This window comes from Ammodytes marinus (assembly GCF_949987685.1).
Source record: "Ammodytes marinus genome assembly, chromosome: 14".
NCBI classification, from domain to species: Eukaryota; Metazoa; Chordata; class Actinopteri; order Uranoscopiformes; family Ammodytidae; genus Ammodytes; species Ammodytes marinus.
The window spans coordinates 1,524,257-1,583,346 of record NC_137218.1 but is presented as its reverse complement, the minus strand read 5'-3'; the positions used below and the strand labels follow the sequence as shown (position 1 = coordinate 1,583,346).

The window sequence follows — 59,090 nt, the reverse complement described above, 5'->3', positions numbered from 1 at the left end:
CCAGCTTTAAGCTACATTTTATATATTGCACGATCAGTCGATATTTAGTAACTCTGTCTCCGTCCTACCGGCCTCGTCCCCGCTGTAGTCATGGTGATGGTGGTGGTGATTGGCGCGATGGCGGCTGCTTTCCCCGGGGCTAACGCTAGCCACGGCGCACAGCGAACCAGCTAGCTCCCGCCACGCACGCACACTGGCTGACTCTGTACCAAAGACTGGGGAAGGGCCATCTACACACACAGACAGACAGACAGAGACACACACACAGACAGACAGACAGACAGACAGACAGACACACACAGAGAAATTCATGATTTAATTTGGTTAATCCACACAAGGGGCTGGAACAAGAAATAAAAAAATCAAATTTAAAAGGAACGTTTGCAGAATCAAACCATCAAAGTGGGGTGGTAGCAGGTTTTTTGCTCTCTCTCTGTACAAAGTGGGGACATTAGATCATTTATCAAACAACGCACGCACACACAGAGACACTCATTAACACACACGCACGCACAGCCTAGGCTCTGTAAATGGACATATTGCTAGCTACAATGGCCCCATTGTTTACATACTAGTTTAGAGAGCCTCAGATGTGTATTAACACTGGATATTTTCGTGAGGGGATATTATGCTATGATTTAGACAACAAGCGTTCTCCAGAATCGCTTACTACACCTTTAATAATTCCATCTGGTTTTAAGGGGGGGGGGGGGACTACACATTCATGCTTTATTTTAGATAATACATATACATCTAATGAAATGTATAAACATCACAATCTAGTGCAGATAGCCTAGATTTAAATAATATAGAAAGAGCCCTCTGAAAAGCTGCTATAGATGCACTTCTAGTATAAGACGACATTGGTGCAATAGCCTGTATCTCATAGGCTAATATGCAATGTTTATGTATTTTTGTGTCTCGTTTTTTATTTATACTGTACTATGATGTGTTATATGGACCTGTGTCTGAAATAAAGCTTTATTATTATATCTCCCCCTCCTCTCCCTTTCATCCGATACCCCCACCCCCTCCACCCCTCCTTCCTTACCCGTCGGGCCGTGCTCCTCCGCCGGCGTACCAGCTCCATCCTTGCAGCGTAGCACCAGGAGGAAGCGGACCGTCTCCCCCAGGAACAGGTGACTGCGGCGGGGCAAGGTGCGGTACCTCGCCGGGTCCGACAGATCCGTGATGGGTACCGCGGGAAAATACATGAAATACTCGCACTGAGACTCCATCATCTGCACCATGGCGACAACAGCAGAGGAGGCTGCGCGTGAGAGGGAGGCTGCGCGTGAGGACCACAGGCAGACAGTCAACCAACCAGACAATAGAATACACACATCCTGGTTCGACCTTTCGAAATAAAAGCACGGATATTATCGTCTCACATAGGTGGAACAGTTAGACCATTGCGCCCCTTAGTGGACATTTCCCTGCGTTCCAAACATAGATAGTATAATAAAAATCACATACTTTTTATTTTTACTACACTACATACTAAAGGAGATAAAACAAATCAGATAAGGAAGATTGTTCTCATTATGTCAAGAAATGTCAAGAATAAAGACGAATACTCCAAAATGCTATTGGAGTTAGTGAGGCATTTATGTATTTTCAACATACTACAATTGACCTGCATGTATTGGGACATCCTTAATCTTTTTCTGGCATACTAAATAGTAGGGAAGTATGGGGATTGGAACGCAGGGCTGATCTGAGCGACAGTAGCAGAGGAGGCTGCGCGAGAGGACCACAGGTAGACAGTCAACCCAAACAATAGAAAACACATCCTGGTTCGACCTCTCGAAATAAAAGCACGGATAGTGTATGGGTGGGTCGCACCAACGTGGGAGAATTAGACCATTGCGCCCCTTAGTGGACAAATATGAGATACAAGTTTCATTTATTTTTTTAGATTCAATTCAGTTTAATGAGACTGTTTGTCACATTCTCATACAGTAGGCCGATGTGCAGTGGATTGTGGTGTCAGATCCTTTTTACTTTGCTCAAAATAATAAAAAAATAAATAAAAAAAATTGAATAAAATGCAATAAAAGTTTGAACAGAATATATATAAACACACAAGTTAATGACTGAAAATGTACATATGCACGTCCTGTGTCCTTTAGAAATAAAAGCAGAGATAGTGTATTGGTGGGTCGCACAAACGTGGAAGAATGAGACCATTGCGCCCCTTAGTGGACGATGTATATAATGTATGAGATAAAATAATCCTTCCTTTTTTGAAGTCTTATTTTTCAGTGTGTGCTGTAAAAAGTGTGCGTGTCAGATAACAGTGCTAAAATAAAAAATATTAAATAAAATACGATACAATTGCGCCCCTTAGTGGAGATTTTATATAATAATAAAATTATATATATATATTTTTTTAGATTCAACACTCAAGTTTTTAATTTTTTTTTAAAATCAAAACTTGATCAATATGAATCAGTTGGTGATGAGACAGTGTTCTTTCAAAGTTTTTTTTAATTAAATGTTAGTAACAAAGAAATTGTAGCACGATGATTACAAATTTTTTCCCCTTTTTTTCCCGAACATACCCCACCCACATCCCACCCTCACACCCAACAACACAAAACACACACCACAAGAAACAAAAATAAACAATCAATATGAAAAAAAAAACAAATAAAAAAAACACATAAAGAAATAAAATTTAATCAAATAAAAGAGGGGGGGGGGGGGGGGGTTAGTTACTCTTCTATAATTGTTTTTTTTTTTTTTTTTTAATTTAGGAAGGGGCGCCAAATTCTGTCAAATTTATTCTCGGATCCCTGAGTGGTGTAACGTATTTTCTCTAAATTCATACATGCCATAATGTCTCTAATCCAATGTGAGTGGGAAGGAGGAGCAGGATCTTTCCACTTGAGTAAGATAGCCCTACGAGCAAGTAATGAAGTAAAGGCCAGTACCTTCAGCTTCACTTTAGGCAAGCCCGGATTTGTGTGATGAGACAGTGTTAAGTTAAGTTACTTTATTAATCAATGGTTGCATTGAAATTCATCTTTCCTCATCTCCCCTCTCAAGTCCCCACACTCCAGAGGGGGTCCTCACACAGGGTCAGCCATAGTACAGACAGACAGACACACTCCAGAGGGGGTCCTCACACAAGGTCAGCCATAGTACAGCGCCCCTGGAGCAGTTTGGGGTTCAGTGTCTTGCTCAAGGACACAATGGTAGAGATGGTGGGCACCGTAGATGTAATAGCAGCCACCACTAGTTATACTACTTATACCCTCCTGTCCGGTGCCGGGGATCCAACCAGAGACCTAATGGTTACTGGGAGGAACCAGAGACCTCAGGGTTACTGGGAGGAGGAACCAGAGACCTCATGGTTACTGGGAGGAGGAACCAGAGACCTCATGGTTACTGGGAGGAGGAACCAGAGACCTCATGGTTACTGGGAGGAGGAACCAGAGACCTCATGGTTACTGGGAGGAACCAGAGACCTCATGGTTACTGGGAGGAGGAACCAGAGACCTCATGGTTACTGGGAGGAACCAGAGACCTCATGGTTACTGGTCGGCCACCTTTTCCTCTAGGCCATCCTTCCACCCCAGTGTTGTTGTGTCTTGTGCAATATGGTCATATTTGATATTATATTAGATAACATGATCATTTATAAGTCGCACAGTGGGGAAATGTACAATGTTACAGCAGTGGCCTAGGCAAATATAGTGTTTTGGATGTGCCAGTAGGCTACGAAAGTATTTTCCTACTAAAAAAGGCCATTTGAAAATTTTAAATTAGAAAAAGGATGAACTGAAAAAACTGCATTTCAGAGGCAATAACAGCAATACTCCCTTATTAGTCCGACTGTCATATTATACTGTATAACCTAATATATGAGATACAATAATCCTTTAAAAAATATCATAAAATAACTAGATGAACCTATAATTAGATAAGTCAACAAACGTGTAAAAAAGGTCAAAAACCATGTGATAAAATAATTCAAGAAACACAAAAGGCAAGGAAACTTTATTTAAAGAGCACATTTCATACACGAGGCAAACTCAAAGTGCTACAATGAGATTATCCCTGCGTTCCAAATCTCATACTTTTTCTTTTTACTACACTACATACTAAAGTACAGAAGAGTTTTAGTCTTTTTACTACACTACATACTAAAGTACAGAAGAGTTTTAGTCTTTTTACTACACTACATACTAAAGTACAGAAGAGTTTTAGGGCCACACGAGAGAAAAAAAAAATCAGATAAGGAATATTTGTTTTTCATTATGTAGATAAATGTCAAGAATAAAGACGAATACTCCAGAATGCTATTGGAGTTAGTGGGGCATTTATGTATTTTCAGTATAATACAATTGACGTGCATGTATTGGGACATCCTAAATCTTTTTCTGCTATACTAAATAGTAGGGAAGTATAGCTATTGGAACGCAGGGATAGTCATTGTTTTTGTCTGTATTTCAACGCAGTATTTTCTAAGTTGTTTGTTTTATACCAAGGCCTGACTGTGCTTGCATGAGCTTCTGTCCTTCAGAAAACATGGTTACGATGAAATGTTTGGTTAATAGTGACTCTATTCCTGGACATACTTGTGTGTTTGTGTGTGTGTGTGATTTTTAAATTAATTAGGTGTTGTGTATGTTTAACCTGCTAATAAAAATAAAATAAATAAATAAATAAATAAATAGAAATAAAGAGTGCAAAGGTTAAAAAGACAATGTGGGGGTCGCTCGTGGTGTAGTGGTGAGAGCCCCCCCCCCCCCCCCTCCCCATATAGTCTCAGTCCTCTTCACAGCAGACCCGGGTTAGAATCCAGCCCGGGTCGTTCTCTGCATGTCATTCCCCTCTCTTGTCTGTCTGTCTGTCTGTCTGTCTGTCTGTCAGTCCTCTTCACAGCAGACCCGGGTTAGAATCCAGCCCGGGTCGTTCTCTGCATGTCATTCCCCTCTCTGACACATTTCATCTCTGTCTCTCCAACACTGTCTAATAAATGGCAAAAAACAGCAAAAAAAAGAATGCCATGTAGTTAAGATTTAGCAAAAAGCTAAAGTTAACATAAACCTTTTTAGTCTTGTTTTAAAAGTGGTCATAATACAAGTAAACAAAAATATATAGGTCAAAAGGCATGGCAAGTTTATTTCAATAGCACAATTCAGACACAAGGTCATTCAAAGTGCTTTACAGGGGCATGAAATACAGCAAGATTAAACATACATCAAGTATAGAATAGACATTAGAAAAGAGAATAAAATAAAATATGAATAGAAATAAAGAAAGGCACATTTGTATGGCCTGTGGCTGATCAATAAAGTTGTTTGAATTTGAACTTTAACTTGAACTAACAATGAATAATAAATAGTTATTGTGTAACATCTAATGAAGAGGTTAAAACGGAAACATTAGTCATTAGAACTTCTGCTAAACTTTCCAGATAATGACGTGTTATTGATGTTAGCGAAATGCAATCCCCACATCTCCTCCCAGTCCCCTGATAACTCATTTAGTCACATTAAATATTAAAACGTTTACTCACCCAATACCGTCAGCACAGTGATGTAATTAACGGTTTGCCTCCTGTGGGAACGATGTTTGGCGTACGTGGAAAAGTTTAACGAGCAAAAGCATCTTCCGTGTTTTTCCTCAAACTCTGAAAGTTCAAAACTTAAATGTCTGAAATTATAATAAATACATTGTTTATCCGCTGTTTATTATGTAAATACTTTTTCTTAAATCCATTTTGTGATTTGGAAGCTTTGATCACCAACCACAAAATGACAAAAGTGTAGTAGTTTGCAATTGGTCATGATGTGACACTTCATTTAATTAATCTGAGCATTATACTCCACTAAAAACACTATTTTTCAGAGTTCTTTCAAGTGAATTTACGACTTTCTTTAAGAATATCTGAGTTTTGGGGCACTACAGTGGCGTAGTGGATAGAGCGTGTACCATATTGGCTCCGGCCTTCGTTGTAGTGGTCGCGGGTTCAAATCTGACCCGTGGACCTTTACTGCAGGACATCCCCCCTCTCTCTCTCTGTCTCCCCATTTCAACTCTGTACTGTCTAATAAAGCTTGAAAATGCCAAAAAATATCTTTAAAAAAAAAATTATATCTGAGTTTATTTGACATAAATGTATGAGTTGAAAGCAATTTGAGCTTTTCAGTTTTGTGCATCGTAAAGCGGCACGCACAAAACTGACCGCATCTAGCTGCCAGTCACACAATGCTGAAAGCAGGCGACTGGGGCGCTCTGTGGGAATGGCTCAGACAACATTCTCCCTGTTTGCAATTATTGAAACTGTTTTTTTATTATTATTTTTTGGCATTTTCAAGCTTCATTTGATAATAGAGTTGAGATGGGGAGACAGAGGGGGCGGGGGGGATGACAGTAAAGGTCCACAGGTCGGATTTGAACCCGCGACCACTGCAACGAGGCCTGCAACAAGGACTCAGTCCAAATGGTACACGCTCTACCCACTACGCCACTGGAGTGGACGCAACTGTTATTTTTAAATGTAAATCTTGCATATTGTTGCTTTAATATTGAATGTTGAAACCACTGCTTTACTCAGTGATAAATCATATAAATGATACCTTAAACTAATTAAATATGTATCTGGAAGTTGTCAGTAGTAATGTTCACTTCTACCAATAAGGGTTTTTTTGTTCCTGTGTTTTGGGACAGAGATCTTGAGTTAATTGTTGTTGTGTTGCAGCGCTGAAAGAGGAATCCCTCCCGTCTGACCTCCAGTCTCCTGATGACTCATTTAGGAACATTAAATATTCAAACCCGTTCTCATTCTTTGCAGTAAATATTGACACGATTAATAAGTCTCGTGGGACAGCGTGTTCCTCTGTGGAAACTAATTAGATAACAGTTTAACAAGTTGAAACAAGTGCAAAGTACGTAGAAAACTTCATGGATGAATTACAATGAACTTAGTCACAACTTCTGCTTGTTTTGTTGTTTTTTTGTGGCATTTTTGCTTTATTGACAGTTTTTGGAGAGACAGAGATGAAATGTGTCAGAGAGGGGAATGACATGCAGAGAATGACCCGGGCTGGATTCTAACCCCCCCGCCCTCCCCCCCACTCACTCAGTCACAACTTTAACTGGAAGTTCCTGATGCACAAAAGCTTAATCAAAATCGGTGTTGTGTTTTCTCCTGAAAAGGCCCAGTTTATTGCAATGTCTCTGATGTATTATTAATTATAGATGAATGACTTAGGGTGAAGGGGGTAGATTAAATAAATGATTTGGTTTTTCCTTATATTAGCACTATCTAGAATAATTTATTGTGTATATTTCTTATCTTATTTTATCCTTTTGTATTAATTACAGAAAACTGACTTTCTTTAAGAATATCTGAGTTTTGGGGCACTACAGTGGCGTAGTGGATATAGCAAGTACCATATTGGCTCCGGCCTTCGTTGCAGTGGTCGCGGGTTCAAATCCGACTCGTGGACCTTTACTGCAGGTCATCCCCCCTCTCTCTCTGTATCCCCATTTCAACTCTGAACTGTCTAATAAAGCTTGACTTCTTCTCACCCCCTTTTCAACATCTAAACATAGTGTTGGACAGTTTCTTTTGAATCATGTTTTTCATTGTTTGGAAGTATCACTGTTTTTTTTAAATTTCCAAATTCCGGGCGCTAAACATTATTGGCTGATTCTGGGCTAAAATCAGGAGGATCTCCTTATTGTTGAATCCAATTTCATATATACAGTATATATATTTCAGAGGAAAAAGGATGGATGGATTGAGGCCGGCTAAATATTCATCTGACACAATGCAGGAGGTATAAAACTGACCTGAAATGGAATAAACGGAAGAGATAAACTTACCAGAGGGTGGTAGGATGGCCTAGACTAGGAAAGGTGGCCAACCAGTAACCATAAGGTCTCTGGTTCCTCCCAGTAACCATAAGGTCGCTGGTTTGATCCCCGGCACCGGACAGGAGGGAGTTAAATGTAAAACTAGTAGTGGCTGGTATTACGTCTACGGTGCCCACCATCTCTACCATTGTGTCCTTGAGCAAGTCACTTAACCCCAAACTGCTCCAGGGGCGCTGTACTATGGCTGACCCTGTGTGAGGACCCCCTCTGGAGTGTGTCTGTCTGTCTGTACTATGGCTGACCCTGTGCTCTGACCTCCTCTGGAGTGTGGGGACTTGAGAGGGGAGATGCGGAAAGACAAATTTCAATGTGACCATCGACTAATAAAGAAACCTAACTTTAACTATTAACTTAAGATGTTAAAGAAAAAGTTAGGTAAACAAAAATGTCAAAATAATGTAAATGTCTTTCGTTGTCCAAAATGTTAAGGGAACAAAGAACTGGTTCACAAAAAGATTTCCTGCAGCAATGGAAGTAAATGAAGCCTTGAAAGTTGATGGTCCAGGTTTCCCAACTCATCTCCACTATTGAAGACAATACACAACGTGGGAATAGGGACATACTGTTATTCAAAGCTGCTATGCTAAACAACGAAAAAGTTAGGTAAGCAACATTTCAGAATGAAGTTCATAAGAATGGCCCAGATGGACGGACAACCTGAAAACATGATGCATCCTGCCTCCGTCTATCACCTTCAAAAAGAGATACAAATATTACAATATTATAATTCCAGCAAGTTGGAGATTGATGCTCTTTTATTCTCTTATCCACTATAGAAGTTAATACATAATGTGGGTTTAGGGAGGGACATAATCCAAGGCAGTTAACCATGTAGCCCTTTGCTAGGGCGCACTCACACTAGGGTTGCGTTCCGAATCGCATACTCTTTCTTTTTTCTATTCTACATACTACATCTGACGATAAAAAGAATCTAGTTAGGATGCAGTAGGCATACTATTGGGACATACTTTTCTCTCTTATTTCATCATAACATTGCGCCTTGATCTTGCCTCTTGCTTTTATATCCGTCGCATCCCCGTTTGTTTTCATATGGAGGCTTCGTCGATGTGACGTCACTTCACGTGCGCACTGGATTGTGGGTCAGAATCGCCCAAATAGGATGCAGTTTTCAACACTAACAATCTTGGCTGCATGAAGTAGGACATCCGGGTACTTCTAACCATCCTAAATCTGGCCACAAGAATCGGGACATCCTAAATCTTTTTTCTACATACTATATAGTAGAAAGTATGCGATTCGGAACGCAACCTAGGCCATCTGTACCGTGCCCAAATAGGTTTGCCTCCTAAAGTCTAGATTGTTTGACCAGCGTGAGTGTGCCGTTCCGTTCTCAAGCACGGTTCTCTTCCTCGGCCACGGCACACTTGGGAGAGGTGTACTCAGGCCACAGTACAGATGCTAAAGAGCCGACACACGCACACAAGCACCAGCATAGGCAACAATCCTGATGTCAGTTTATATGAGACGGTTCCCCCCGACCCAATACATCCACACGCGCAAACAACATTAAAAAACATGTTGGTCTGATGTGGAAGTGGAATATCCTCTGTCCTCTTCCGGTTTTCCCAGGTGGAGATGAGATGGTGTGGATCAGGTGGCAGCATCTGAAGATCTCCTGCAGCCACACTATTTCCCTATTTTACTTTCATATTGTATGGAATTAAAGTCCACTGAGGAAAATGTCTATTTGTGATATTAGGCTATATAAATAAAACTGATTTGATTTGATATTTGCTGCAAATTTGGCCGGATGAAAATATTTAAAAACAATCAGATATAAGTACGCTCCAAATCCCAAACCCGCATATAGACGTGATGACGTAGGGCAAGAAGCAATCGTGCCCAGGCCCAGATCTGTAGGTGTAGTGTGAGTACAGGCCAGCGGGGGAGTGGGGAGGGGGAGGGGCAATCGTGATTGGGTATGGTACAGGTCGACTTTTCCTAATGAGAGTTCATCCTTAGAGTCACGTGATCTGGGAGTGAGCAGTGTTCATATACAGCCTGAGAGGGAGACAGACTCTGCAGACCGGCTCTGCACGCACACAAACAAACATAACCTCACTAACCTAACTTAACCTGCTGATTCTCTTCACAGGAAAAATGTATTTGCGTTGTTTAAAATGTTGTATGTGAACTCAACAGGCATCTCTTCATCTCTGCAGGAATACAAACAAGAAGAAATTAATTAATGTTGTGTTTTTGGTCCAATGGTTAACGTCTTTATTCCTCCTCTGAAATGTCTGATTCAAATCATTCTGTGAGCAATGTCACAGCTGGGCAGCAGTACCAGGGTTTACTGGAGAGAGCGATGTTTTCTACACTGACCACGGTACCTTGCTGTGTGTTCCTATTCATTAACATCACCATGTTATTCACCCTGAGGAGTAAACAGGTTTTTTGTGAGAACTCTCGTTACATTCTCCTGTTTAACCTCCTGCTTGCAGACACAGTTCAGATGGCTCAGGGTCAGCTGCTGTACATAATCGCTGCGTGTCAAGTGAGACTGACGTTCCCAGTGTGCGGGGCTCTCACTATGCTCGCTGATCTCACAAATGAAGTGTCTCCTCTTACACTGGTGGTAATGTCTCTGGAGAGATATGTAGCTGTGTGCTTCCCACTGAGGCACGCTACTGTCATCACAGTCAGAAACACAGTGCTGGCGATCATTGTGGTTTGGGCTGCAAGTTCCCTAACTGTCCTCACCCGAGTGCTTCTACTGTTGGAGTTTCCATTTGAAGAGCTGGAGAGTCTGTACATGAAAGATTTCTGTGCTAAAAACAACATGTTGCTTGGCCCCAGGTCTCATACCTATGACAAAGCGTATACGTACTTTCTGTTCATATTAGCGAGTGTGGTAGTAATCTCCTCCTATATCGGTGTGATGGCAGCAGCCCGATCGGCCTCCTCAGACAAAGCTTCGGCTCGTAAGGCCCGTAACACACTGCTACTGCATCTGGTACAGCTGGGGCTCAGTCTCTCCTCAACCATCTACAATCCACTGCTTATATATATATATAGACGTTCAGAAAGGATAGTGTTTGTGCGCATTCAGAATGTCTTTTATGTGCTTATTTTCATCTTCCCCAGATGTCTGAGTTCTCTCATCTATGGCATAAGAGATCGGACTATCCGACCCGTCCTCATGTACCATCTGTGCTGTCGAATTAAACACTCACACGTTCACGCCAAGGCGCAGACGTGAAGCTTTGTCAAATGTTCACCAGAAACTTTATACCTTGAATGGTAGAGACGCACTGGTCCACTTTTTATCAGTTCAAATGTAATTCTGATATCTGGGTTTTGGGATATTGTCCGATTCTGATACTGTCCGATATCATAATTATTCCAAATGTTTTTGTTGGTGGTGATATTATGTTTATTGTTATAAAGGCAATGATGCAATTCTAATTTTAAAAGAGGAAAATATAGTAAAAGTCAAAAAGGTTTAAATGTGAACCAACTTATTTTAACTGCTTTGAACGGTTTCAATACTCAAAGACCTACTTCACCAGTGGGAATATGAAGGTGTATTGAACTCTGAGATCCTATGTAGTATAAATGTGCAAACATTTTAGAAATCGGTTCATCCTAGCCTGAGAAAAGGCAGAAAGAGTGTTTTATGGTCTCACTGTCTAACCCTACATTTTACACAGTGACATCAGGCTGGTGAAGTAGGCCTTTAAGTAGATCATAACTTCAACTCATTTACAAGGTTTTCAAAGTGTAAAGAAAATATTTTAAATTGAAGTGTAAAGAAATAAATCTCCACCAAACAAAAAGCCCTATGACATGAGCTGCTGGCTGCGACCTAAATCTGAACCTGAATAACTAAGTAGGGCTTTGTAATAATTGTATTTTTTGAAATGTTGAATTACTAAATCATTTTTAACATGTGCTATATCATGTTCCTTTGGTCTTAAATTAGAACTTTTCTAAAATATTAAAAATAATTACATAAACAAAAGGAATTTTGATCAGTACTCGGATCGGTGGTGTCAGTCCGTTATCCGATGGATTGCAGCCAAGCTTTGTCAAATGTTCATGAGAAACTTTATGCCTTTAAAGGACGGCTAAAGGTAGAGAGAGAGACAAGAAGAGTGAGACATGCAACAGAGGTCACTGGTAGATGCAGAAAAAATAAATCATATGGTTTAAACAATGAAATGGGTTATTGAAATGTATTACTACTAAAATTTGCAGGCAATTGGGAGCTTTATCTGTTTAAAGTGTAATGCTCACAAGTTAAGTGCAATTGGAAACTTTTCTCATGTCTTATTTTTTATTGTAATGTTTATGTATTTTATGCCCCTGTAAAGCACATGTCTGAATCTTTATAAATAAACTTGCCTTGACTAAAGTTGGGACCCCTGTACTAATTGTTTGCATCAACCTTCAAGGCTTAATTTACTTCCATTGCTGCAGAAAAGCTAAACGTTGTGAACCTATTCTTTGTTCCCTGAAAAAGGCCTTTTGGACAACGAGAGACATTGACATTACTTTGACATTTTTGGTAATCTAAAAATGTTCTATAAAAAAAAAAATCTGATAATATTGTGTTTGGGTTTCATAGTGTGTCACAGAATATGTTGGCGTCTGGCACGATGATAAATTAATCTAATAATGAAACAACCTTGTTGGTAAATGATCAAAGCAGTTTGTCATTTTGTACAAAAACTTGATAAAACCTTTTTAAAGCAGATTGTTATTTTAAAGCCTGAATTAACTCTTTATCCTAGTATGAGATGACTTCTTTATTATTGTGTATGTACAGCGTCACAGCCACAGCCTTTCCCTACGTTTCACTCTGGTTTTCCCCTCTTTACTGTGTCTTCTGTGTCCCCTTGAAAAAGCAACATTTTGGGCTTGCTGCAACAGGATATGCAGACGCTTGTAAACTGGAAAACTGGTAAAATTAAATTAAAATGTTTTTATTTTCCATCATATAGTGACAGAAAATTGCTTCAGTTTGTGGCTCAAACAACATAAATGAAAATGAGACTGAAATAAAATCACACATACAGGTCAATGAAATAGTAAAGGATATGTAAAAGCACTGTCTGGGGGTCACTACTGTCTAGCTTTTACCATTTCAAAGTTTTGTACCATTTTAAAAGGTGTCTGAATCTGAATAAAGGCAATAGTCCTCGTCACAGCAGACCCGGCTTTGACTCTGGCCGGGGCTATTTGTTGCATGCTTGTTGCTTGTTTACACTAAGTGATCGCCACTGAGTTTAGCGGGAACATCTTTCACCTGCTGTCTAGATCCCGAGCATCTCAGACGTTTTTTACTTGCAGTCTCAAGAAAGTCACAGAAGCGCTTTAAGGCCAGGTCACACCGGTCCTACTACCGACCGTCGGCCGAAAATGGAATCTGCCGCAAGAACACACCGAGCCGACTACTGACTTTCCGTACGCTCTGCGCTTGCGCGGGACGTAATGTCTCCATAACAGAAGGCGGTGCTAATCTGTATTGTGGCCCAAAAAAACTACGGATTCCGGAAATGATGGGACGGCTCTCTAGACCATAAAGAGCACCATTTTTAGCAGAGAGTGTCGAGCATGGTGTCAAGCAGTCAAGAAGGGTTGATGCATGTGAGCCAGGGATGGAAATTAACACCCGCCACACGCCAAATGCGGGTAGATTTGCGTGCTGGCGTGTAAATTGTGTCACTTCACCCGCCACTGTGTCGGGTAATACTTTCCAGTCAGGTCCGATCTAATTTGCATATTTAATACATTCGTCATGAACATGATGACAGGGCGCTACACAGTTCAACAGTTTCTTTTTGCCTTTCTAGTCGAACTGAACTACGGCGCGATCCGCTCCGCTAGGAAATACTATCTGCGAGTTAACGTGTGGAGGCATAAGTCGACAAATCAATCGACTTACTTTGCCCCCTTTTTTCTTCCCACAGCAGAGGTTGAGGTGCTGAAAATAAAGTGAAAACTGCGCTTTTCCTTTAAGCAGCAGAGCTGCCGCCGTTGTTACAGTATTTGCATCAAAGCCATAATGGTAATACAAATGAGATGCTTTATTTAAACGCTGTCCGTGCTTAGATGTGATTTTAATTGTGTCGGCTGAAACAGAAACTAACGGAGGGATTCGGCTCACATACAGTCCCTTGAGTCGCGCAGTCAGTTTGCCGACATGGCTTTGTATTTAAGGCTCGAGACATACAATCAGATCGCATACAAACAGGGAAGCCCTTCCCATCGATATCGCTAACGGGGAGAATATCCCCGGTTATTATTTGAGCCTCAAACCACAGAGTTCTTCCCCGTGCGGTGGCTCGCGCACTCACTAGTGATCTCACGGTGAAACGCTGCTTTGCTCGGACGAAGGCATCGTGTGTTTCTAGATGATTTAACGTCATAGTCTCAGACGAGCGTTTAACATTATGCTGCATCTTTTGCACTGCACTGTTTTTTATCAACAGTGAAAAAATGGTCCCACACCGGACTCTTATGTGTAGCTGATTACTTCATGCACGCACCTTGCAGAAGTGACGCTCCTGCAGCGCGCTCACGACCAGACGTGACACGGTGACATCTCCCATTAATAAAACGGCATAACTCCCTGATTTTCAGATTTCTATTTTTAAATTCGACTTGAGCGCAAGTGGAAAACCGGTCAATGTGTCGACACATTTACATCCCTAATGCATATGGAGAAAGTGATAAACAATATCAACATTTCATATCATTAACTAAAAAGAAAAAAGAAATCTAAAGGTAACTTCAATACTGTATTATAATTATTGACTAAATGATGAAAAAAAGGTGTCTGCAGGGCCAGTGAAAATATACAAGGGGCCAGTAAAACTCGGATCTATTGGCCAAGCGGGCCAGTTGGGAAAAAAAGTTGCATTGAACCCAGAGTATATATGGAGTTCAATTATACAATGTTTTGAAATAAAGATGGCGTGTATTGTGTATCATATATAGTAAGAGTGTACCATTTAATTTGCAACTCAGTTCCTTGGTAGCACCTACTTACAGTACAAATGACTTCTGATGGAAAACATTTGTATGAAAAACACTTTCATTAGCTATTCTTACTATTGTATTGTTTAACATTAACGCATATATTAAAAAAGATATTGCGTATAAAAAGTGGCTGGTAAAAAAGATGAGTGGCTGGTAGATTTTTAAATCTACCTGCCACAGTGGCTGGTAGGCAAAAAAGTTAATTTCCATCCCTGATGTGAGCACTAGCTGAACGAAACAAACAAACACATTAAAACAATGGCTAGCTGTTGTTAGCTGTTTGTGTTACCCGCCTCACTTCCGGACTTAACTGATTCGCTAGCCCTCCACCAATCAAATTGCTCCAACTGAAAGACTGCCCGACGCCGATTGAACATGTTGAATCGGCAGAAAAGAAGCCCGACGACATCAACGACAGCCAACGACATCAACGACGGCCGACGTCACCGAACACACCAAACAGATTTGTGTCCCCGCCCCCTCCAGACTCTCCGACCATGTCCGATTATCACGCCGGTGTGTCCTGGCCTTTAATTTGAATCTCTGTAGCTGTCTGGGGCTTATGCCTCGGCCGTGTCACACAGCAACGCGACCTGAATTGTGTGATTTGCGTCGTTACAGCAGCTTCATCATCAGTTGGCCGGTTTTGGGTCAGAACCTTGCGGGAGTGGGTGGTTGCGGACACACAAGTAGCTGAAGCGGATTGGTGCGGGTTGAATAAATAAGGCCCGTGCAGACCTCTCTACGGGTGAGATCTCTTTTTGGCCAAATGGACTGCCTGACTTTGTCATTGGGGAAATAAGGAAATAAAAATTACATCACCTGTTACCAAGCTGGTAACCATGCTGACGTGTTGGTGTCACGTGAACATGGTGTAGGTCAGAGCTGATATACAGTATGTGAGGGAAGGCAAAGCTTGCAGACCAGCTGCTCTTACATGGACAGACTGTACGCTGCTTACTATCTGCACAGGGAAAATGTTTGTGGATTGATTTGGGGTTTTGAATGTAACTCAATGGTGATTTGTGCTTTAAAGACGTTTCCATTTCATGTCATTGTTCTTACATTACACATAGAAAGATATGTATTGTGCTTTTGTGTTCTTACATCAACAGGTTTATATTTCTTGTGTCTTGAATGCTTCTCTGAGATGTCAAATACAACTCAATATCAGTCCAACATAACTGCTGGACGGCCGTTACTGGAAAGAGCAATACTTTCCACTCTGACTACTCTAACATGCTGTATATTTCTCTGCATCAATATCATCATGTTATTCACCTTGAGGAGTAAACATGTTTTTTGTGAAACCTCTCGTTACATTCTCCTGTTTAACCTCCTTCTTGCTGACACTTTGCAGATGGCATTGAGTCAGTTAATGTACTTATTGGGTTCTTCTAGGATCATGTTAACGTATCCTGTCTGTGGTGCTCTGGCAATGTTTGTTATTCTCATAAGTCAAGTGTCTCCTCTCACACTGGTGGTAATGTCTCTGGAGAGATATGTAGCTGTGTGCTACCCACTGAGGCACGCTACTGTCATCACCATCAGGAACACAGTACAGGCGATCATTGTGGTTTGGGCTTTTTGTTGTCTAACTATGCTCATTCAGGTTAATTTGCTTTTAGAATTCATATTTGAAGAGCTGGAGAGCATGCAGATGAAAAGCATTTGTAGTACAGTTTCCATTGTTCTTGGGCAATTGTCTCATGATTATGAAAAAGCCTACACTTGTTTTCTGTTCATATTAGCAGGCATAACAATCTCTTTCTCCTTCATAAGTGTGATGGTAGCAGCCAGAAAAGCTTCCACAGACAAAGCTTCGGTGCAAAAGGCTCGTAACACACTGCTGCTACATATGGTACAGCTTGGCCTCAGTCTCGCCTCCACAGTGCACAATGCAATAGTTTTAGCCGTCGCAACAATTGTCCCGCTGAACGTACTCATGCCTGTCTTGAATGTTATGTATGTGCTCATGTACATTCTCCCCAGGTGTCTCAGTGCTCTCATCTATGGACTCAGAGACCAGACTATCAGACCCATCCTTTTGCACTATTTATGCTGTAGACTGAAGATTCTGACCCTCAAAAGATCCATGCAATAAATTAACCTCTTTATCTGTGTGTTCAGCTCATGATGTCCTCAGACATTTGTAATAGAGCAAGAAATATATTGACACATTTGCCTAGAGATGAAATATACACCACCGGTACAAAGTGTTACAACAGCCGCATGGTTCCAGTTGAGGCCTAGCTGCACTAAGCAGTTTACGTCCAGCAAATGAGCTCAAATAGAACAAAGGCATTAAAGAAAAGGTTTAGGTAACCAAAAATGTCAAAATAATGTAAATGTCTTTTGTTGTCTGAAGGCCTTCATCAGGGAGCAAAGAATGAGTTCACAACTTTAAGCTTTTCTGCAGCAATGGAAGTACATTGAGAAATTAAACTTGAAATAACAAAGCAAGGCAAGTTTATTTCTGTAGCACAATTCAGACACAAGGCCATTCAAAGTGCTTTACAGGGGCAAGATTAAAATACACAATACACATTAGAAAAGCGAATGAATAAAACATTTAAAAGCGAATGAATAGAAATTACAGGTCAAAATGGAAACAGAAAAGTCTTCAGACTTGATTTAAAAGAGCTGAGAGTTGCAGCAAGTTCTCTGGCAGTTTGTTCCAGAGATTTGGTGCATAAAAACTAAAAGCTGCTTCTCCTTGTTTAGTCCTAACTCTGGGGACTGTAAGTAGACCTGTCCCACACAACCTACTCTGGACGGCTCATAACGTATCAGCAGATCAGTAATGTATTTTGGCCCTTGACCATTTAGGGCTTTATAAACCAACATCAATATTTTGAAATCAATTCTTTGAGTGACAGGAAGCCAGTGTAAAGACCTCAGAACTGGGGTGATGTGATACAATACAAACTGGAAACATCTAGGTGTTCTAGAAATGTTTAGTAGTGTATTTCTAGAGAATAACGATGCTCTGAACAAAGCAAATTCCTTGTAGATGTGGCAATAAAATAAATTCATTTAAAGTTTTTCTCTGTATTTCTTGAAACCTACCTATAGAAACCTGTCAAAATTGTCATTCTGCCAACGACTCAAAGTGGTTATTTTGAAAATGATTTTGTTGAAGTTGATGCCTGTCTATCCATTTGCTGAGGCTGGAGGTGACAGGGTCTTAGAAACAGGAGTAGAAGTTGGGAAACAATTTCCACTTAAATCCCATTTTATGCAAAAATTCACAGTCCTGCTTCTATTAAATGACAAGGGCAAATTGAACACAAAGGTAATGAGGGGAAAAACCTAACTCATACTATTTAACATTTTTCAAGATACAATAGGATATAATTCACCTAAGTAATAATAAGTTAAATGTTTGTTTTGTTAGAATAAGTTACAGCAGTGGCGGCTCGCCCATAGAGGGCGATAGGGCGCCGCCCTCCTTGAGCCATATCAGCAAAAAACAAAAATATAATAATGAATAATAATGATGATTTTTTTTTTTTTTTTTGTATTAATAATCATAATTTATGATTTCAATACAGTTTTTACCTGCATCTAAGTCTGAATATCATTGTACAATCAGCGTCTGTGCTCTGTACCGTCACTCTGGGGCGATGTCGGGCTGGTTGAAAATCGCCCCCAGCGCTCTCATAGACATCAATGTAAAACTTTTTTTTTTCAAACTGCAAGCCTCGCAATGCAATCTCTATGGGTTCCGGGGGTGCTCGCCCTAACGTGTTGTCGTCATACGTACAGTAAACAATAAACCAATTACAGTGACTGATACAGTCACATGTCCAGTATGCAGCCCAGAGCGGTCATATTCAAGACCAACACAACTTTATATCAACTCAGGCTAGGCTGGCAAGCTACTTACTTGATCGGACTCGGACTAGGTCTTTCCCAGACAAAATGTAACCATCAAGCAAGTATCTACCAAGATGGATTGGGGGATCGTATAAACGCGGATTTTCACGGGGCTCGTTTGAACGGCTAACGAGGCTAGCAGGATGCTAATGCGCTAACGCTCTGTCCTGCTGCCGCTGCATGATGATTATGGACTATATACTGGCTTTTTATCCATCCTGATGGCAGCACAGAGACCGCATGGATAACTTTGGGTGTCACCCCTATGCATCATCTCTCAGAAAAGGTAAAACAAACATTAAACATCAATCTGCATATACGAGCCAGCGCCGTTCAACAGCTGATCGGCAGTTGAACGGCGATCAGCTGTTGATCGTCGTTTAGCTGACAGCTGCTTTCACCGTCCGACATAAACCCGCCTACCAAGTGCTGTAGACAGTAGTAACCCAAACCAATGTGATGATTAGCACTGTCAATGTTGCACATGCTATGCCAGCATCCATTTTTGTCTCCTAACTTTTAAAGGAAGCCTATCTGAGGAGCACACTGGTAGATGACAAGTTATCTGTGATGGCCACAGCCGGATAATTAAATCATTTTAGAGCTAAAATAATTTTATTCAAGAAATTAACTAACTTAATTTCCAAAAATACTGTACAGTGCAATGCTTGTCTAATGTTGCCAGAGTGGTTATGACAGATGAACAGGAAAAACAAACAGTTAAATGCAATATGACATTGTCATATGCTATCTGATTTAGGTTAATTTTGGGTCATATTTCCCATCATGGCAACAATTGCCCCCCCTGAGATTATTGTCAGGAGCCGCCACTGAGTTACAGTCAATACTTCAGTTCAAACAAAGTTTAGAAATGTTATCCTGGAGGACTGCGGAGGCGGTTGCAGGGTACCGACAGGCCCCAAAGGGGGCAGCTTCTGCCGTGAAAGAGGCAAAGCAGCGTGTGTAACGGAAGCTCAGAGAAGCCATGGAGAAGGACTGGGAGGCAGCACCTGAGGAGGGAGAAGCAGGAATCCATCCAAGCTGTGTACAGTAAGGATGGGACGCTGTTGACCTCAACTGAGGAGGTACTACTCTAATCCCACTTACATGCCATCTATGGTAGAAGGAGAAGTGGAAGCTGATAGGGGATATTCATCAATTACCCCAGCTGCCAGCCTCAGACCCTGGTTTCCAACTACCAGTCTGCTAGACTGCAGCCCGCTATCTCAGCTAGTTATCCGCCTGCCATGAGATGTATCAGCCTGGGGGTTGTGGGTCCACAGTCTGCCTGTCCTCTCGCTGCTAACCAACCACCTGCTAACTCTGTTGTGGCTAGCCCCTGAATGCAGATGTCCCCATGCGAGGGTACATGCCTGGCCATTTTCAAAGGGTCTTGTGGAGGCCCGACTCCAAGATCTTGCAGTGTCCGGTCCTGCTATGATGTTGTCCAGGAGAGAGAGTCTGGCTCAGCTTTTCAGTTACTGAAGAAGGCCTGCTCGCCTTCGCCTGTGTCCACAGTGGGACGCACTAACCTTCGCTAACAGAAATCCGCCAGGCAGTAGTAGTTACTTATTATTATTAGACCAAGACCGTTCAGAACCAAAAACCCAATGTCCCAATATCTAAGTTTAAGACAAAAGGGGATTCAAACTTCTACTTTTCTTCTCCCTCTAATTCTGACATCAACCAAGTAAACAATGAATTTCCAAAGGCTTTTAAAAACCAACCTGTATAGATTAGCATTTTCATAAGTTTTTTTGTACTTGATAAAGTTTACTGACTTACACAGTAAGTTTGTTCTGTCCAAGACTTTGTCGTTTGGGAAATGATGAAAGACGCATTACATCACCTGTTACCAAGCTGGTAACCATGCTGACGTGTTGGTGTCACGTGAACATGGTGTAGGTCAGAGCTGATATACAGTATGTGACGGAAGGCAAAGCCTGCAGACCAGCTGCTCTTACATGGACAGACTGTACGCTGCTTACTATCTGCACAGGGGAAATGTTTGTGGATTGGTTTGTGGTTTTGAATGTAACTCAATGGTGATTTGTGCTTGAAAGAAAATTTTATTTTTTGTCACTGTTCTTACATTACACATAGAAAGAGATGTACTGTGCTTTTGTGTTCTTACATTAACAGGTTTATATTTCTTGTGTCTTGAATGCTTCTCTGAGATGTCAAATACAACTCAATATCAGTCCAACATAACTGCTGGACGGCCGTTACTGGAAAGAGTAGTACTTTCCACTCTGACTACTCTAACATGCTGTATATTTTTCTGCATCAATATCATCATGTTATTCACCTTGAGGAGTAAACATGTTTTTTGTGAAACCTCTCGTTACATTCTCCTGTTTAACCTCCTTCTTGCTGACACTTTGCAGATGGCATTGAGTCAGTTAATGTACTTATTGGGTTCTTCTAGGATCATGTTAACGTATCCTGTCTGTGGTGCTCTGACAATGTTTGTTATTCTCATAAGTCAAGTGTCTCCTCTCACACTGGTGGTAATGTCTTTGGAGAGATATGTAGCTGTGTGCTACCCACTGAGGCACGCTACTGTCATCACCATCAGGAACACAGTACAGGCGATCATTGTGGTTTGGGCTTTTTGTTGTCTAACTATGCTCATTCAGGTTAATTTGCTTTTAGAATTCATATTTGAAGAGCTGGAGAGCATGCAGATGAAAAGCATTTGTAGTACAGTTTCCATTGTTCTTGGGCAATTGTCTCATGATTATGAAAAAGCCTACACTTGTTTTCTGTTCATATTAGCAGGCATAACAATCTCTTTCTCCTTCATAAGTGTGATGGCAGTAGCCAGAAAAGCTTCCACAGACAAAGCTTCGGTGCAAAAGGCTCGTAACACACTGCTGCTACATATGGTACAGCTTGGCCTCAGTCTCGCCTCCACAGTGTTCAACCCAATAGTTTTAGCCGTCGCAACAATTGTCCCGCTGAACGTACTCATGCCTGTCTTGAATGTTATGTATGTGCTCATGTACATTCTCCCCAGGTGTCTCAGTGCTCTCATCTATGGACTCAGAGACCAGACTATCAGACCCATCCTTTTGCACTATTTATGCTGTAGGCTGAAGATTCTGACCCTCAAAAGATCCATGCAATAAATTAACCTCTTTATCTGTGTGTTCAGCTCATGATGTCCTCAGACATTTGTAATAGAGCAAGAAATATACTGACACATTTGCCTAGAGATGAAATATACACCACCGGTACAAAGTGTTACAACAGCCGCATGGTTCCAGTTGAGGCCTAGCTGCACTAAGCAGTTTACGTCCAGCAAATGAGCTCAAATAGAACAAAGGCATTACAGAAAAGGTTTAGGTAACCAAAAATGTCAAAATAATGTAAATGTCTTTTGTTGTCTGAAGGCCTTCATCAGGGAGCAAAGAATGAGTTCACAACTTTAAGCTTTTCTGCAGCAATGGAAGTACATTGAGAAATTAAACTTGAAATAACAAAGCAAGGCAAGTTTATTTCTATAGCACAATTCAGACACAAGGCCATTCAAAGTGCTTTACAGGGGCAAGATTAAAATACACAATACACATTAGAAAAGCGAATGAATAAAACATTTAAAAGCGAATGAATAGAAATTACAGGTCAAAATGGAAACAGAAAAGTCTTCAGACTTGATTTAAAAGAACTGAGAGTTGCAGCAAGTTCTCTGGCCGTTTGTTCCAGATATTTGGTGCATAATAACTAAAAGCTGCTTCTCCTTGTTTAGTCCTAACTCTGGGGACTGTAAGTAGACCTGTCCCACACAACCTACTCTGGACGGCTCATAACGTATCAGCAGATCAGTAATGTATTTTGGCCCTTGACCATTTAGGGCTTTATAAACCAACATCAATATTTTGAAATCAATTCTTTGAGTGACAGGAAGCCAGTGTAAAGACCTCAGAACTGGGGTGATGTGATACAATACAAACTGGAAACATCTAGGTGTTCTAGAAATTTTTAGTAGTGTATTTCTAGAGAATAACGATGCTCTGAACAAAGCAAATTCCTTGTAGATGTGGCAATAAAATAAATTCATTTAAAGTTGTTCTCTGTATTTCTTGAAACCTACCTATAGAAACCTGTCAAAATTGTCATTCTGCCAACGACTCAAAAAATGGTTATTTTGAAAAGGATTTTGTTGAAGTTGATGCCTGTCTATCCATTTGCTGAGGCTGGAGGTGACAGGGTCTTAGAAACAGGAGTAGAAGTTGGGAAACAATTTCCACTTAAATCCCATTTTATGCAAAAATTCACAGTCCTGCTTCTATTAAATGACAAGGGCAAATTGAACGCAAAGGTAATGAGGGGAAAAACCTAACTCATACTATTTTAAATTTTTCAAGATACAATAGGATATAATTCACCTAAGTAATAATAAGTTAAATGTTTGTTTTGTTAGAATAAGTTACAGTCAATACTTCAGTTCAAACAAAGTTTAGAAATGTTATCCTGGAGGACAGCGGAGGCGGTTGCAGGGTACCGACAGGCCCCAAAGGGTGCAGCTTCTGCCGTGAAAGAGGCAAAGCAGCGTGTGTAACGGAAGCTCAGAGAAGCCATGGAGAAGGACTGTCAGGCAGCACCTGAGGAGGGAGAAACAGGAAACCATCCAAGCTGTGTACAGTAAGGATGGGACGCTGTTGACCTCAACTGAGGAGGTACTACTCTAATCCCACTTACATGCCGTCTATGGTAGAAGGAGAAGTGGAAGCTGATAGGGGATATTCATCAATTACCCCAGCTGCCAGCCTCAGACCCTGGTTTCCAACTACCAGTCTGCTAGACTGCAGCCCGCTATCTCAGCTAGTTATCCGCCTGCTATGAGGTCTATCAGCCTGGGGGTTGTGGGTCCACAGCCTGCCTGTCCTCTCGCTGCTAACCAACCACCTGCTAGCTCTGTTGTGGCTAGCCCCTGAATGCAGATGTCCCCATGCGAGGGTACATGCCTGGCCATTTTCAAAGGGTCTTGTGGAGGCCCGACTCCAAGATCTTGCAGTGTCCGGTCCTGCTATGATGTTGTCCAGGAGAGAGAGTCTGGCTCAGCTTTTCAGTTACTGAAGAAGGCCTGCTCGCCTTCGCCTGTGTCCACAGTGGGACGCACTAACCTTCGCTAACAGAAATTACATGAACTGTTTAGATTTTGGAGGACAGAAAAAGAAACTGTAACCTCATTGGTGAATGCAATATCTCGTCTTGATTAGACGATACATTGATAACATCTTTGATTAGACGATACATTGATAACATCTTGGAGGTTAAAGGTCAAGGACACTGACTTTTCTTTTTGTCAAGAACACTTTGAGAGATTTTCTTTAAAGTTTGCACAAATGGCGACTCAAATAGGAACTGATTACATATTTGGGGTCAAAGGTTACTGCGAACTTAAATATTGTGATGTTGCAGTGACCTTGTAGGGGAGAACGGGGTAATATGTCACACGGGTTGGTTGTCACAATCGTTATATCTCGGAATCAGAAGGTGCTGTCTGTTAAATTTTAGTATGTAAATATCCACAACTGGGATCAGAGGTCACCTACATAGTCTTCCTTGAAGTTAGACTGCTGAATTTGAGGTGAGAGGACTGTTAGTGTTTTTCATGTCAAATTGAAAATATTTAGCTCCTGAGTATTTTTCTTCTAGGTTTTTACACAATGGGTTTATAACAAAACACTTGTTACCCTAAAAAAGTGTGAAGGGTAAGCTATAGTTTAGATCATTTTTAGCAAGCTAATTAGTTGTCAGATGGTTGTTGGCCTTGATGCTAGAAAGAAATTCCAGTTGGGGATGGTCGTTACATTTTTTGGGGGGTTGGTTGTCACATGTTATCCAAAGGGTGCAGCCAGGAAAGGAACCCAATAACAAAAGAAAATGTCAAGCTGTATCCTCACTGACACCCCAGAGAAGGAGAGAATAGAGCAGGAAAGGCAGCTAGCATGCAAAAGAGAAAAAGGGCAACAAAATCAAAACGACCCAGTGTATCCCAAACTAGACCAGTTGCCAAGGCTACTGCATCCCAGTGCACTCCAACCCAGCTGGGGAAGAAGAAACATAAGAGAAAGAGACAGGAGGAGGAATCTTCATCAGATGAAGAGGATAGTTTGTGTTTGGTTTGTATGGAAACGTTCTCTCCAGCACCCGTTCAAGGGAGGTAAGGGAGAAGTGTTGTATGTGCAACCAGTGGCAGAGGTGGGTCGTAACGCGCTACATTTACTCCGTTACAAATACTTGAGTAACTTTTTGAATAAATTGTAATTTTAGGAGTAGTTTTATTGCAACATACTTTTACTTTTACTTGAGTAAATATTTGAAGAAAGAACGGTACTTTTACGCCGTTCCATTTGGCTACGTGACGGTCGTTACCTTATTTTTTTATACATTTTATTTATTACATGCAAGAGCTATTTCTCTCATGATTTCTCTCCCCGGGGACGTCTTCAGCCAACATCTCTATCACGTGACTATTTCAACCAATAAAAACCACATTACAAAAGCTTGCCAATCAAATGCAGCCACTTCAGTCACATGACAAGTGTTGTCATGTTGTCATAGGGCTCAACCATGGGCTCAACAATGTCCGCGGACTTTTTTAAAGGCTGCGGTTCCGCACCGATGTTGTGTCCGTGGCCGTGCCATGTAGGTTAAACGCATATAACACAGACTCCCACACACTCGCAATTACAGAGAAACTGTTCTTCTTTGACACATGTCCTGTTCTCCCTGTAGCCTACTCACTTCGCATGCCCCAGTCTGGCTGTGTGAGAGTCTGAGAGTGGTCTCTTTGTTCAGCCACTATACGTTAAGTGAGTGTGCCAGCAGGTTTTGATGTGTAACGAAGTTTAATTTTGTGTTTTATATTTTTGGGGCTAAACACAACCTAGATAATTTTCTCAGGGCCAGTGACATATTGTAGGAATTTGTTCTAAAATGTGTATGTGCAAAACAATTGCAACAGTGTTATAAGTGTATTGGTTTTAATTAATATAATTTTGGACAAGCCTAATTTATTATCATTTTATTTGAAGGGTGATGTATTTAATTTGGCAGATAATTAATTTATTATTGTTTGAGTTCAAGGGTTATTCATTTGATTTTTAAATACCTTATTTATTGTTTTATTTAAAATTATGTTATTTAACATATCTTTATTTGAACATTGCTGTTTTATATTATGTTCGTGTCTATTCTGTACCGTTTGTGTTGCTCTGTATATTTCAAAAATAAATCTGGAGTAATTCAGTAGGCCTACTTGTACTCTTGAGTACTTGAGTAGTCTTTTCACTGCATACTTTTTTACTCTTACTCGAGTAATAATTTTTATGAGTACTTTTACTTCTACTTGAGTAATTATAATCTTAAAGTAACTTACTTTTACTTGAGTACATTTTTTGGCTACTCTGCCCACCTCTGACCAGTGGGCACACAATCTCTGCTTAGTTAGTGAGCAGACCCTACATTTGCCATCACTGTAACTCAGATAGTGAATGTGTGTATTGTGGTTGAGTAGGCTATTATTGTTAGACCTATTTGTTTTGTTCTTTATGTTGTTACATACAGTAGGTTGGTCTTAATATGGATTTCCTTTTTGTTTATTCCTTGCTCATTTTGTGTTAAGATTCATAAAGTTATGTAGGCCTATCTTTCAACTTGACAATGAAATTAAACTTTCAAATTTAGTTCTGCTTTCTTGCCTTCTTTTTAAGATTGTTCCCATTAAGATAACATTGAGACAAACAACCCCATAGGCATAGTGTGTGACAACCGACCCCTTGATGGGGTTGGTTGTCAAATTGTGTTAGAGTGTCTTTGATGGTAAATTTCTTCTTTATTACAATAAGTTAGAAAAAGTGAGGGGTTTACATTTCAAGCCAACACCTTAAGCTTCAATTTAATGTAGGAATGACTATTGAAAGATGTTTAGGTGATGAGCAATTCTCACTAGAGTAAAAAGTGTGCCTACTTACCCCGGTCTCCCCTACCATGTTGTATCGTCTCAGGAGTTTTCACTCTTTAAAGCATTACCTAGCACCACTCTACTTTCACTGTGAAGCATTTGTATGACTCACGGAATATAACGGCCAGGCGGTAGTTCATGTTACTTATTATTTTAGGCTGAGACCGTTCAGAACCAACAACCCATTGTCCCAATATCTAAGTTGAAGACAAATGAGGAATCAAGCTTCTCCCACTTAATCTGAAATCAACAAAGTAAAAAATTAATTTCCAAAGGCTAACCAACCTATATAGGGCGTCCCCCCCATGGGCCTCGGCCAGCAGCGGACCCGGGTTCGATTCCAGCCCGCGGTCGTTCTCTGCATGTCACTCCCCTCTCTGCCCCATTTCAACTCTGTCTCTACACTATCAATAAAGCATAAAAATGCCCAAAAAATATCCCCCCCCCCCGAAAAAAAAAACTATAGGGGAGAGTGGCCTAAGTTGTGCAACTTTTCACTCAAAGTGACTTTAAAGAGGGGGCGCCTTTAGCTCAGTTAGTAAGGCGTCCCCCTCCCTGGCCGGGCCCAGCAGCAGACCCGGGTTCGATTCCCACCCGCGGTCGTTCTCAGCATGTCACTCCCCTCTCTGCCCCATTTCAACTCAGTCTCTCTGCACTATCAATAAAGCATAAAAATGCCCAAAAAATATCTTAAAAAAAAAAAGTTACTTTAAAGTAAGGCCTTGACAGTAAAGTCTCCAACTCAAATATGTACATATATTTCAGGGTGTTGTGCATCCCTGGCAATAAAAACTTTGGATCTGGAATAAACTGTTGAAGAAATATAGCTTTTGGAAAAAAAGTTGTCTTGTTGCACAACTTGCCCCCGGTGTGGTGTAAGTTGCCGGTGTGGTGTAAGTTGTGCGGTTGGAGAGAATACCATGGGGTAAATTGTGCCATTGCTATATATCTCATAAACTGTAATGCAAGACAAATCCATTAGACAATCACTTATTTAAGGTGTATTCAAAGTAAATATTTGACAAAGATTGAAGGACAATTTTCTTAAACAAGGCCTAGCAGATCTAATGGTTTTACCTGCAAAGCTCACAATGACAAAGTCACCATCATCATCTTTCTGGCCATCTGAACTCTCATCAGTGGTGTCGTTAAGTGGAATTGAGATGACTCTCTTCTGAGCTACTGTAGACAATCACTTTCTTTTGGTGACCAGCGTATACAGCCATGCCACTGGCACAACTCTCAGAAATGTACTTTGCACTAGTTGCTCCGTGCTTGTGGAACCAACTGCCACCTGACAAATGTGATTCCCCCTACATTTCTGCCTTTAAATCAAGGCTCAAAATCCATATGTACACCCTGGTGTTTCCTCCCCATTAACTATCTTACCTCTGCACTACTATCTGTGTTTATGTGGATGTATGGGCTTTATGTCTTTTATTTTGGTTATTGTTATTTTACCTTCATTGTTTACCTACTGAATGCACTATGTACAGCACTTTGGACAGTGCAAACTGTCATAAATGTGCTTTTATAAATACATTTTACTTACTTATAACTCACCTAGGCCCTTTGGCACAAATCCCAGAAATTTGGATAATAAGCATGATGCGGCAATTTAGGGCTGACATCGTGCTAACTGTATAGACTCAAAATGTAGCATACCAAAGCACTAAAACATGTGTCAAATGTTTTCAAACTTGTCTATAATTGTTCAGACACAATCAAAAAACCTTGATCATGGAAATTTTACTTTGAAAGGCAAAACACAGTTTTTTAAGCTTAAATGTGCTTATATCTTATTCCTTGTGTCTCCCTTCTTTACAGGATGAGTCAAATGGATGGCTCTTCTTAAATATATGGTCACATTTCCAATTTCTACCACGGTTTTCTAGAAACAAGGGGTGGCACAACTTACAAAATGCACAACTTAGGCCACTCTCTCCTATAGATTGGCATTTTCATACCTTTTTTGTACTTGATAAAGTTTACTGACTTACTCAGTAAGTTTGTTCTGTCTGAGACTTTGTTGTTGGGGAAATGATGAAAGACGCAATACATCACCTGTTACCAAGCTGGTAACCATGCTGACGTGTTGGTGTCACGTGAACATGGTGTAGGTCACAGCTGATATACAGTATGTGAGGGAAGGCAAAGCCTGCAGACCAGCTGCTCTTACATGGACAGACTGTACGCTGCTTACTATCTGCACAGGGAAAATGTTTGTGGATTGATTTGGGGTTTTGAATGTAACTCAATGGTGATTTGTGCTTTAAAGACGTTTCCATTTCATGTCATTGTTCTTACATTACACACATGTATTGTGCTTTTGTGTTCTTACATCAACAGGTTTATATTTCTTGTGCCTAAAATGCTTCTCTGAGATGTCAAATACAACTCAAACTCAATCCAACATCACTGGTAGACTGGGGTTTCTGGAAAGAGCAATACTTTCCACTCTGACTACTCTAACATGCTGTATATTTTTCTGCATCAATATCATCATGTTATTCACCCTGAGGAGTAAACATGTTTTTCGTGAAACCTCTCGTTACATTCTCCTGTTTAACCTCCTTCTTGCTGACACTTTGCAGATGGCATTGAGTCAGTTAATATACATATTGTCTACTTCTAGGATGATGTTAACGTATCCTGTCTGTGGTGTTCTGATAATGTTTCTTATTCTCATAACTCAAGTGTCTCCTCTCACACTGGTGGTAATGTCTCTGGAGAGATATGTAGCTGTGTGCTACCCACTGAGGCACGCTACTGTCATCACCATCAGGAACACAGGACTTGCAATTATTGTGGTTTGGGCTTTTTGTTGTCTAAATATGCTCATTCGACTTATATTGGTTTTAGAATTCCCATTTGAAGAGCTGGAGAGCCTGCAGATGAAGAGCTATTGTAGTACACTTTCCATTGTTCTTGGGCAAGTGTCTCATGATTATGAAAGAGCCTACACTTGTTTTCTTTTCATATCAGCAGGCATAACAATCTCTTTCTCCTTCATAAGTGTGATGGTAGCAGCCAGAAAAGCTTCCACAGACAAAGCTTCGGTGCAAAAGGCTCGTAACACACTGCTGCTACATATGGTACAGCTTGGCCTCAGTCTCGCCTCCACAGTGTTCAACCCAATAGTTTTAGCTGTCGCAACAATTGTCCCACTGAAAGTACTCCTGCCTGTCTTGAATGTTATGTATGTGCTCATGATCATTCTCCCCAGGTGTCTCAGTGCTCTCATCTATGGACTCAGAGACCAGACTATCAGACCCATCCTTTTGCACTATTTATGCTGTAGGCTTAAGATTCTGAACCAGCAAAAGCTTCAAAAGATACATGCAATAAATTAACCTCTTAAAATGTTTGTTCAGCTCATGATGTCCTCAGACATTTGTAATAGAGCAAGAAATATATTGACACATTTGCCTAGAGATGAAATATACACCACCGGTACAAAGTGTTACAACAGCCGCATGGTTCCAGTGAGGCCTAGCTGCACTAAGCAGTTTACGTCCAGCAAATGAGCTCAAATAGAACAAAGGCATTAAAGAAAAGGTTTAGGTAACCAAAAATGTCAAAATAATGTAAATGTCTTTTGTTGTCTGAAGGCCTTCATCAGGGAGCAAAGAATGAGTTCACAACTTTAAGCTTTTCTGCAGCAATGGAAGTACATTGAGAAATTAAACTTGAAAAAACAAGGCAAGGCAAGTTTATTTCTATAGCACAATTCAGACACAAGGCCATTCAAAGTGCTTTACAGGGGCAAGATTAAAATACACAATACACATTAGAAAAGCGAATGAATAAAACATTTAAAAGCTAATGAATAGAAATTACAGGTCAAAATGGAAACAGAAAAGTCTTCAGACTTGATTTAAAAGAGCTGAGAGTTGCAGCAAGTTCTCTGGCAGTTTGTTCCAGATATTTGGTGCATAAAAACTAAAAGCTGCTTCTCCTTGTTTAGTCCTAACTCTGGGGACTGTAAGTAGACCTGTCCCAGACAACCTACTCTGGACGGCTCATAACGTATCAGCAGATCAGTAATGTATTTTGGCCCTAGACCATTTAGGGCTTTATAAACCAACATCAATATTTTGAAATCATTTTTTTTTTGAGTGACAGGAAGCCAGTGTAAAGACCTCAGAACTGGGGTGGAAAAATGTAGGTGTTCTAGAAATGTTTAGTAGTGTATTTCTAGAGAATAACGATGCTCTGAACAAAGCAAATTCCTTGTAGATGTGGTAATAAAATTAATTCATTTCAAGTTTTTCTCTGTATTTCTTGAAACCTACCTATAGAAACCTGTCAAAATTGTCATTCTGCCAACGACTCAAAGTGGTTATTTTGAAAAGGATTTTGTTGAAGTTGATGCCTGTCTATCCATTTGCTGAGGCTGGAGGTGACAGGGTCTTAGAAACAGGAGGAGAAGTTGGGAAACAATTTCAACTTAAATCCCATTTTATGGAAAATTCACAGTCCTGCTTCTATTAAATGACAAGGGCAAATTGAACGCAAAGGTAATGAGGGGAAAAACCTAACTCATACTATTTTAAAATGTTCAAGATACAATAGGATATAATTCACCTAAGTAATAATAAGTTAAATGTTTGTTTTGTTAGAATAAGTTACAGTCAATACTTCAGTTCAAACAAAGTTTATATTAGAAATGTTATCCTGGAGGACAGCGGAGGCGGTTGCAGGGTACCGACAGGCCCCAAAGGGTGCAGCTTCTGCCGTGAAAGAGGCAAAGCAGCGTGTGTAACGGAAGCTCAGAGAAGCCATGGAGAAGGACTGTGAGGCAGCACCTGAGGAGGGAGAAACAGGAAACCATCTAAGCTGTGTACAGTGAGGATGGGACGCTGTTGACCTCAACTGAGGAGGTACTACTCTAATCCCACTTACATGCCGTCTATGGTAGAAGGAGAAGTGGAAGCTGATAGGGGATATTCATCAATTACCCCAGCTGCCAGCCTCAGACCCTGGTTTCCAACTACCAGTCTGCTAGACTGCAGCCCACTATCTCAGCTAGTTATCCATCTGCCATGAGGTCTATCAGCCTGGGGGTTGTGGGTCCACAGCCTGCCTGTCCTCTCGCTGCTAACCAACCACCTGCTAGCTCTGTTGTGGCTAGCCCCTGAATGCAGATGTCCCCATGCGAGGGTACATGCCTGGCCATTTTCAAAGGGTCTTGTGGAGGCCCGACTCCAAGATCTTGCAGTCCCTTCCGGTCCTGCTATGATGTTGTCCAGGAGAGAGAGTCTGGCTCAGCTTTTCAGTTACTGAAGAAGGCCTGCTCGCCTTCGCCTGTGTCCACAGTGGGACGCACTAACCTTCGCTAACAGAAATTACATGTACTGTTTAGATTTTGGAGGACAGAAAAAAGAAACTGTAACCTCATTGGTGAATGCAATATCTCGTCTTGATTAGACGATACATTGATAACATCTTGGAGGTTAAAGGTCAAGGACACTGACTTTTCTTTTCGTCAAGAACACTTTGAGAGATTTTCTTTAAAGTTTGCAGAAATGGCGACTCAAAGAGGAACTGATTACATATTTGAGATCAAAGGTTACTGTGACCTTACATATTGTGATGTTGCAGTGACCTTGTACCATGTTACATAGCACCACTCTACTTTCACCGTGAAGCATTTGTATGACTCACAGAATATAACGGCCAGGCGGTAGTTCTTGTTACTTATTGTTTTAGACTAAGACTGTTCAGAACCAACAACCCATTGTCCCAATATCTAAATTTAAGACAAACGGGGAATCAAGCTTCTCCCACTTAGTCTGACATCAAAAAAGTAAACAATGAATTTCCAAAGGCTTTTAAAAACCAACCTGTATAGATTGGCATTTTCTTACCTTTTTTTTTAACTTGATAAAGTTTACTGACTTACACAGTAAGTTTGTTCTGTCTGAGACTTTGTCATCAGGGAAATGATGAAAGACGCATTACATCACCTGTTACCAAGCTGGTAACCATGCTGATGTGTTGGTGTCACGTGAACATGGTGTAGGTCACAGCTGATATACAGTATGTGAGGGAAGGCAAAGCTTGCAGACCAGCTGCTCTTACATGGACAGACTGTACGCTGCTTACTATCTGCAAAGGGAAAATGTTTGTGGATTGATTTGGGGTTTTGAATGTAACTCAATGGTGATTTGTGCTTTAAAGACGTTTCCATTTTATGTCATTGTTCTTATATTACACATAGAAAGATATGTATTGTGCTTTTGTGTTCTTACATCAACAGGTTTATATTTCTTGTGTCTTAAATGCTTCTCTGAGATGTCAAATACAACTCAATATCAGTCCAACATCACTGGTAGACTGGGGTTACTGGAAAGAGTAATACTTTCCACTCTGACTACTCTAACATGCTGCATATTTCTCTGCATCAATATCATCATGTTATTCATCTTGAGGAGAAAACAGGCTTTTCGTGAAACCTCTCGTTACATTCTCCTGTTTAATCTCCTTCTTGCTGACACTTTGCAGATGGCATTGAGTCAGTTACTGTACTTATTGTCTACTTCTAGGATGATGTTAACGTACCCAGTCTGTGGTGTTCTGGTAATGGTAGGTAATGTCATAATTCAAGTGTCTCCTCTCACACTGGTGGTAATGTCTCTGGAGAGATATGTAGCTGTGTGCTTCCCACTGAGGCACGCTACTGTCATCACCTTAAGAAACACAGGACTATCGATTATTGTGGTTTGGGCTTTTTGTTTTCTTACCGTCCTCATTCATGTTATTTTGCTTTTAGAATTCCCATATGCAGAGCTGGAGAGCCTGCAGATGAAACGCTTTTGTAACTCACTTTCCCTGGGTCTTGGACAATTGTATCATGATTATGAAAGAGCCTACACTTGTTTTATGTTCATATCGGCTGTCATAACCATCTGTTCCTCCTATATTGGTGTGATGGTAGAAGCCAGAAAAGCTTCCACAGACAAAGCTTCGGTGCAAAAGGCTCGTAACACACTGCTGCTACATATGGTACAGCTTGGCCTCAGTCTCTCCTCAACAGTTCACAATGCAATAGTTGTAGCTGTCGCAACAATTGTCCCGCTGAAAGTACTCCTGCCTGTCTTGAATGTTATGTATGTGCTCATGATCATTCTCCCCAGGTGTCTCAGTGCTCTCATCTATGGACTCAGAGACCAGACTATCAGACCCATCCTTTTGCACTATTTATGCTGTAGACTGGATATTTCTTATCAGCAAAAGCCTCAAAAGATCCATGCAATAAATTAACCTCTTTAACTGTTTGTTAAACTCATGATGTCCTGAGGCATTTGTAATAGAGCAAGAAATACAGTGTTGTGCGAAAGTTTGTGAACCCCTTAAGCAATTTGGATTTTTCTGTTGTTTTGCAATGATTTCCTTATTTTATCTTCACCAGTTTTTATATATGAAGTGTCAGGCTTGTGTTTATCAATTTCATGTACTTGTTTAGAGGGAATTGTGTAAGTAGCCAAAAAACAACAATACAAATGGAATTAGTGCATGTGCAAAAGTATGTGAACCCTCAGCTGCATTGGTAAAGTCAAGTAGGTAATAGATTCAGGTGAAACACATTTGGGTGCTAATGAAGCAATGAGGCAAACCAATCAAACGAGACATCGTTAGGAAACGGTTTGAGCAGCACTGATTTAAAAGAAAGATGAAACCAACCAAACCACTGTAGTGCCAAGGCATAACCAAACAGATCAACAATGCCAAAAGGAAAAGAGATATCGGAGGACATGAGAAAGAAGGTGGTGACAGACCATCAGTCTGGGGAAGGCTTTAAAAAAATATCCAAAAGATTCCAGCTCCATCCATCAACTGTCCGACAAATAATCTACAGATGGAGGGCTTACAAAATGACTGCATCTCGGCCTATAAGTGGACTCCCATCAAAACTTAATCCAAGAAGCACCAGAAAAATAATAAATCAGGTAAAGGCCAACCCTCACATCACCTCTAAAGAGTTGCAGACCTCCCTGGCAGCATCTGGAATAGATATGCATACGTCAACTATCAGACGGAAATTAAACAGTCATGGCTACAATGGGAGGGTTGCAAGAAGGAAGCCTCTGCTTTCAAAAAAGAACAAAGCTGCCCGTTTGAACTTTTCGAAAGAGCACTTGGACAAACCAGAGGCCTTCTGGAAGTCCATTCTCTGGACAAATGAGTCCAAAGTTGAATTATTTGGTCACAATAAAAGAGGCCATGTTTGGAGGAAAGCCAACACTGAGTTCCAAGAAAAGAACCTCCTCCCAACAGTTAAGTATGGTGGTGGAAATGTGAAGGTATGGGGCTGCTTTTCAGCCTCCGGACCTGGACGACTCCATATTGTACAGGGAACCATGAATTCTCAGGGCTATCAAGAAATTCTTGACCAGAATCTTCTGCCATCAGTCAGGGAGTTAAAGCTGGGCCGGAAATGGGTTATGCAACAAGACAACGACCCTAAGCATTCAAGCAAAAGTACAAAGGTATGGCTTAACCCTTTAGGCGCCGGGTATTATTTTAAAAAATACTAGATTTTGACACCTACATTTCAGAAGGCTCTGGATTGAAAGTGATTTGAGATAGAGACAAAGTGTAAATGAGACAAATATTGAGAATGACCTAAAGTTTATCTAGGGAGTAAATTTTTCCATCTAATTAGCATATTATGACGTCATATGGCGGCGGCCGTGTTGGATTATGTCATTTCCATGAAATACCTGATATTTTGAAATAGAGTTGAACTTATTTCATCAAGTTCACCCCCTCCATCCATTTGTTATGATGTCCACTATGTTGTAAGCCAACAGTTGTAAACTAAAACTACACCACAAAACAGGCACTTTTTATGATTTTAGATTTTTTACCCATTTTAATTTACTTTTGTCTTCTATTATTATGATTATTATTATTACCATTATAATATGATAATATGAATATGAATATATATATATATATATATATGTATATATATATATATTCATATTCAATAGTTTTTTTCTCTCTGTTGTGTACTTGATGTATTTGCATTGAATATTGTATGTATTGTTGTTTTTCCTTGAATTTGTTTGAACTCGACGTCATTGTAAATGAGGGTCACCCCTCAATTGGTCTCGAGGATAAATAAAAGTAAAATTAAATGAAATGAAAAATACATTTATATAATGCTGCGTCACATGGCTGCACCACTGCTGCGCATGGACGCACCGGGGCCGTAGAAAGAGTGCACACTAACTCCCTACTCGTCAACTTTTTGTTTGCCATATTCTCTCAATAACTCCTAAATCCAGCTTCAGCATAAATAGCTTAGTGGCACACTATCTCCGATTTCACACCCAACAACTGCGCGATTCATTTGCAGCCTGGACGCGGAGGTGTGTCACCTCTCTGCTCTGACGGCCGGCTCGGACTGCTCCGAGGGGCTGCTCCGAGACTGACCGCCTGTCAGTGCTTTTGGTCGGGGAGGGGCTCGCGGCAGCACCTGCTGCTCGTTGAGCAATGAGCACAGTAACTGCAGAGTGAAACGTGCTTTCACGTCAGTCTCCAAACACCACAAAAGTTTTCAATAAAACCAGAAAAAATCGCTAGGAGGATATGACAAAAAAAGTTTTGATGGGATTTTTTTTTTTTTTTTTTTTTTTGATGGGATTTCCGGATTTCCGCGAATATTTTGCATTGAAGGATGACGTTTTTCTGAGCTAAGGTCTAGGTATGGGATGTCTGCTAACTAGTGGAGGGGAGTTTGAACAAAATATAACACTCTATTTAGAGAAAACAGCTGTTTGATTCAGTAAAGCGTCTTGTCGCAATTTTGCGACTGTGGCGCCTAAAGGGTGAAGAGAAAGAGGATTCGTACTCTGGATTGGCCCAGTCAAAGTCCGGACCTCAATCCGATAGAAATGTTGTGGCTAGACCTGAAGCGAGCAGTACATGCCAGATGTCCCTCCAACCTCTCTCAACTGGCTGAGTTCTGCAAGGAAGAATGGGCAAAAATCCGCAAAACTAGATGCGAGAGACTCGTCAGTGGTTACAGAAGACGTTTGGTTGAAGTAATTGTTGCAAAAGGAGGTGCCACAAGCTACTAACCAAAAGGGTTCACATACTTTTGCACAGGTCAAATTGGTCCACTGGTCGAATCCGACCAGTGGACCTTTACTGCATGTCATCCCCCCTCTCTCTCTGTTTCCCCATTTCAACTCTGTTAGGCCTTTCACACCGCCGCAAAATCGGCGCTAGTTCTGGGCTAGTTCGGAGTTAGAGCCAGTGTTTTGGTTTCACACCGCCAGAAAGCCTGCTCCGGGCCGTAAAAACCGGTTCAACTCATACCCCAGGATTGAGCAGGGTTTGAAGTGAACTGCTTGCGCCAGCGGCCGGGGGAGGGATTATCCTGACCAACCAGACCAACTAAAACCTCATGCCCGCCATGTTTAAAAACACCGCTAGTACGAGACGTAAACATAACATAATTACCGAACGTAGCGATCAAATTGACCGGCGAGAATACGCTGTATGGGTCCTGTTTGATTAAGAAAGCAAAGCGAGAGCTAACACGTGTAAAAATAAGACGAATTCGCCACTGTTGTTGTGCTTAAAGCTAGCGGTAGCTTTAGCATTAGCCACAAGAGCAGCGGCGTTGGGCGACGTACACACACGTTTACAGTGACGTCATGACGTTGCTCTCTTGCCGGCTCCATGGCTGTCTCCGGTCGATGTGAAACCAACCGGTTCATAACTGGGATAAGGCTGTAACCAGTTTTGAACTGACCCCAACACCGGCCTGGAACTGACTCTTGGTTAATTTTGGTGTGAAAGGCCTATGTACTGTCTAATAAAGCTTGAAAAGGCCAAAAAATTATCTTTAAAAAAAACAAAGGCAAAGCCAATGTCAAAATAATGTACCGGTAAATGTCTTTTGTTGTCTGAAGGCCTTAATCAGGGAACAAAAAATGAGTTCAGAACTTTAAGCTTTTCTGCAGCAATGGAAGTACATTGAGAAATTAAACTTGAAATAACAATAAAAACTGAAAACATTTAGGTGTTCTAGAAATGTTTACCAGTAGTGTATTTCTAGAGAATAACGATGCTCTGAACAAAGCAAATTCCTTGTAGATGTGGCAATAAAATTAATTCATTTCAAGTTTTTCTCTGTATTTCTTGAAACCTACCTATAGAAACCTGTCAAAATTGACTTAAAAGTGGTTATTTTTAAAAGGATTTTGTTGAAGTTGATGCCTGTCTATCCATTTGCTGAGGCTGGAGGTGACATGGTCTTAGAAACAGGAGGAGTTGGGAAACAATTTCCACTTAAATCCCATTTTATGGACAAATTCACAGTCCTGCTTCTATTAAATGACAAGGGCAAATTGAACGCAAAGGTAATGAGGGGAAAAACCTAACTCATACTATTTTAAATTTTTCAAAATAAAATAGGATATAATTCACCTAAGTAATAATAAGTTAAATGTTTGTTTTGTTAGAATAAGTTACAGTCAATACTTCAGTTCAAACAAAGTTTATATTAGAAATTTTATCCTGGAGGACAGCGGAGACGGTTGCAGGGTACCGACAGGCCCCAAAGGGGGCAGCTTCTGCCGTGAAAGACGCAAAGCAGCGTGTGTAACGGAAGCTCAGAGAAGCCATGGAGAAGGACTGTGAGGCAGCACCTGAGGAGGGAGAAACAGGAATCCATCCAAGCTGTGTACAGTAAGGATGGGACGCTGTTGACCTCAACTGAGGAGGTACTACTCTAATCCCACTTACATGCCGTCTATGGTAGAAGGAGGAGTGGAAGCTGATAGGGGATATTCATCAATTACCCCAGCTGCCAGCCTCAGACCCTGGTTTCCAACTACCAGTCTGCTAGACTGCAGCCCGCTATCTCAGCTAGTTATCCGCCTGCCATGAGGTCTATCAGCCTGGGGGTTGTGGGTCCACAGTCTGCCTGTCCTGTCGCTGCTAACCAACCACCTGCTAGCTCTGTTGTGGCTAGCCCCTGAATGCAGATGTCCCCATGCGAGGGTACATGCTAGGGGTGTAAATCGCTGCTTTCATCACGATACGATATTAAATCGATTCATTAGACAACGATATGATATTTGCCGATATCTAAAATCTGCTGCGATACGATTTCGATTCGATTCGATTCAGGGGCCTGCGATCGATATGAGACGATATTATATGCCCATTTAACACAAGATGGCATATCTCGTTATCTAACAATACATGTTGATAACCTTCTTAATCGTTTGTATAATTTTAATCCATTTTATGCATTCTGAACACTAAAGATCTTGAAATTAACAGGATAAACAACAAATTTAAGCTGCTACCTCGGCTATTTCCCTCTTTTTGATGACATTTTATTTAATGTCAAGGGGACTTCCTTATAAAATACCTCTATCTATGTAAAATACAGCTAAAAAATATTAGCTTGAATTATTTGATTGAAAGATTAATATCTTTCATAAGCTTAATATCATTCATAAGATTAATATCTTTCATGAGATTAATATATTTCAATCTCTTACTATTATTCATATCTTAAGGTGTAGTGGCAGTAAACAATGCTTGGAGTGACATTTGAGTAGTTTTGGGCCGTGTAGGGTTTCAGGGCACAGGACTGAATTTGTGGATTCCTCGCTAGCTTAGCTCATTAGCCTAATAGAGCTATCCTCTTTAGCTGAGGCTGCGGTGGCTTGTAAATTCATTACATCACCTGTTACCAAGCTGGTAACCATGCTGACGTGTTGGTGTCACGTGAACATGGTGTAGGTCAGAGCTGATATACAGTATGTGAGGGAAGGCAAAGCCTGCAGACCAGCTGCTCTTACATGGACAGACTGTACGCTGCTTACTATCTGCACAGGGAAAATGTTTGTGTATTGATTTGTGGTTTTGAATGTAACTCAATGGTGATTTGTGCTTTAAAGAAATTTTCATTTTTTGTCACTGTTCTTATATTACACATAGGAAGATATGTATTGTGCTTTTGTGTTCTTACATCAACAGGTTTATATTTCTTGTGTCTTGAATGCTTCTCTGAGATGTCAAATACAACTCAAACTCAGTCCAACATAACCGTTGGACTGGGGTTACTGGAGAGAGCAATACTTTCCACTCTGACTACTCTAACATGCTGTATATTTCTCTGCATTAATATCATCATGTTATTCACCTTGAGGAGTAAACAGGTTTTTCGTGAAACCTCTCGTTACATTCTCCTGTTTAATCTCCTTCTTGCTGACACTTTGCAGATGGCATTGAGTCAGTTACTGTACTTATTGTCTACTTCTAGGATGATATTAACGTACCCAGTCTGTGGTGTTCTGGTAATGGTAGGTAATGTCTTAACTCAAGTTTCTCCTCTCACACTGGTGGTAATGTCTCTGGAGAGATTTGTAGCTGTGTGCTACCCACTGAGGCACGCTACTGTCATCACCTTAAGGAACACAGTACTGGCGATTATTATGGTTTGGGCTTTTTGTTTTCTTAATGTCCTCATTCATGTTATTTTGCTTTTACAATTCCCATTTGAACAGCTGGAGAGCCTGCAGATGAAACGCTATTGTAGCTCACTTTCCCTGGGTCTTGGACAATTGTCTCATGATTATGAAAGAGCCTACACTTGTTTTATGTTCATATCGGCTGTCATAACCATCTGTTCCTCCTATATTGGTGTGATGGTAGCAGCCAGAAAAGCTTCCACAGACAAGGCTTCTGTGCAAAAGGCTCGTAATACACTGCTGCTACATATGGTACAGCTTGGCCTCAGTCTTGCCTCAACAGTGCACAATGCAATAGTTGTAGCTGTCGCAACAATTGTCCCGCTGAAAGTACTCCTGCCTGTCTTGAATGTTATGTATGTGCTCATGATCATCTTCCCCAGGTGTCTCAGTGCTCTCATCTACGGACTCAGAGACCAGACTATCAGACCCATCCTTTTGCACTATTTATGCTGTAGACTGAAGATTCTGACCCAGCAAAAGCTTCAAAAGATACATGCAATAAATTAACCTCTTAAACTGTTTGTTCAGCTCATGATGTCCTCAGACATTTTTAATAGAGCAAGTAAAAAGTGTTACAACAGCCCTATTGTTACAGCAGTTCAATCCAGTGAATGAGCTGAAATGTCAAATATGTCCACAACGCCTTTTTTTTTAAAGATATTTTTTGGCATTTTTATGATTTATTGATAGTGTAGAGACAGAGTTGAAATGGGGCGGAGAGGGGAGTGACATGCAGAGAACGACCATGGGCTGGAATCGAACCCGGGTCTGCTGCTGGCCGAGGCCCATGGGGGGGACGCCTTACCAACTGAGCTAAAGGCGCCCCCCATAACGCCTTTTCCAAGGAAAAACTAGTGGGTAAACAGTTTTAATGCAGTAAATGGAAGTAAATGAAGCCTTGAAAGTTGATGCAAACAATTTGTACAGGTGTAGCAATGTTAGTTGATGACTGTCAAACCCTCTGTCTGCATAAAAGCAGTGTTGGAACAGACTGTGTTACTACTCCCTCTTAAGCATTATTTGGACAATAAAGACTTGCAGCAAGTAGTAGATTAATTCATTGTTCAAATAATATTGATAGATTAGATGGATTATTTTAATTTCAGGGCACATTGAAACATTAACTCAGTAAAAAACTGGAAAAATTTAGGTGTTCTAAACATTTTTTACCGGTAGCGTATTTCTAGAGAATAACAACGCTCTGACCACAGCAAATTCCTTGCATGAGTGAACGTACATGGCAATAAAAATAATTTCGATTCTCATCTGTAGTTTTTTCTGTATGTCTTGAAACCTACCTATAGAAGCCTGTCAAAATAGTCATTCTGCCAACAACTTGAAGCTAGTCATTTGAATGGTTTTGTTAACCCATTGATGACTATGGCAATCTAGGATACATGTCCTTATCTCCTGAGGGTTTTCTGAAAAAATACTACAAATTGTTTAAGGGGAACTGCACCCCCTGTTTGAGCGTACTGCACGATTTTGAAAAATGCTTTCAGACCATGGATTCTGAATTCTGTTTTAGAAGCATTGTTTTTAAACATTCCGACATCAGCCGGCCGACATTCGGGAGGGAGGGGGCTAGCTGCTAGCTGTCACTCAGGGAAGATCTGAATGAATCATTGAAAAAATCGAGTGACACAAAGTCTAACGGCACGGTCGCTACACAGTGAGCTCATATGCGACACAGATGGGTCGTCTGAGTGGAGGACTTTTCTTATTCTAAATTGTTGGCGGGTGTCTCTATCGTAGTGTTAGGAGACAGAGTAGCGCAAGTGAGCTAGCGGCAGTGTGTGTGAGTGAGCGAGGAGAGCGAGCGGTAGCGTGTGTCAATCAAGTGAAGCAATGAACGAGTCCGGGTCTGTGTGTGTGTGTGTGTGTGTGTGTGCGCGCGCACAAGAAGTTAAGGGTGTTAACCCCCGAAATAACAACCTTGGAGGGACGGTATAACAGTAGTAGCTCATGGACCAGCCATGGACCTGTACAGAGCGTGACTGGCTTTGCGGCGACGTGATGACATACATTAAGACACAATGTACGTCATTTTTCGAACCCGAAGGACAACGTTTTTTTTCAAATCTTAGTAAAGTTCGAAAATAATTTACAATACAAAACATTTCTTAAATTGCCGATATTTAACATATCGAATTTTTCTTCAATATTAACACCAGCATATATGTGTTCCTTAACAACATAGTGATTTAATTCAGCTTCTATCTCAAAAAACAAGTAAAAGGGTGCAGTTACACTTTAACGTCTATCAAAACCATCTGTGTAGCACATAGAAACATGATATAAAATACATTTAAAAGGTAAGGTTCACAGGTTTTATTAGAACATGCTCCCTTAGCACTTACATACCAACACATTTCGCAAAAATTGGTAAAAATTAGATGGGGGAGAAAAAAGAAGAATAAATTATATAAAATATTTAAAAATAATGTGCTAAATGAGGTTATAATCCTGCTTCCTTTAAGCATGGATAGTAGGGGTGTAAATCGCTGCTTTCATCACGATACGATATTAAATCGATTCATTAGACAACGATATGATATTTGCCGATATCTAAAATCTGCTGCGATACGATTTTGATTCGATTCGATTCAGGGGCCTGCGATCGATATGAGACGATATTATATGCCCATTTAACACAAGATGGCCTATCTCGTTATCTAACAATACATGTTGATAACCTTCTTAATTGTTTGTATAATTTTCATCCATTTTTATGCATTCTGAACACTAAAGATCTTGAAATTAACAGGATAAACAACAAATTTAAGCTGCTACCTCGGCTATTTCCCTCTTTTTGATGACATTTTATTTAATGTCAAGGGGACTTCCTTATAAAATACCTCTATGTAAAATACAGCTAAAAAATATTAGCTTGAATTATTTGATTGAAAGATTAATATCTTTCTTAAGCTTAATATCTTTCATAAGATTAATATATTTCAATCTCTTACTATTATTCATATCTTAAGGTGTAGTGGCAGTAAACAATGCTTGGAGTGACATTTGAGTAGTTTTGGGCCGTGTGGGGTTTCAGGGCACAGGACTGAAATGGTGGATTCCTCGCTAGCTTAGCTCATTAGCCTAATAGAGCTATCCTCTTTAGCTAAGGCTGCGGTGGCTTGTAAATTCACCCCGGGGAGCGCAGGAGCCTCTCACCGCTGAGAGAGCAGCCGAGCCGCGCATTCTCGGAACTTTACACTGCGAGCCGGGCAGCGCTGTGCTGGACAGCCCGCGGGGATAACAGCCGAATGCCCCGCTAGCTCAGCTGCTAACCCCGCGAGCCTGTCGAGCGGCGCGCTGCCCCGGTAAGCGCCGGCTCGACTGCTCTGTCAGCGGGGATATATGATCCTCTGCCCATGGTGCAAACACCGACAGGTCTGTTACCGATGGTTTCAGTGTCCGAAATGAACTTTGATAATCATAACAAGCGTGAAAAGCCTGCTGCGGTCGGGCGGAAATGGTGTCACAAACATCCGGGCAAGGACATTGTCAAAATAAAAGCATATACAACATCGATTTGTATCGATGTTTGGACGTTGTATCGATTCAGTTGGATCGTTCGCAAATCAATCGATGGATCGATCTACATCGATAGATCGTTACACCCCTAATGGATAGTAGTGACTGAGTGTGCAGTGGAGAGAGAAAGATAGACAGAGAGAGGGATGAAGGGATAGCTTTATTTTATAATTTAGTTCAGTTATCACTGGCACCATGAATCCGACTTCCCAGTACAACTTGAATGCAGACTGACTCCTGCTGTCGGGAGCCGATCAGATGGTCCAAACGGCTGTATACCACGGAGATGAAAACGTAACTGAAACTCAACTATCGCCTGGCTGGGCTGAATTGGAGCAGCAAAATATAGCCTAAATTCATAAATATTGTTAATAAATAGATGTAATGTGTTGTGTGAATTTCGTCAGTAGCCTACAGTAGACCTTGATTCTGCGCTCTGAACGCCACTAACTGTTCTGTAATACACTATCGCCTATCAAGTGAACACACAGCCGGCTTCTTTTTTTTAAAAAATGTATTATTTAAAATTATTTTTTGATTGACGTGATTTTCGGCAAACCACACAACATTTGGGTGGTCACGTGGTTTTAAAAAAATCAACAAAACCCACCTCATGTGTATTTGAACCAATGACAGTGCATTCTATGCTGCACGCGCCATGAAAATTAGATAAAACAACAATGCTGCGCTACGCAGCAGCCGGCAGGAGATACAATGTTGCGTCGTCCAGCAGCCGGCATCAATGGGTTAAAGGTGCAGCCTGCTTATCCGGTTGTTTAGACTAGCGCAACAGGGTCATCAGAAATGTGGGGAAGTAATTGGGATAAAATGTCCACTAGTTAAATACCACCGTATGGACAAATTCACAGTCGTGCTCCTAGAAGATGACAAAGGCCTTTCAACAAGTTGTCAGTCTTTAAGGTGAAAGTCAGGCAGTTGAGTGTTTGCTGAGTCAATGGTATGTTATGGTGGGAAGTGCAGGCAGCAGGGGAAGAACCCAATTGACCTTTGGCTAAGCCCCGCCCTCCTTAGTTACTGTTGCTAACTCGGACAAGTTGTCGCAGCTGACTGCTTGTTTACAATATGGCAGCTCTCGCTCGCACATTCACACACAGACCAGACGTATTTGAAATGACACAACAGTGACTGCAGGTTCTGTTTTGTGCGTACTGTAGTTTTCTCTAAATGATAAAACATCTCATCCATCAACTAAACGGACTCGTCTCTCACATCAAGGGCCGGGAAGTACGCAGGGGAACAAGTCAAACCTTCGCCGGGTTACACTACTAGGCTTCTTCTGTTTAGCTTTCAAAATAAAAGACAGCACTCAATGTTCTGTAGGAAATCTAACTGAAGGCACCTCCATAAACTAAATCTTAATAGATAAAGTACCAGTAGCATACAGGCTATGTCCAGCATCAGAATTAAACCATCTCTTTATCCTTGATTATTGCACAGCTCCAACTATGTTTGTCCATCAGCAACAATGAAAACACAACTGCTCAATTGAATATAAAAAGCATCATGGCTTGCACTCGGCATCAATTCATCAACTGATTATTAAATAAACCCCAAAATAGTTTCTGACTCACCAATCTGACTCCCTGGCTGTAGAAAGAAGCAAGCTGATAGCCTAGTTATCATCCAGTGTGACTGACAGCAGAGCTAGCTAGCATCCTTCCGTTCATGTAGGCTACCTGTCCGTTTGAAACGCTCGTACATTGTTGGTCCTTTTCGCTGTTGTAAACCGTCCAAGGCTGGCGCAGGCCTTTCTCTTGCTATTCATTCTTTCCCCTTTTAAAATATAATCCAACTTGTTAAATTTCCTCCAGTCTGAAATATCTGCGGGCACTGACAGCAGCTGCAATGTTGACTTTAAAATCCGCGGGGGTAACGACGTGAATGAGAGCAGCTGGCGTAATCACGTATCGCTGTTGCATGTACCCCAGGCACATCGTTTGGCCATTTTTGCGTCTTTAACAATTAATAAAGCCAAGAAAACAACAAAAGTGTCGCAGGCTCCAATGGTTCTCTATGGAGATAGATGCTGAGAATGTCCGAGTCTGGATCCTGGGTCGTTAGTAGTTTAACGCTATTGGTTCATTTGCATTCGGGGGCGGGGCTTAGCGGGGACTGAGCCAAAGGTCAATTGGTCTATCAGCCTGGGGGTCGTGGGTCTACGCCTCCTGCCTGTCCTTCTGCTGCTAGTCAACCGCCTGCTTGCTCTGCTGTGGCTAGCCAGAACCCTGGAATCTAGCAGACGCCATGAGAGGTTAAATGCCTGGCCATTCAAACAGGATCTCATGGAGGCCATAGACAGAATGTTTGTGGTCGTGGCTTCCATCATCATAAGGAGAATCTGCTTCCTAACTCCCCAGAGACCCTTGTTATGGTCTCTTATGTGACTCTTCCTTCAAGCCCCCCACTGATTCTGATTGCCCGTCCTAAAGCTTCCCGTTGTCTGAGCCGGGCGCCACCCAGCCTCCGAGCAGAAGACCGACATTCATTCCAGTCCTGCAGACCTGTTCACCAGGAGCTGATGTCCCCAGGGGGCCGCCCTCCCCTTTGCTAACAGACATTCTTAGATAAACTGATTACGTTTTGAAGGTCAAAGGTCAAGGTCACTATGTCCTTGCTTATTGTGAGCACAGCACATTTCATCAACACTTAGAGGTATTTTCTTAAAACTAACTAATAACTGCAATATTACATATTGTGAGGTCGCACTGATCTTGGACCATATTATAGCTAGGTGTAGGTGAGGCTAGGTTAGGTGGATAACAGCTGTCGCCATGGAGTGTCAATCAAACACTGGAAGGCTTCTATTTTCCTTTGACCAATTTATTGGCAGGTTAACTAAAGGTGTAGGGTTTGGAGGGGAGTATTTCTATGGTCTACAGAAAACAAGGAAAACAAATAATCATGTCAGACACTGAGTGTGACCACATTCAGAACCATACATTTCCTAACAATGTATTACAACTTAGAATGGCAATCTGAATAGTTTAACTTAAAGCTCCCATATTATACACTTTTCGGTTCTATTATACACCATATTATATGGTCTTAGTGGTCCCTAATACGTTTTTCTTCAATTGTTTGCTGAAAAAAACTTTCAGATAATTTATTGTACTATGCTGATGTTCAGCTAATCTCACAATGGCCTATTTTTTAAAAAGAGCTGCAGCTCCCCTCGTAAATATACAATCTTTGAGCTCCCCCCGCCCCCTGTCCAGAAGCGAAGCCAGATACGCCTCGCCCTCTGTCTGTTTGTAAACAATGATGACGTATAGCCTGTTAGCACAGTTAGGTTTAGCCTACCCATGAGAAGAACCAAGTCTAGTGCTAGTAACGCACTTTGAACAGTTTGACATGACCTATTCTTGTCTACATGAAAGACTATGTTCATACAGATGCACTGACAGCCACACGCGGAGCGCCGCTGCTGAGTGAACGTGCGGGAAACACTGTACCTTCCAATCCTTTGTCCTGTTAAAAACGAGGCATTTCCAGACTGATGTGGGGAATAGAAATATGTTTTTATGAGCAAAAGCTGAATGCTTGTCCCAAAGCTAATAGCTATACACCAGTCAGGCAAAAATACCAATAAAAACATTTATTTCAGTTTCACTGTTTGAAAAAAAGCACAAGTAGCTTCCTATCCGTTGTGTTATTAAAAACGAGGCTGCTGTGGTTAAGATAAATTAGTGGATTATGCAACATTCATCATGTTTTGCTAGCCTGGCTCCGCCCGCCTACCTACTTCCGGCCAAATTTAATTTTCCCTTCAGTAGTCAGTCTGGGGCTGGGTGGTATTAGTGGAATCTAGCTGAGGAAAATTTCCGGCCGTCCAATCAGCGAACAGAGCGACTTGGTAGTTCCGAGTTCCGACCTGTCTGTGTTCCAGTGCATCTGCTCGCGAAAGTATGGGCGCCGACAACCTTTCTCGTCCAAATAACTAAACGTTATGCTCTAGCAAGTTACCGTTGCCAGGTACCGGTAGATCCATAGACTACAATATGTAGTGAAGACAGAAATTTCCGAGTTCCCTGAACGCACCGTCAACAGCCGGCTCACGACCAAACGTTATGCGATTGGTTGGATAATCCAGAGTGGCACTGCGCAGATCCAATAGTTTTAAACTTCAACAGACACCCGCCTCCAAGTGAGTGAACGTTTGCCAATTACAGCACTTCCAGACCTTCTGTACAAATGAAATGAAGTACGATGGTCTGGTAGCGCCAGGCTAATCTTGTTGCTTAGCAACAAGCAAACAACAAGGGGGTAAAGGAATATTTTTCGAGAGGATCTCGGGGCCGTGGACCAATAAGAAATAGGGGGGTGGACTGCACAGTGGAAGCTTCTGGCTTTCCAGTTTTTGACGTCAGAAACGGGGAGAATTCTGACTGGAGTATATTGGGTGGAGAGGTGGAGGGTTTCAGAAAAGGGGAGAGTGAGAAAAGGAGAGAGCTTTCTTTTTTTTATACTTTGGCAGTCTGTAGACACACCGTAGACCCATAAATATGTTCAAAAACATCGGAAAAGTGCATTTGCACAATATGGGAGCTTTAAGGAAACATGTTATAAATAACAACAGGAATATACACTAATATCAGTAGGCCTAATTAACATACATTAACAGCAGGTACTAATATTCACGTAAGTAGGCCTACAAATGCCTTGGTAAAACATTAGGGAGCAATAACCAACGTATATACAATCGACATACAAAAGATGTTAAGTGTGCTGGGCTTTAAAACGTAACTTGACATCAGACGTTGCTTAAGGCATTCAAATAAACATACAAAGCAAACTCAGGTAAACCATCACTTACTCATCTTCATCAATGCACACAATAATTAAAGGGCAACTCCAAAATACACCAAACACCAAATATACTGTAAGTGTTTCTCCAGAGCAAAAGCTAAAAACTTCAATGATCTCAATATTTTCACAAAAAATTGATTTCTGATTGAAAGAGTCGCTGAATACAGTGTTTCCCCCAGGAAATGTGTTAGTCAAGGTGGTCACTGACCAGTTCGGTGAACATTTTGGGGGTATTTTGCTCAAAGATGCCAATGCGCACTAAAGAAAAAGACAACTGTTTATTTAAATACAACAATACAACAGACACTGACCTTACAGTTGTGCAATTTTGTTTGCTATGTGCAGGTAAAAAATGTTTTGCAAACATGCAGACAGTGCAAAATACAATTAAAGAAAAGTGCAACTTCCACTGTTTTGTTGCAATAATATGCAGACACAGTTAATACAAATAATGGACCATACACTTAACATTTAATTTCATTTTCATTTAACTTTTATTTATCCTCGAGAGACCAATTGAGGGGTGACCCTCATTTTCAATGGTGTCGAGTTCAAACAAATTCCAAGGAAAAACAACAATGCATACACAATATTCAATGCAAATACATCAAATACACAACAACAGGTGAAGAGAAGAAAAAACAAAAAAACAATTGAAACATTTACATAGTGGTGAAGAGTGGCAGCAATTAAAATTAAATTAAATGGGTGAAAGTACAATATAGCCTAATTAAAACAGTTACAGGTAGAGTTTGGCAGATTTAAGATAGTTTGTTTAAATTGATTAAAGGATATGAAGTTATTTAGTTTAATTTGTTGCTGTAAGTTGTTCCAGGAGTCGGGGGCACTGAAGCTAAAAGCTGTCTTTCCCAGCTCAGACCGGGCTTGTGGGACATAAAGCATGAGCATGTCAGTGGAGCGGGTCTGATAAAGCCCATCTGAAATTTGCAACATTTCTGTTAAATAACGAGGAAGCTTCCCGGTCAAGGCTTTGTAAATAAAAATATGCCAATGTGCATCAAGTCTCTCTTTAAGGGAGTACATGTGCACATCAAAGTGCAAATTCAACTTTTTAAAGTTCCTTTTTGGATGGGGGGCTGATTATTGTGGACAATAGGGCTACTGTCGTCTTGCAGACCACCGGGCAATCTCATCGCTGATTGGCTATCGCGGCAAATTGTAGCGCCTTCGATTCACGTGCTTCGATGAGGTGCGGCCACGCGCCGCGGCCGATTCTTGGGTGGACGCGCGGCCACGCGCTAGTATATTGACTTTGTATGTAATCTCGCCGGGCGGCCAGTGCGTAAATTGAAGCTTCTACTATTCTCCCCCTGCTAGTGAAATCAACTACATTGGCAATGAATTTCCAAAGGCGTTTGAAAGCATTTTCAAACCTTTTTTTTGTACTTGATAAAGTTTACTGACTTACACAGTAAGTTTGTTCTGTCTGAGACTTTGTTGTTGGGGAAATGATGAAAGACACATTACATCACCTGTTACCAAGCTGGTAACCATGCTGACGTGTTGGTGTCACGTGAACATGGTGTAGGTCAGAGCTGATATACAGTATGTGAGGGAAGGCAAAGCTTGCAGACCAGCTGCTCTTACATGGACAGACTATAAGTTGCTTACTATCTGCACAGGGAAAATGTTTGTGGATTGATTTGGGGTTTTGAATGTAACTCAATGGTGATTTGTGCTTGAAAGACGTTTCCATTTCATGTCATTGTTCTTACATTGCACAAGGGAAGAGATGTATTGTGCTTTTGTGTTCTTACATCAACAGGTTTATATTTCTTGTGTCTTGAATGCTTCTCTGAGATGTCAAATACAACTCAAACTCAGTCCAACATCACTGGTAGACTGGGGTTACTGGAAAGAGTAGTACTTTCCACTCTGACTACTCTAACATGCTGTATATTTTTCTGCATCAATATCATCATGTTATTCACCTTGAGGAGAAAACAGGCTTTTCGTGAAACCTCTCGTTACATTCTCCTGTTTAACCTCCTTCTCGCTGACACTTTGCAGATGGCATTGAGTCAGTTACTGTACTTATTGTCTACTTCTAGGATGATATTAACATATCCTGTCTGTGGTGTTCTGGTAATGGTAGGCAATGTATTAACTCAAGTGTCTCCTCTCACACTGGTGGTAATGTCTCTGGAGAGATTTGTAGCTGTGTGCTACCCACTGAGGCACGCTACTGCCATCACCTTAAGGAACACAGTAAAGGCGATTATTATGGTTTGGGCTTTTTGTTTTCTTACTGTTCTCATTCATGTTATTTTCATGCTATTAGAATTCCAATTTGAAGAGCTGGAGAGCCTGCAGATGAAAAGCTATTGTAGTATACTTTCCATAGGTCTTGGACAATTGTATCATGATTATGAAAGAGCCTACACTTGTTTTGTGTTCATATCGGCTGTCATAACCATCTGTTCCTCCTATATTGGTGTGATGGCAGTAGCCAGAAAAGCTTCCACAGACAAAGCTTCGGTGCAAAAGGCTCGTAACACACTGCTGCTACATATGGTACAGCTTGGCCTCAGTCTCGCCTCCACAGTGTTCAACGCAGTAGTTTTAGCTGTCGCAACAATTCTCCCGATTAAAGTACTCATGCCTGTCTGGAATGTTATGTATGTGCTCATGATCATCTTCCCCAGGTGTCTCAGTGCTCTCATCTACGGACTCAGAGACCAGACTATCAGACCCATCCTTTTGCACTATTTATGCTGTAGACTGAAGATTCTGACCCAGCAAAAGCTTCAAAAGATACATGCAATAAATTAACCTCTTAAACTGTTTGTTCAGCTCATGATGTCCTCAGACATTTTTAATAGAGCAAGTAAAAAGTGTTACAACAGCCCTATTGTTACAGCAGTTCAATCCAGTGAATGAGCTGAAATGTCAAATATGTCCACAACGCCTTTTTTTTTTAAGATATTTTTTGGCATTTTTATGCTTTATTGATAGTGTAGAGACAGAGTTGAAATGGGGCGGAGAGGGGAGTGACATGCAGAGAACGACCACGGGCTGGAATCGAACCCGGGTCTGCTGCTGGCCGAGGCCCATGGGGGGGACGCCTTACCAACTGAGCTAAAGGCGCCCCCCATAACGCCTTTTCCAAGGAAAAACTAGTAGCGGGTAAACAGTTTTAATGCAGTAAATGGAAGTAAATGAAGCCTTGAAAGTTGATGCAAACAATTTGTACAGGTGTAGCAATGTTAGTTGATGACTGTCAAACCCTCTGTCTGCATAAAAGCAGTGTTGGAACAGACTGTGTTACTACTCCCTCTTAAGCATTATTTGGACAATAAAGACTTGCAGCAAGTAGTAGATTGATTCATTGTTCAAATAATATTGATAGATTAGATGGATTATTTTAATTTCAGGGCACATTGAAACATTAACTCAGTAAAAAACTGGAAAAATGTAGGTGTTCTAAATTTTTTTACCGGTAGCGTATTTCTAGAGAATAACAACGCTCTGACCACAGCAAATTCCTTGCATGAGTGAACGTACATGGCAATAAAAATAATTTCGATTCTCATCTGTAGTTTTTTCTGTATGTCTTGAAACCTACCTATAGAAGCCTGTCAAAATAGTCATTCTGCCAACAACTTGAAGCTAGTCATTTGAATGGTTTTGTTAACCCATTGATGACTATTAGGCCAGGCAAAGTAAGGCATTTTGGGGCCAAAAATAGAATAAATTGTAAAAGAATTTTTTTCAGCTCAGATAATTTCTATGAGGTGTCCAGAACAACATACTAAAAGTCCTAAGAAATCCTAGTTGGGGAAATATGTTTAATTCTCATCAATCCGAGATGAGTGCCAATAAGGCGAGACACCAATAAATCCCAATGGGGCTATTTTTTTCCTTTACTCCTATCAAAATGAAACTTTACACAATGAAAGTATCCATGAAAATTTAAATGTTTTGTATTACAAGTTTCTTTGAAAATGTATTTTAATATGCAAATGAGCTATACACTAATCGTACACGCCCAAAATAAACCCAAATAGGCTTAATTTTTTCCTTTACTCCTACCACAATAAAACTTTACATAGTAAAAGTATACTTGAAAAGTAAAACATTTTGTATTACAAGTTTCTTTTTAAATGAATTTGAATATGCACATGAGCTCCACACTTATTGAATATCCAATCATCGTACTGCCAATGGGTGATGGCAATGCTGCTTTTAGACTGGCCTCTAACCTGAAAAACTGCCTGGCTTACCTGCCAGGGGTATAACAGGTGCCTCTCATGAATTAGATTTGTCTCTTCAAATACCACTGCACGCAATTTGATAGCACTACATCCAATCAGAGCAATGACCAATGTGACGTATTAAGCCCCGTTCGTTTAGCGAACAGCGGGGTTAACTGTTAAATTGAACTTTTGCCGTGGTCGGTCGGCAAAACAGAACATTCCTCTTACTTGCCAATGAAAGATTTGAGTGCCGTCTTCCAAATTGTAAAGGGTCGAGGCCCCAGAGCACCATACATAGGGCTCTGGCCTGCCCATATCAGATAGAACCAATTAAAACGCAGCTCAGGATTTCTTGACATATTTAATGAGCTTCAATGGAGAGTGCCCAGACCAACAGGCGCAGCACATTTAATTTGCCAGCGCCTAGTGGCAGGTCTGGAGTTCCAGGCTAGTGCCATTCCCTTTCCTATGCCAAATAGACGAGATGTAGAATCACAGCCTGAAATGGCATGGAGAAATAGGAGATTGTCACACACCTTGGGACCAAGTAACTCCTTTGTCTACTTTATGCACCATATCCGTCTTGTTTTTGTTGCTTTCTTTGGTTCTTGTGCCATAAACAGCTTGTGTGCATTCAGGTCAGCATGATGCAACAAGAGTACTAACAAGTCTGTGTCATCACCTACTGAGACTGTGTCTTTTGTTCTGGCAGAGGCAATGGCAGTTTGGACAATGAGCACATCTGCATCGTGCTTTGCATGGTTTGTTATACACCATTTTTATCTTACAAGTTTCTTTGAAAATGAATTTTAATATGCAAATGAGCTATACTCTAATCAAATATAGGCTACCCAAAATATATCCGCATAGGCTTCATTTTTTCCTTTAAAGATCCAAGTGACTGCTGCAGATATTGCTACGGTTGGTCGCATACACATTCAGTACTTTATGATTCCTCCTATACGTGAACCTATTGTGTATCAGCCACTGGCTCTGTTGCCAGCAGATAACAAAACATCACAGCTGGGTGTTTTGTGGAAGACATCCCTACTCCTTCACTCTCAAAGGCCATCATGGTCTGGTATGATGCAAATCCTGCATCTTCTAGAATCTAGATGAACACCCTGGGAGAGCTTCAGTAACATTACTTCCAATGATTGATCTTGATCCCAGTGATGAATCCTGCATATACTCAACATTGAGGTGTGTGGCAACTCAAGCTCTGCAGTATGATGTGACCCCTGTTCTGACGTTCGACCAACCCCTTCTGGAAAGCCTTGACCATTATAGGTTAACTTCTAATACAAATGTTTTACTTTTCATGTAGACTTTCATTGTGTAAAGTTTTAATGTGGTAGGAGTAAAGGTAAAAATGAAGCCTATGCAGATATATTTTGGGTAGCCTATATTTGATTAGTGCATAGCTCATTTGCATATTAAAATTAATTTTCAAAGAAACTTGTAAGACAAAAAATGGTGTATCACAAACCATGCAAAGCACGATGCAGATGTGCTCATTGTCCAAACTGCCATTGCCTCTGCTAGAACAAAAGACACAGTCTCAGTAGGTGATGACACAGACTTGTTAGTACTCTTGTTGCATCATACTGATCTGAATGCACACAAGCTGTTTATGGCACAAGAACCAAATAAATTAATGTATAGCTGTCCCCAGACAAATGTGCAACATCACATCTCTCTTCCTGAGATCCTCTGAGATTGTCTTTCCCTTTTGGCATGTCTGATCTGTATGGGTTCACTTTGGTGGGCCTACACTGACCTGGTTTTATCTCTGTTTTATCTGGTGCCGCCCAATTACTTCCCTAAAGATCTCTCACTACATTGGTCCATTTCATCACTCAATTTGGCCCACCTGATTGTGTTTACCTGCTCCATTTAAGCAATGCAGCTCAGGGTTCACAAACTTTTGCACATACAAAAGTTGTCAAATAATTTATTTTTTATCAGTTTTAACAATTAATTTCCGGTAAAGAAAAATGTGGAATTGATAAACAAAAATCTGTTATTTCATATAAAAAATACTGGTATTGATAAAAATTAATTAATGATAGTCAAAATAAATAAAATTCCAAAAGGCGAGTTAATTGGTCCCAAGGTGTGTGACAATCTCCTCTTTCTCCATGCCATTTCAGGCTGTGATTCTACGTCTCGTCTATTTGGCATCGGAAAGGGAATGGCACTGAAAAAAGTAAAAAATGACACTAGCTGGGGGGGGGGGGGGGGGGGGGGGGGGATCTAATTCATGAGAGGCACCTGTTATAAGTAAGCCAGGCAGTTTTTCAGGTTAGAGGCCAGTCTAAAAGCAGCATCGCCATCACCCATTGGCAGTACGATGATTGGATATTCAATAAGTGTGGAGCTCATGTGCATATTCAAATTCATTTAAAAAGAAACTTGTAATACAAAATGTTTTACTTTTCAAGTATACTTTTACTATGTAAAGTTTTATTGTGGTAGGAGTAAAGGAAAAAATTAAGCCTATTTGGGTTTATTTTGGGCGTGTACGATTAGTGTATAGCTCATTTGCATATTAAAATACATTTTCAAAGAAACTTGTAATACAAAACATTTAAATTTTCATGGATACTTTCATTGTGTAAAGTTTCATTTTGATAGGAGTAAAGGAAAAAAATAGCCCCATTGGGATTTATTGGTGTCTCGCCTTATTGGCACACATCTCGGATTGATGAGAATTAAACATATTTCCCCAACTAGGATTTCTTAGGACTTTTAGTATGTTGTTCTGGACACCTCATAGAAATTATCTGAGCTGAAAAAAATTCTTTTACAATTTATTCTATGAAAAACGCTATTTTGCCTGGACTATATGGCAATCTAGGATACATGTCCTTATCTCCTGAGGGTTTTCTGAAAAAATACTACAAATTGTTTAAGGGGAACTGCACCCCCTGTTTGAGCGTACTGCACGATTTTGAAAAATGCTTTCAGACCATGGATTCTGAATTCTGTTTTAGAAGCATTGTTTTTAAACATTCCGACATCAGCCGGCCGACATTCGGGAGGGAGGGGGCTAGCTGCTAGCTGTCACTCAGGGAAGATCTGAATGAATCATTGAAAAAATCGAGTGACACAAAGTCTACCGGCACGGTCGCTACACAGTGAGCTCATATGCGACACAGATGGGTCGTCTGAGTGGAGGACTTTTCTTATTCTAAATTGTTGGCGGGTGTCTCTATCGTAGTGTTAGGAGACAGAGTAGCGCAAGTGAGCTAGCGGCAGTCTGTGTGAGTGAGCGAGGAGAGCGAGCGGTAGCGTGTGTCAATCAAGTGAAGCAATGAACGAGTCCGGGTCTGTGTGTGTGTGTGTGTGTGTGTGTGCGCGCGCGCACAAGAAGTTAAGGGTGTTAACCCCCGAAATAACAACCTTGGAGGGACGGTATAACAGTAGTAGCTCATGGACCAGCCATGCCATGGACCTGTACAGAGCGTGACTGGCTTTGCGGCGACGTGATGACATACATTAAGACACAATGTACGTCATTTATCGAACCCGAAGGAAAACGTTTTTTTCAAATCTTAGTAAAGTTCGAAAATAATTTACAATACAAAACATTTCTTAAATTGCTGATATTTAACATATTGATTTTTTTTTCAATATTAACACCAGCATATATGTGTTCCTTAACAACATAGTGATTTAATTCAGCTTCTATCTCAAAAAACAAGTAAAAGGGTGCAGTTACACTTTAACGTCTATCAAAACCTTAATATCTGTGTAGCACATAGAAACATGATATAAAATACATTTAAAAGGTAAGGTTCACAGGTTTTATTAAAACATGCTCCCTTAGCACTTACATACCAACACATTTCGCAAAAATTGGTCAAAATTAGATGGGGGAGAAAAAAGAAGAATAAATTATATAAAATATTTAAAAATAATGTGCTAAATGAGGTTATAATCCTGCTTCCTTTAAGCATGGATAGTAGTGACTGAGTGTGCAGTGGAGAGAGAAAGATAGACAGAGAGAGGGATGAAGGGATAGCTTTATTTTATAATTTAGTTCAGTTATCACTGGCACCATGAATCCGACTTCCCAGTACAACTAAACCGGGTTTCTAGTCTAGCTCTGAAGGAAGGCGGTCGCATTTTCTCTTCCCTCCCGACCCTTATCTATCCTGCTCTGCTCTGCTCTCTGTTCTGCTCTCTCTCCATTGAGGACGCCGAAGATATCTACACTATTGGGCTTCTGGTATCAGGGTTCCTGCTGATTGGAGTTGGCGGATTCCTGATTTACCGCAACGGTAATAAGGCGTTGGCAGCAAATCAGGCCATAGCAAAGCTGCCCGTATTTGAGGGTTTGTGCCAGGCCGTTAATGCACATACTCAAGTGATAAGCGAGGTGAATCGCAAGCTGGAAGTGATTCCTGGACTTATTCGGAAAGTGGATTCGATCAGGGATGCCATTAATGGGCCGCAAGCACTTGGATTTAGGCCAATGAATTTCGACGGATAATACGGTACCAGTGACTCTCAAGACAGGCTTCATTCCAGCGCCTAGTCTCAACCAAAACAAATCACAATCTCTCGATTCGGCTCCCTGCACCAACCTTGACGGAGGTGCTATCTCTTCTCTCTCCGGGATGTTTATGTAAACAGACGCTCTACCCCACATTCCCTCACCTACTCCTGTGAACTCTATCTGTGACCGGGCCTCGAGGTCGTCTACAAGGCTGCAGACTGCCACTACGTCTGGACAGAGATAGCTTCATGGAATACACACACACATACACGTAAACACATAGCACACACTCCCCGACCTCTCTAGCCTTCCTGAATCCTCGCCATCTCCCTCCCGTCGCAGCGCGGACTGCTGCGGCCGGGGCGCCTGCCGGCTGCGTACGCCCCCTAGCGCCTGAGTTGTGACACCTACCGTCCCATGAGCCCTACCCATTCCTGTGTGCTTATCGACGTGTCTATTTGTCTGTGGCGTTATCTTGTTGTTGCTTACTATGCCAAGGTGGTTTTTGTAGTAATCACACACTTGCACTTGCGAGTGTGGGAGAAGCATTTTTTTAACCTGTCTTTCCCTGATGTTCTCTTTATCCTTCCTACTTTAAGGGGCGCAGCGCACGCTGCCGACTCTTCAGTGTATCCCCCCGTCTCCCATGTTTGTTTATTGTCACTCAATGTCTCTTGGAGGGGTATAACTGTAAACAAAATTTCGTTGTTTTGGTACAATGACAAATAAAGTATCTTGAATCTTGAATCTCTTGAATCTTGAACTGGAACGCAGACCGACTCCTGCTGTCGGGAGCCGATCAGATGGTCCAAACGGCTGTATTATACATATAACACGGAGATGAAAACGAAACTGAAACTCAACTATCGCCTGGCTAGGCTGAATTTGATTTGGAGCAGCAAAATATAGCCTAAATTCATAAATATTGTTAATAAATAGATGTAATGTGTTGTGTGAATTTCGTCAGTAGCGTACAGTAGACCTTGATTCTGCGCTCTGAACGCCACTAACTGTTCTGTAATACACTATCGCCTATCAAGTGAACACACAGCCGGCTTCTTTTTTTTTAAATGTATTATTTAAAATTATTTTGATTGATTATTGATTATTTTTTGATTGACGTGATTTTCGGCAAACCACACAACATTTGGGTGGTCACGTGGTTTTAAAAAAATCAACAAAATCCACCTCATGTGTATTTGAACCAATGACAGTGCATTCCATGCTGCACGTACCATGAAAATTAGATAAAACAACAATGCTGCGCTACGCAGCAGCCGGCATCAATGGGTTAAAGGTGCAGCCTGCTTATCCGGTTGTTTAGACTAGCGCAACAGGGTCATCAGAAATGTGGGGAAGTAATTGGGATAAAATGTCCACTAGTTAAATACCACCGTATGGACAAATTCACAGTCGTCCTCCTAGAAGATGACAAAGGCCTTCAGCAAGTTGTCAGTCTTTAAGGTGAAAGTCAGGCAGTTGAGTGTTTGCTGAGTCAATGGTATGTTATGGTGGGAAGTGCAGGCAGCAGGGGAAGAACCCAATTGGTCTATCAGCCTGGGGGTCGTGGGTCTACGCCTTCTGCCTGTCCTTCTGCTGCTAGTCAACCGCCTGCTTGCTCTGCTGTGGCTAGCCAGAAGCCTGGAATCTAGCAGACGCCATGAGAGGTTAAATGCCTGGCCATTCAAACAAGATCTCATGGAGGCCATAGACAGAATGTTTGTGGTCGTGGCTCC

The 59,090-nt window shown here is 41.1% G+C and overlaps 8 protein-coding genes across 8 annotated transcripts in view; 7 read left to right on the top strand and 1 right to left on the bottom strand.

The window, feature by feature from the left end:
• The window catches only part of LOC307260570 (trafficking protein particle complex subunit 14-like), a gene marked incomplete at both ends in the record, with an annotated part of 10,122 nt that extends 8,872 nt beyond the window's left edge, over positions 1-1,250 (bottom strand). Inside the window, 2 exons of the mRNA XM_080040843.1 lie at positions 69-230; positions 1,052-1,250. Coding sequence (XP_079896969.1) covers positions 69-230; positions 1,052-1,250 — 361 coding nt within the window. The remainder of the gene's footprint in view (positions 1-68; positions 231-1,051) is intronic.
• Positions 1,251-10,153: 8,903 nt separating this feature from the next.
• LOC307260569 (odorant receptor 131-2-like) lies at positions 10,154-11,119 on the top strand (the record flags this gene model as incomplete). The annotated part of the gene is made up of 1 exon (XM_080040842.1): positions 10,154-11,119. The coding sequence occupies one exon, from the start codon at positions 10,154-10,156 to the stop codon at positions 11,117-11,119; it is 966 nt and encodes a 321-aa protein (XP_079896968.1).
• A 4,935-nt stretch (positions 11,120-16,054) lies between these two features.
• Positions 16,055-17,008, top strand: LOC307260567 (odorant receptor 131-2-like; the record flags this gene model as incomplete). The annotated part of the gene is made up of 1 exon (XM_080040840.1): positions 16,055-17,008. One exon carries the CDS (start codon positions 16,055-16,057, stop codon positions 17,006-17,008), a length of 954 nt encoding a protein of 317 aa, XP_079896966.1.
• A 4,072-nt stretch (positions 17,009-21,080) lies between these two features.
• On the top strand, positions 21,081-21,914 carry LOC307260566 (odorant receptor 131-2-like; the record flags this gene model as incomplete). The annotated part of the gene is made up of 1 exon (XM_080040839.1): positions 21,081-21,914. One exon carries the CDS (start codon positions 21,081-21,083, stop codon positions 21,912-21,914), a length of 834 nt encoding a protein of 277 aa, XP_079896965.1.
• A 7,228-nt stretch (positions 21,915-29,142) lies between these two features.
• LOC307260565 (odorant receptor 131-2-like) lies at positions 29,143-30,111 on the top strand (the record flags this gene model as incomplete). Its single annotated transcript, XM_080040838.1, has 1 exon — positions 29,143-30,111. One exon carries the CDS (start codon positions 29,143-29,145, stop codon positions 30,109-30,111), a length of 969 nt encoding a protein of 322 aa, XP_079896964.1.
• Positions 30,112-33,175: 3,064 nt separating this feature from the next.
• On the top strand, positions 33,176-34,024 carry LOC307260564 (odorant receptor 131-2-like; the record flags this gene model as incomplete). The annotated part of the gene is made up of 1 exon (XM_080040837.1): positions 33,176-34,024. The coding sequence occupies one exon, from the start codon at positions 33,176-33,178 to the stop codon at positions 34,022-34,024; it is 849 nt and encodes a 282-aa protein (XP_079896963.1).
• Positions 34,025-39,807: 5,783 nt separating this feature from the next.
• Positions 39,808-40,776, top strand: LOC307260563 (odorant receptor 131-2-like; the record flags this gene model as incomplete). The annotated part of the gene is made up of 1 exon (XM_080040836.1): positions 39,808-40,776. One exon carries the CDS (start codon positions 39,808-39,810, stop codon positions 40,774-40,776), a length of 969 nt encoding a protein of 322 aa, XP_079896962.1.
• Positions 40,777-50,454: 9,678 nt separating this feature from the next.
• Positions 50,455-51,426, top strand: LOC307260562 (odorant receptor 131-2-like; the record flags this gene model as incomplete). The annotated part of the gene is made up of 1 exon (XM_080040835.1): positions 50,455-51,426. The coding sequence occupies one exon, from the start codon at positions 50,455-50,457 to the stop codon at positions 51,424-51,426; it is 972 nt and encodes a 323-aa protein (XP_079896961.1).
• Positions 51,427-59,090: the final 7,664 nt, after the last annotated feature.